The 72,089-nt window shown below is 33.9% G+C and overlaps 1 protein-coding gene across 1 annotated transcript; it reads right to left on the bottom strand.

Moving 5' to 3' along the window:
- Positions 1–13,835: 13,835 nt before the first annotated feature.
- Positions 13,836–52,106, bottom strand: PPP1R3A (protein phosphatase 1 regulatory subunit 3A). The gene is made up of 4 exons (XM_057730211.1): positions 51,319–52,106; positions 21,848–21,906; positions 21,629–21,753; positions 13,836–19,717 (listed from the first exon to the last, which is right to left on the bottom strand). Exons 1-4 carry the CDS (start codon positions 52,104–52,106, stop codon positions 17,339–17,341), a joined length of 3,351 nt encoding a protein of 1,116 aa, XP_057586194.1. The 3' UTR covers positions 13,836–17,338.
- Between the last annotated feature and the right edge of the window lie 19,983 nt (positions 52,107–72,089).

The raw sequence follows: 72,089 nt of genomic DNA, 5'->3' as shown, positions 1-72,089 counted from the left end.
AGCCTTCATTTCATTCAGGTGGTTAATATATTAGAGGCCACAAAAGATATTTTCCATGAATTATTTAGTTGAGATGGTGACAATAAACCTTTACATTTCACAGTCTAACACAAATTCAGTTTTTGTATTCATATGATTCTTATATATATGTGGTATGTACCTAAGTATCAAATGTTGATTTTTGAATAACAAATTTCTAGTTGGTGAAAATGGCCCAGTTAGACTTATTACTGATTCTGCTTCTTCTCTTTGACCAAACATTAAGATATGGACGTTAGAGACAAATTGAATGACATCCAATCTTCTTCCTTTCCTAGAACAAAAAATGATGTCAGCCAGAGACACCTTAAATGTAGAAAGCCTCCACCCAGCTCCTGACTGGGGAGATGTGTCATTCACAGGCAATTCTATCTCAGCTGTGTTGGTCAGAGAACAGTACAGGGAATTCGTTGCTGCTATGTTTGTTTTCTGTGGGGAAAAATAATAAATGTAACCAAAAGAATAAAGGATGTTTAGTAATTTTCCACTAAAGTTTAGATTGGTAATACAATCAGTTTAGAGAACTTTTATGAACCTGATTTTGTATTCTTCAAAGCCCAAATTGGCAATGAGACCATTCTAAATCCATCGGATAATTGTGTAACTCTGTGATAGTTAGGACTGGGCCCATTAGGTTTTTGAAAAATTAAAATAGGATTTTAAGAGTTAATTTTTTAATTCCTTGGAAATTTCTTCATAACCTTTCTCTGTTTCACAATGAAAGGCAAATACTATCTTGAAGTTGAAATGCAAGTGAATTAATTCTGAAAAAAATAAATGTATTTGTACTAGAACTGCAAATGTTTGACAGAAATTGGAAAGCGGCTCTTGAAGAAACTCTCAGCAGGAGAACCATAATTAGTTTTAAGATTTACTTCTAGCGGCTTCTCAGACCAACAGGACTTTGTTTGCTATAACATCTTAAAGTATCTAGGGGTCTAGGGAACATTCAGGCTTCAAATATCAAAGGATATTATGTTTTACTCTAGTGCAAAGAGCTATTTGAAAATATGGTCATAATGTAAAAATCACAGCAAAGTTCCCAAATAGAAGCCATTTAACTTGAGGTAGGTTCTCCTTACTTGGAATAGATAATATATGTAGACTTTTCATAATCCTAAAAGTAATCTTTGTATAATTGCTTCTTACTCTATGGATTTCTATATTTATTTTGAAAAAAAAAAATCCTCTTCCACTCTTTTTTTGTAGTATGTCCTCTGGTTTTGGAGATGAGAAATAAACATACACACTGGAAATTAATATCAATTTTTTAGTTTACATAAGCAGTGATGGTAAAATAAATTATTCTTTTAACTTCACATATAAAATTTGTTCTAAAAGCTGGATTTGGTAAATTTTTCAACTCACTGGTAAAAGAGCATAATCAAAGCAAAGAATTTCATATTGTCATCAATCAAAGTAAAAATAATTTGAGCCTATATCATATACTAATCTGTTCATATATAAAAGTATAAAATATGGTCTTTCTCTCAATGAACTGACAGTTCGTTGAGAAGAAATTAAAATAAGGCAAAAATAATAATCAATAGTATTATGTGCTAAATGAATGGAAATATTAAATAAAAATAAGCATTTCCTAAAAGAGGTAAGATATTCATATTTGTGACCACCATTATGAACAAAATTTACATGTGAAAGTATTTAGGTGCAAAGTCAAGCACAGAAAGTCCATGACCTCTAGAAACCAATGATCATATACTTATCAATTCAGCTTCCTTATTCGGTAGGTGAGGAAGCAGGACCAAAATAGTAAGCAACTTGTCCAACACACACAAAAATTTAATAACAGAGCGTGCTGTTAGAATTATGAAGGTGGAAGACGGTGGCAGCAAACCTGAGTTAGTTTTCATGTCTATAATAATAATCCTGCCCTCCCTCCATTCTGTGCCTTGTTACTAAAATGTTTTCCAAAAATGCCTTTGAACTGTCACTGATTTGTTTAAAGACCTCTTCAAGACTCCATGAACTTAAGGCTGCCTTCCTGCCTTTCCTCTCACTGCTCTTCCCTCCCTTATGCAAAGTAAATATAAGCTAAGCTATTCTCCAAACACATTCTGAACATTTCTAAAACGTGCCTTTGTGCACACGGTCCTTTCACCCTGTAAGCCTTCCCTCTTATCTCTTCAACTGCAAGCATATCCATCCTATGTTCCGCTCAAAAACCACCTCTGGGGTCTTCCTTAATCTCTTCCAGTTGAAATTAATCTCCCCTATACTTAGCCTATTATACCTCTGGGTATACCTCTATTGCTCCCCAAAACCTAAGAGTTCATTGAGGACTGAGACCTTCAATCTAGCATATTTGCATCATCCGCAGTACATTGAATAACTTATACATAGCCTCAGAGAAGTAGCAATAACAGAGCCACTCATTAGTAATAATAAACATAATTAAAATAGTTAACATTTATTAGGCACTTACCCAGCGGTGGCAGGCACTAACCTAAGTGTTATAGATGAAGTCAGAATTTGAAGCCAGGCAGTTGACTCCAGGATCCTTGTTTTTAGCAGTGTGGGCTCTGGAGTCAGCTGCTCTGGATTGAATCCTGATTCTACCACTTAATAGCTGAGTGATCTCTCTGTGCCTCAGGGCTTTATCTATAAAATGAAAATATTAATAGCATCTAACTCATGGGTTTTTTAAATAGGTTAAATTAGATAATTCATGTTAAATATTTAGAGTAGTGCCAAGCACATAGCAGTGCTGATTAGGAGTTAACTATATTTATTATAGTTTGTTCTAAGTATTTGTTGAGTTAAATTAATTCAACCCTTTTGGGTCAAACATTTTTTGCTTTCTCACCCCCTATCAAAATCCTATTCTAGCTTTAAGAACCTGCCCATAAACTAACTCTTCTGTGAAATCATTACCAATGCCCAGGATTATTATTTTCACAGAGTTGTAAACTTGTAACCTTATACAGCAGCTAACTATAACATCTGTTACTTTAGGAAATAGTTACGGTCAGCTACAGTTGCAATAATGTGAGAAATAACTATAGAGTTATCAACTTTTTCTCATGATAAAAAATATGGTTGTCTAAACTTTTGTGTTTTGAATTCAATCTTTCTACTAACTTGTCTGAGTTATTCTAAAAACTGTTCTTGTGTTAGGTAGCATACTTTGAAAGACCTGATTGGGAGTATACAAAACAAAACTCTATACATGGTCACAACTGCAACAGAATTTTAATTTATAAATTGGAAGGAAAAAAAAAAATCTCTCAAGGTCCTCAGGTAGCATTAACATATCAAAGATGAAGTGTTTACTCAATATGCTAGTAAAATCCCAATTTAATTCAATCTTTTCCCTATACAGGAATTGTTTTGGTGTCTGAGGGACCATACTCAATTTTCTAGGTAATATTAAAGCATGTTTTTGATGAGGTAATCCATAAAGATGTATTTTCCTATAATGAAAAGTAAACATATACCAGGCATTCTCTCTGAATAAGATGAAAGGGATTTTATGATTGTCAGGACTTGATAGCTTGTTAACTTAGCCATACTCCATGATGTGGTTCAGGAGACTGGCATAAATAACCAGCAGTCAGGTTACAATGAAGTATTTTGATGTTACTGAATTTGGTGATGCCTTTTGAAACTGAAACATGAGAGAGTCTAAGTCAGTCATTGGCTAATGTTTTTAGCACTGAAATGATTTTTAATCTCTTTTCTCTAGTTATTTAATGAGAATAATGTATATACTATTAGGTATTATTTCATATTTTAGTGAGATCATACTTTAATTATACTATAGCAAACACTAATCTGCCTTGACCCAGTCCTAAAATCTTGTGAGATTATGTGTGTATATATATGTGTGTGTATACATATACACATGTATATGTTTAATGTCTGAGATCATCTTGACGTGTAAAATACTCATAGTGGCAAAGATAGAAAGGAAAAAGAGGAGAGTGGGATGTAAAATGAAAGTGGAAAACATAAAGCCTAAAAATCCAAGAGCTTAGTTTTCTCTCAGGTTTCTCAATGAAATTGTTTTCTTTTGCATGGGCCACTTTGTTTCCCTGCTACAAGTGTGAGGAATATGAGAAACATAATATCATTTGCTTCAAATTCATGTATCTGGATTTCATGACAAAGGAGCTTTGATTCCACCAGTAATTCGGACATATACTTTTCAAGCCCTAGAGTATCCTTGGGTCATGATGAAACAAGCATTTTATCAAATGTCTAAGACCCTCTAATAATAGGTCATTTTCTTCTATTTAAAACATAATGATTTTCAAATATAAGCTTTACATATTTTGAAATCGATAAAAGGATATGTACTGATGTGATTTATGGATACATCATAAATATTTGAGAAATTAATTTCACATATCATCTCTGATCTAATTCTAAATTCTTATTAATTTTAGGATACTCCTAGCACCCGTCAAAGACAATAAAAGACAACACACTCAACCAGCATCTCTTACTACTGTTAAAATTGGCATTGATCAATTAAGCCTTCTAAACAAATTCTTTCTTTGGAGTAAAGTGGGCTATAAGGTAATCCTAAATATACAATACTGAAACAGAGACAGACAGTACACATATCTTTATCTCCCTTTAACATCCTTTTGAGCTAATATACAGGGCTGAATTTTTCTCCCTCCAAGCTGCTGCTCCTGCTATTTCCTAGGATATAACACATTCAAACTTGGAATAACTAGAAACATTTGATAATACGAGTCAAGGCATGTTAATTTTTAAATTGCTTTTTATAGAAGTGTAGTTGCTTTACAATATTGTGTTTGTTTCTGCTGTACAGAAGGCATGTTCAGTTTGAAACCATGGATTGAAGTGGTCTCTCCTTTTCATGAATAGAAAGACTAAAACCTAAAATGTAACTTTAACAAGCTCCAGGCCTAAGGAGAATACAGATGTATGGTATCCTCCCTACTAAGAACAGCACAAAGCAACCAATGACTCTGCAACTGACAGAATCTGCAATATTTCTATTTTCCCCACATTATAGAAGCCCCCAATTCTGGTGATATTATTAGGCTCTGCATGTGAGGATCAAGAAGCCAAGTGAAGACAATGACAAACAGTGTTGAGACAGGAAGAAATAAACTCATAGAAGGAGAGAGACAATGAATTTATAAACAAAAATTCTAAAACATGTGAATACAAAATACAGCTAAAACCAAATACAAAATTGGCATATTCACTTCAAACTAATGGAATTAGTTTTTACTAATCTAAATTAATTTTTAAAGATTTTAAATATCTACATTTAAAGATTTTAAATATCTACATTTAAGATATTCAAAGTGATAAATGGAGGAATAACTTTCATTTTTTAAATGGCAAGGAATTTTTTTTATTGAATTATACTTGATTTACAATATTGTGTTAGCTTCAAGAGTACAGAATTATTTTTTTAAAGAAGAAAAAGATAAAAATGTCTAGGTGTGAAAAAGAACAAATTCTATATATTTAAATAAAAATCATCATTATTGAAATGAAAAATAATTCTCTATTAGGCAAAGTAGAAGAGAGAACAAGTGAATTGGAAGGATAATTCAAGAAATTAATTAAGAATGCAGGACAAAGAACAAAGAGAGAAAAATATAAAATAGAAACTCAAAATAACATTGTAAAAATAAGTCCAAATGTATTAGCTAATCAAAATACCATGAATGGCTCAAACTCTTCTATTAAGAGACAGATTATAGGTTGAATTTTTTTTAATATAGCTATAAGTTGCTGGCAGGAGATATGATAAAGTGGTGAGGAAAGCGATGTTATGTGAATGTTAATCATAAGAAAACCAGTGCAGCAATATTAATATCTGATGGCATATAATTTAAGACAAATATTAATAAGAATATCATGTATAATAATAAAGGAAAAATTCACTAAGAAATGGTAACAATAAGGAGCTTATGTGCAACTAAGAATTGAGTCAAATATTTAAAGTAAAACTGACACAATTACAAGAAGAAATGGATACTTTCATAATATTAGGATATTTCAAGTAATGATAGTCAAAGCAGACTAAATATCATATTAGTTAGAATATGGGTTTTTTATTAATTAAATTTTATTGAAGTATCATTGATTTACAAGGTTCTGTTAGTTTCTGCTGTACACCAAAGTGAATCAGTTATACATATATATATATATCCACTCTTTTTTAGATTCTATTCCCATATAGGTTATTACAGGGTATTGAGAAGAGCTCCCTGGGCTATACAGTAGGTTCTTATTAGTTATCTATTTTATATATAATAGTGCATATATGTCAATCCCAATCTCCCAATTTATCCCTCCCCAGCCTTTCCCCCTTGTTAACCATAAGTTTGTTTTCTACATCTGTGACTCTATTTCTGTTTTGTAAATAGGTCCATGTGTACCATTTTTTTAGATTCCACATATAAGCCATATCATATATTTGTCTTTCTCTGTCTGACTTACTTCACTCAGTATGACAGTCTCTAGGTCCATCCATGTTGCTGCAAATGACATTATTTCATTCTTTTTATGGCTGATATTCCATTGTATATATGTACCACATCTTCTTTATCCATTCCTCTGTTGATGGGCATTTAGGTTGTCTCCATGTCTTGGCTATTGTAAATACTTCTGCAATGAACATTGGGATACAGGTATCTTTTTGAATTATGTTTTTCTCTGGATATACGGATATATGCCCATGAGTAAGATTGCTCGATCATATGGTAGCTCTATTTTTAGGTTTTTAGGGAATCTCCATATTGTTCTCCATAGTGGCTATACCAATTTACATTCCCACCAACAGTGTAAGAGGGTTTCCTTTCTCCACACCCTCTCCAGCATTTATTGTTGGTAGATATTTTGATGATGGACATTCTGACTGATGAGAGGTGATACCTCATTGTGATTTTGATTTGCATTTCTCTAATAATTAGTGATGTTGAGCATCTTTTCATGTGCCTGCTGTCCATCTGTATGTCTTCTTTGGAGAATTGTCTATTTAGGTCTTCTGCCCATTTGTGGATTGGGTTATTTGTTTTTTTGACATTGAACTGCATGAGCTATTTGTATATTTTGGAGATTAATCCCTTTGTTGATTCCTTCATTTGCAAATATTTTCTCCCATTCTGCACATTGTCTTTTCATTTCGTTTATGGTTTCCTTTGCTGTGCAAAAGCTTTTAGTTTTATTTAGGCCCCATTTGTTTATTTTTGTTTTTATTTTCATTATTCTAGGAGGTGGATCAAAAAAAGATCTTGTTGCGATTTATGTCAGAGAGTGTTCTGCCTATGTTTTCCTCTAAGAGTTTTATAGTATCTGGTCTTACATTTATGTCTCTAATCCATTTTTAGTTTATTCTTGTGTATAGTGTTAGAGAATGTTCTAATTTCATTCTTCTACATGTAACTGTCTAGTTTCCCAGCACCACTTATTGAAGAGACTGTCTTTCTCCATTGTATATTCTTGCTTCCTTTGTCATAGATTAGGAGACCATAGGAGTGTGGGATTACCTCTGGATTTAGAATATGGTTTTGAACAACAAACTTATGAAGCATGACCTAATAAATATATAAAGAACTCTGTGTACCCCCAAAAAGAAAGTACATAGAATAATAATTACATTGACAACGTAGTAGATCACAAAGGAAGTGTTATCACATTTCAAATAATTGGCAGTCAGCCACATTCTATGACAATAGTCTAATATAATTTGCACCAATTATAAAAAATCATAAAAAGTTAAGTATCCTGTTAAATAACTCATGTGCTAAATTACAATGGGAATTATACTGGGAAACAGAAAATAAAAGAGAATAAAATGTTTAAAATATTATATATACGTATACACATATTTTTGAGATATAGGTAATTATCTCAAAATCAATTCAATGCAATTAAAAACATTTGGTTTATTTTGTATATGAACTTTCCTAAGAGAAAGGATTAAAAATAAATAAGATATACATTTACCTCAAGAAGGACAAGAAAAAGAAAATAGAAGCAAGTGAACTAAAAACAATAGAAACTAGTTGTATTAATGATAGAATTTGGCAAGACACATAAAAGAACATATAAAAATCAATAGTGTTCTTATATTTTATTGGCATAATGATCAAAATAGCAAACTAATAACTGGTAGAACTAATGAGAGACTTTGGCAAAATAGTTGAATAAGTGACAAATAAAAATCAACTGTTACAAAATATCAATAATTTCCCCAAAGAAAATATAATAGGAAAAAATGATTCATTCAAAATAGTAACAAAACCCATAAGGTACTTAGGAGTATATCTAATAGTAAATATGCAATGTATTTATGGAGAATATTATAAATCATAATTGAAGGAACTAAACATTGAATAAGAAATATACTATTCTCATGGATGGAAAGACTCAATATTTTTAAATGTTAATTCTCCTCAAATTAAAAAACACATTCAGTAAAATTCCATTAAAAATCAAGTTTTTCATGAAACTTGATAAGCTGATCCTAAATTTATATGAAATAGCAAGGAGCTGAGAGCTATAAAGTTTCAAGGAACAATGTGTAGGAACTTGCCTCACTTGACATCAAGATCTACTATAAATCTATAGAAATCTGAGCCATGTAGATCTACAAAAGGAAAAAGAGAGGCAGAAATAAATTCATCAAAATGTGAGAATTGGCACTTTAGTGAAACACATTACAAATTCCATATTCCAAACTACCCTTCGAGAACCTACAAACAGTTCCTTTACAGTGAGTCCCTCTATCACCCTGTGTCTCCAGTTACTGGAAAGCAATGGATTGCATCTATAACAAACACCTGAATAAATTTCTCACTTGTAGGAGTTTAGAACTGAGCTCCAGGTGAATTCTAATCAGTTAACTTTTGGACGTATATAATCCAGATGCAAGACTACCATTGGAGAATTCTATTTTAAGCACCATGCATCTTGAAGAGTAAGTTGAAAGAGAAAATCCACTGGCAAAAACAAAAATAAAGTGGACTCAGAAAAGGGTAAAAAAAGATGGGAAAACAGGAGTTAGGAGAGATTCCATTTCTGATGGCTTTTTATGCCCTAGCTTCTGTCGCTACTGATGCCTGTTTTCACATCTAGCCCTGGAATAGTGGTCTTGTTTCCTTATGATATGTTTTTTTCCTATGTGTTTTTTTTTTTTTTGGGGGGGGTACACCAAGTTCAATCATCTGTTTTTATACATCCTATGTGTTTTGTTTTGTTTTGCTTAAACCACTTGGAAGGGTTTTCATCATTGCCAGCCAGTGGGCTTTGAGTAAGGCACTTTGACTATTGTCAAAATTCCCTCATCCCTAACAATTAAAAATGATACTATCCAACTTTATAAAATACCATGGGCTCTACACCTTCAATGGTAGAACAGCTTTATAGGTACATAAAAGTGACCCCAGTGACATTTTAAAAATGAACAAAGGGTACATAGAGAAAGAACAGTATTCGAAACTGTTCCTCTCTGCCCTGTGTAGGTAAGGCTGGGTTGAAGTCAACAGAGGCACAGTTAAATGCTTTTAGGGCAGCTGTGCTAGCCTTTTGCCATTCATTCATTACAAACATATTCTGTGGTCTTAAATTATGGTAGTAGTTCTTTGGATAAGGTTCCAATGCATATTTCCCTTAAACAGAAGTGAAGGAAAAGCTGATCCATCGTCATTCACAGTGTCAACTGCGAATGAAGTGGGGCCAAAAGTGAAGGTTACTGTAAAGGCCAAAACTAGATGGAGTGATACTAGTTCTGCCTTAAAATGTCTTTGTCTCTTATTGAATATCTTGGGTCATTTGTTTATATTTTAATATATTTTTGCTATTGAAATACTATTGGCTTGCTTCTTGATTGTTAAATGCCAGTAATATGGCATTTAAAAATTTTTGTTCCTCTTACGAATGATGAGCAGCACATATACTCATAATACAGCTTCCAGCAACATACACCATTATAATTTCGAGTAACACGACTTCCACAACTTTTGCAAAAGTTTCTTCCATCTTGTTCCACTTGACTATCCTGGAGGAAAATGTCCTGAGCCCTCTGAATAGGTTATAGGCTATAATATCATGTTCCACAATGTTATGATTACCCAGTGTCAGTAGTGTAAATGACTTCTTTCTAATGGATTTTGACAAGCGCATTCTTTACAAAATGTCCCTACTCTTTCAAAAATCATTGCCCTCTGCAATACTGAATCTGCAAAAATGTTGCTCTTCTATAAGCAGGCTGACCAGGGACTGGTACATCTGAATTATATTCTACAACCCTAAGGACAAGAATTCTGCTGGTAAGTTATAGATGGCGTTCCAATTGGCAGTTCCCCCTTATATTTTTGTGACATAGAGTGATATGTGCCTACTGGCTAGGATATTTTCTTGGACTTTTAGGCTGACCTTATAATTTTTCATCCAAATCATGTTACTTTTGAAAGTGAAAGGAGTGCTATTAATAATTACATTGGGACATCAGGCAAAAATAATACTATACCAGTCACAGCAAGATGTATCCCCATTGTAGTTATTATGTTTGTAAAACGCCAATTGTAATGAGGCATTTTGAGGGTTTTATTGTGATTTCCTTGATACCTAAAATTATAGTGCTAAAAAGGTGGCACATTCATGAAATATAAGAAGCAAAGTGTTTACAGGACCAGTCCTTCCTTTGTGCCACTTCTGTTCCTAGATCTTACCTCTATTGTTGAACTGGTCACAAGATACTGCAATTGTTGGTCTCTATCACCTTTGCTACACTCAAACTAGGCAAGACTTGGGACTAGTGCAATGCTCGTGGCCTGGAAGGAAGTCAAAGTGTATTTTTTGAGGTCATTTGAATAAATTGAAAAGAACAAAATATTTTTAGGAACTTTCTTTTTTTAGGAGCATTAATAAAGATAGGATTATCTGTGCAAGAGATATAGCATACTCATATCTCAATAATATATAGTGATACTACACTAGTATAGTATACCATGCACCATGCTAACATATAACTGCAATTTGTAAGATAACTTAGTATATCTGAATTGAAGGAACAACATGGTACAGTGTTTAAGAGGATCAACTCTGGGGAAAGACTGGTTGAGTCTGAATCTAGACCAACATGTGACTTTGGGAAAACTGGCCTTTATGCATCTGTTTCTATCTGCAAAATATAATACATGTCTCATGAAGTCATAGAACATAAATGAGTTTTTTACATAAAAAGCTTAAAACAGTGCCCAATTATTAACACTCGAGTTGGCTATTGCACTATTATTATTATTATAACTACTAATATTATTAAATGTTGAACCTCACATGCATAGATCAATAAAGATACAGATGTAGTTATACTCAGAGATTCAGGCTACAACTTGTTTCCTTACTTATTCATGTAATGACAAATCAACATGTTGCACGTAAATACTAACTTAGGCATGGGGAGTAAGATCATGTAGGCCAAAAATTCACATGGGAGAAGACAGCTGAGTTAAATTGAAGTCTATATGCCTGATCCCAATTATTAAGGATTGTGAAATAAATATAAAGGACATGTATAATCTCTTACCTTATTTTCCTTTCCAACTTTCAAAAAGTAGAAATGTATTTAAAATATACCCAGTCATATCTGTGAAGGTAGGAAATAAATGATCTGTTCTTTAACCTTTATTCTCTTTCTTAGGTAGGACTTAGAACTGTTTCATTAAACACAGAGAAAGTTTATGCGCATAATGAAAAAAGACAATTGGATTTTCCCAAGATTTATGGATTAACTGGGAAGAGTCACTTAATGTGTAGTAAAAAAATATCAATATCATTTGTAGAATGTATGCGTAAAAATGATTTAGATGTGTAATATATTCATAAATACCCCACACTAAAAAATTTTATAAACTGTGCATTAAAAGATAATTATTAAAAGTAGGTTATGGGTTATTTAAGTGTTTACAAAGAGAATTTCTAACCTCATCTAGTGATTTTTAAACACTCTCTCTTTGCTGTTTGATATTATGTTTTATAGAGTGTGTCTTTAGGAAATTTTAAATCTGTTTCCACACAGGACCAAGTCAACCGATACATAATATTGATGAGTTCTAGAACAGACTAGACATGTATCTGGCTTTTCTTTAAGTCTTAAGAGACTTAATTGCTAATGGTCCTAAGCTGTTTTATGGCATGCTACTACATTTCTAGGCCATATACTGCTTTCTTTTAGGCTCTGCCCCCCAAACAGAAATTTCTTTGTGTTATTTTAATTTCATATCTAAATATAATAGAATGAATCTCTTCAAAGAAAGGATAAACCCTTTACATATTATATTATATACATGACTAAGCATGGTATTAGTAGACTGTTTACTGCCATTACTAATCAGGCAAATGTTTCCTTTTTAAAAATCCACTTACTATCTTTGCTAGTTGTTCTGTTTGCTTATCCTAAAAGTTGACATGCAGAACAGGTGTGAAATGGAGAGATCAGCCATTTTCAAAGGGCATGGCAACAGTTGCGAAGATTGAGTTTCTTACACTTTATACCTTGTGATGTTTGTTGGTTTTTAATCTACTAAGCTTCTTTATCTGAAGACGTGCCTTGTTCTATTAATTTTCACATTAGCCAGCGAATTAAGGTATGCATTATTATTCTCTTAATATATAATCTGCATAATATTTCCCATGAAATAGAATGAAGTTTTCTGTGCTAGGAAGAATTGATGAATATAGAAACCCAATTTAATTGTTAAAAGGAATGGAGAGAAAGGATTTTTTTCTTTCTTTCCCACATCCCAAATCCACTGCGCCACATTGTCTTGTAGCCACATTCTCTTTGCCTTTTTCCACATTGTCTTTGATAATTTATGAAAACATTCTAGCTTTACTTTGATTAAGTTTATTCATTTTAAAATCAGACTTCAGTATCCTGTCAACGTTTCAGGGACAGGATAGTTAAGAGACATCGCTGCAATTCAATTCTATCCACAAGTATTGACTGAGGATTCCTACAAACTAGACCCTGTGTGGTGATAGGAGGGAAGAAGCCATGTTCCTGTCCTAAACGAGCAGGCAGTCCGGTTAGGATAACTAGTCAAATACCTAGTGCAGGCAAGAGAGTGTCATAAAAGACCTGAAAACGGAGAGATCCCGCCAACTGAGATAGTAGGATACTTAAAATAATGAGGACTAAAGCATTACATAGAAAAATGTACAGAGTTGGGTAGGAAGAGAGGAGGAAAGATACTGAAAGCAACTTCTAGACAGAGGGGCATACATGAGCAGTCACAGAGGAACAGATGAGCATGACATGTTCTAGGGAAAGCGTGACTTGCTTGACTGACAGAGGACTTGAAGCAAAGAGCAGGGGGAATTAGGGCTGCATAGTTCAGATGGGGTAATAAGAAGGATGATGCACTGATTCCAACCAAGACCAGTAACTTAATTAGACATTGAAATAGGCTGCAAAATCTGATCTTTGCATCATCTCAGCCAAATAAAAATGATCTCTCTGTAATCCACTATTGATTTACACATGCTATTCTTCACTTTATTATCATGAATATAAAGAGTTGACTATATTAGGAAAAGACTTAGGGAATTTGTCCTTTAATTTACACATAGTACATGTTTCATATTTGACAAATGAACGTAGTATATATGTATCTAACAAATATAAAAATGACACAAAGTAAAAATGCTGAACTTTTTAAAGAGTTGTTTGTTTAATAAGGTTTTAACACACTATAATAATGACATTTCTTGTAAAACATGTTCAAAGCTAGACTGAAAATCTAGTGAAAATTTGATTAGCTATTTAAAGAGGTTTGGGTAAAATTATGGAAACATATTTTATTAATGACAATCTATTTTTAAAAGATGAAAAGTAACATGTTGTTATGAGTTTTATTCTGAATTATTTCTGGAAATAGGAAAAAATTTAAGCAAATTAATCAAATAAATAAAGTAACTTTTTTAGCTGTCCTCTTCATGTGGGAGTACAGCTGTGGAGGTGCTGGCAGAGCACGGCCTGTCATATTCCTTTCATACCTTGCTGCAGAATGAGTTGATCCTGTTCCTCAGTTCCACAGAATTGGCTAAGACAAGACTTAATTAACAAACCACAATCTTTATTGCATAGTTCACTTTCTGTATTCACTCAGTGAAATTTTAAAAGGTCAGAGATCATGATATCAGAAATCAGTAGAGAAACTGGCTCTGGGGATGACAGCTCTCCTGCCTGCATCTTTACTAGTTCTCCTGCTAATTTTTTGTTTTGCTCTGTTTGCAAAAATTTATAAGCAAAAACTGAGGCTAATAAAGAAGACAACAGGTCTGGTGATATAAAATAATATTCATGACTGAAAAAAATTATTAAGAAAGTATCATGAATGCTACTTGGGAAAAATACTTATTTCCCCAAATTTGGTCTGCATATTTTTAAGTTTTCCATTTAACCAGAAGACTGGTTTAAGGTGACAAAAGACGATCCTATTTCTCTCACAAGATATATATATATATATATTCTTTGAAAAATTCACTATCAAAATATTGGAACTCAACAGGGAAACGCAATTGCGTTAAGCCAACATTCTTGAATGTTGAGTGGTGAATGTCATCTCACTGACTCATTTACTCTTACTTTGAAAAATCTGTTGAGCTATTAGTGGCTTATACAGATGTGATTTTTTAAGATAATTGATTTTACTACCTACACTTGCTTGACTCGCCAATTAATGTTTCTAATAGTCAGAAGCCCAGCAAGATAAAAGGTGGCAGTTATTACATCACATTTCTTACCCACTAAGAAGAAGCAGATGTACAATACACTTCTTTTTGTTTATTCTCATGCCACACCCTCTTTTGGCCCTTAACCAACACTTGAGGGCACACAATGAAGGCAGCTATGCTTATAAAGGTGACCCTTGTCATGAGGATTCACAGTCAAATCTTTATTAACCAGGGCCTGCCAGTTCTTCCTGAGATCCACTTTTCTTGTTCAACATAGTAATGTGACCAAAACGGGTTGCAAAAATCTACCTCTCCACCTGGCAATAGTTTCATAGTTCTTATGATTTATTTCTAATTCTTCATAAGTAATGTTTGGAAAGTCAGTTAAATCACCAATTATTTCTTCTTTGCCTGCAGAGAAGTACACAATGGAGTATTTTAAATCCTTTGAAATACTTTGAAATTTCTATTATCATATTACAAAAATGCATAAGAAGGTTTAGTAAGTTAATGTTACCAAAAGTCAAATAAAACAGATAAAAGAAGTTACATTATTTTATGTATAAGGGAATAATTACAGTTCAGGCACCTGTGTTCATAAAGTAATATAGTGTTCTTTGCATTAATAAGATATGGCATATTGACTGAAACTCTTAAAGGTAGAATGCAAAAAACTAAACCATTAGGAACTGAAGAAATGCTAACCTTAACTTCATTGTAATCTAGACATGTCAACAAAATTATCAAGATAGCAATTTTAAAGATAATATTCTAGGTACAGCCTACGTATCCCACTTGTATTTAATGAAAATATGCTCTCTCAAACAATCAAATATTTGCCCTAAGTTCTACTTCAGGATGTTTGTATTCATTCAACTAAAAAGTTAAAGTCAAGCATTCAATTTCAATGGGACTTGAGACAAGCATGCAATTAGGGGATTTGGAAATAGTTGTGTACCTAATGAAAATTAAGGAAATCATTTACTACCACATGAAAGTCAGTTCAAATGCTTCATTCTCATGTTGTCTTCCCATACATGCATTTTTCTTAGGAGTGTGGGGTGATATATGCAAGTTAGTCATTAAATTTACCTTTACAGGTTAATAAGCAGATTACTTTTTCTCTCTGAAGATGAATGTTACATTCTCTGTGAAAGAAATTCCTGTTAAAAAGAAGTCACGCACATGGGTTCCCTGAATGTGAGTCTCTCCCATATTTCTGGCCAAGTCAAAAGCATCAAAATGCATATTGAGGCCTCCTCCCTGAGGACTAGTTGTAGAGCACCTCTTTTGAGATGCTCTACCATAGAACAGAGAACAGGGTTTCACATATATTAGTCATCCAATAAATAGTTGTTGAAATCGATTGTATAAGAATATTTCTTTCCCCCTATGTGGCTAAAATGATTAGCTCCATTATTTCACATACTTAGCCATAGATAGTAACAGCAGCCAAAGTCATTGCTATACTGGATATTAATTTCTCTCTCAGTAGATCTTCATATCTACCTATTTTTCTCCTTAAAAATTTGAGTTATCATTTAACAACCTGATAACTATATAACAAATATCACCAATTAGTTGTTTGTTCTCTAAATGCACCTTGGGGAATACTTTATTGTTTTATAATGAGAAAAGATTAAAAAAATTGTTTGAAGATAAAAAATACTACCAAGTAGAATAGTTTGGAAATCTTTTTTTAATTATTGTTATCATTTAAAACTTTATGTTTTATAGGTACAAATTCATCCTTAAGCAATGCTTGTGGAACTTTTAATTTAGATTTGCAACTCTGAATAATAGTTGAGGTCAGAATTGTTCAGCCGTGTCATATAGTCTCCCTTTAAAAGAGAAAAATATTGCTTAAAGACAGGCCATCCCCCAAATTGTGTATAACTGAAAGACCATCTCTTGATTGTTTCAGTCTTTGTCAAATTTGGTTTACAAATGCCCTGACTTTGTAGGTATGCAGGAGATAAAATATGTATGTGTATTAAATGTTATTGAAGCAAACAATGTGTTTCTGCAACTTAAATCTACGCATTTCAGTATGCATGGGTGTTTTTCTTAAAAATACGAAATCAAAGTTGAAAGATTTGATTTATCAAAATATGCTGATAAATGATACAGTGGTAAATGTGAATTTCATGGTCAGTATTCAAAGACCAAAAAAAAAAGTCCTCTGCCATTGTCCATGTTTTATCTATTTTTAAAAACCGTAGAGGGAAAACTACGCTCAGGGAAAAAAAAAATGAAGCTTTACTGCAAAAGAAATGAATGCAAGAAATGGCACTTTAAGTAGTGAAGAGACATGAAGCATTGAAACTTCATAGCCTGCTAAGGAGCAACAGCTGTCCCTAATTTCAACTTGACGTGCTTCAGATCTCATATTCATATAGGTATTTAATGATCCAAACATAATGGTCCTATATAGAATAATTACTTATATGAAGGAGCAAACTTCATACGCATTCCTTTTTAAATGATCCTTCAAGAGAAAAACTGCACTGGCTCTTTGAACAATGAATAGTCTCTTTCACCAATCCAAATGTTGGGGGCTAAATAGCTTATCTTTTAAGAGAGAAGAATAATAGCACTGAGGTTACTTCTTTTTGACAGACTCTTTTTGTCTTCCCCCTTCCCAGGATAGCCAGTACAAAGAAAAAAGGTAGAATGCCAAGCCGGTCATTAAGTCATACTGATAGATGGTTACAAGAAATATCAGAAACAAAAGGAAATAAGGTATTTTAGAATTGGTGTATTTCGAAAGCAGAGATTCACTTTGAGCTTGACTTTCCTGGGCAGGGAGACTATCAGAAGCAGGGCTCCCAGATTCCTTGTCACCTGAAGAGCACAGTGATTGTCCAGAGTTTATTAATCCTTCATTTTCATGCCTTGCCTCTTCCACGTTCTCAAAAACTTCACTGATTAAAATCGTTGGCCCTAGAGATTTCTCCACACCGCATTCTCCTTGTTGGACAATCTGGCCTATACATCTTTTCCTCCTACTACCTGATGTCACTATTCCTGAACCTGTGGAAACTTCTTCAGGTGTAGACACAGGATGAGGGTGCCTCTCAGCACCCTGGATTTCACTTGTTGGATTACAATTATATTCTGATTTAGAAGAAACAGATTGGAGAGTCATGGTAGTAATTACACTCTGTGCGGCAGTGGCCTGTTCATGAGATGGCACTGAAATTTTAGTATGGCGATTGGAAATGTGAGAGCCATTCTGAGAGGCTCTATTAGTGTCTGAGTTTAAAGCAGAATGAATGATGGCATCTACACTCGTTTTCTTTGCTAATTCGTGGACCTGCTCGTGATCTCTTTTTTCTGCTAATATTTTTTTGTCTGTTGGTAACATTCCCAAATGTACATCTAGTTTTGATGCTGCTTTTTGATTGTCTGTAATGACCTGTGAGGAGTCTTCTTCAGATGTTGTATTTCTAGTGCCACATTTCTTCCTGTCATGTGTCTTCCCAGGATTGTATATAGATATGGTTTCTTCCTTCTCCAATTCACCTACATGTACATTACAAATACCTAAACGTGATTCTTTTTCAAAATCATTGTCATAGATTACATCTACTGTATCTCGTTGACAAAGGGTATCATGTGAATCATCATTTCTCCCTTCATGTGGATCAAAGGCTGTTTCCTTTACCTCGATGGGCCTGTCACTTCGTGCTGTCTCTTGAGGTAGCTTAGCAATTATTGCTTTTTCTCTAGCAGACATGCTTTCTAGGGTACTTTCTGATGTTGTCTTAATTATATAAGCTGTACCTGCTTCTGCTTTCTCAGTAACACCATGATCAGCTAGAGAAGACAGTTCACAGCTCGCTGTTTCTTGGCAGGTAAACAATTCTTCTGTAGGATTAGCTTTCAGACTCCTTGTATTATCTCTTTTTTCCCACATGTCTTCACAATCTGCTTGTTCTTTGGTCTGCCCTGTTATATTTGTCCTCCGCTCTCTTTCTCTTCCCTGACTTTCCAGAACATTCCAAGTTTGTTTATGCTGTGTGTTCTTATTCTGATCTTCAGGCTTAATCCAAGCTGATTTTTCTTCTTCGACTTGCGAAAGATATTCATTCCTCAAAACATTTCCAGTTCTTGGTGAACAAGCTTGACCAGGTATCCCTCCTAAAGTAGTGCCTTCAGTAGTCAAAAGATCACAGTCTGAGCTTGTTAACACAGCTTCCTCCCCACTTAGATTTGTCCTTGGTGAATGAAACGAATCTGCTGTGATTGACTGGCCACGAATTGTGGTATCTTTACTCCGCAGAGCAGTTAGGTCTCTGTTACTGGCTCCCATCCCTCCCACACTTATTTCAGAGTGGCTCAGCTTCCTTTCTTGTTCTTGTAAGGTTGATTGAAAATTTTTGCTTTGTTTTTCATCAACACCTAAATGTATTCTTTGCTCTTCCTCCTTTTTCTTACCATCGCCATAATCTTTCTTGGAAGATCCTTGTTTTGTCGATTCTTCTGAATGGAAATCCGAATGGAAATCACTTCTTAAACATTCCCAATCTTTTACTTTAATTTTTTTAGTTTCCCCTTCAAGTTTTTTATTAAAGTTGTCTGCCATTAGTTGGTCTGCAGAGGGACAAGATCCTTGTACTCTTCCTCTCCCTTGGGCTGGATTAGCATTATCATCTAGTACTTCTTTGCTGCCAATACGTAATTGCACTAATTCATCACCACTAGTATCTCCCAATGATGGCTTGATTTCTCCCATATCTGAAGTAATTTCCTCTGAAGGTTGATAACTACACTCATTTCCTGAGGAATACTTTTCATTGCGGTAAAAATCTCCCTTTAAGGATCTTCCTGCTGATGAACTTGAAGACAAAGGCCTTTTAAATAAGTCAGTGTATACTTCATGGGTTTTCTTCTTCTCTAACCCCTCAGCTATATTTGGAAAATTGACTGTATTCTTTTCATCTCTGGAAACAGGACTTCTTATTAAACGTTGATTTATCTTAAGGGATAAAAACAACAAAAAGTAATGATCAAACGATCTTAACTATACCAAGCAAATTAGATAGGTTTCATTAACTTGGCTAGTAATTATCTGGTAGATTTCTTTGATTCATTTCATTTGTGGATTTTGCACAATTTCTGAAGGCCGGATGTTTTGGGGGGATCCTTGTAGGCTGTGACTTGGGAATGAGATTAATAAGAAAAGGGGCCAAAGTTAATCACTCTCCTTCCCAGCTTCCAAATATCACATTGTATTATTCAACTATTCTTGCTTGTCATTGCACTTTCTCCTCACTTAGGATATACACATTGATAGCTCCATGCTAATCAATTAGAGAGCAGCTTCCTGGATGCCCCTTGCTGCATTTACACTTGCTGTAGGTGCCCCTATTACAGTTTCTCTTATTAATATGTTTTCTGCAAAGCCTCTGCAAACTATTAATAGCAAAACGTCACTCAAAGAAAAGTGAGGGAGTTAATGTCTCTGCAAATTCTGTTTTAATGACCCTCTGCCAACTGGTACTCAAATGTATTTGAGCTCTTCAGTGATGCCAACTGTCAGGATTTAACAGTGAGATGCCTGTGTTTTTTTTTTCCTCCTCATAACTGACATTTGCATGATCTCAATAATTATATGCAAATCTTACGTTTTCCCCTTCTTCTCACATAAGGCTCATGTTACTTGTCAACTGCACAGCTGTCTTGTAAGCCAATGCCTGTGGGTTCCACAGATTTGGTTGTATTTCCATCTATTATAGAGCTTCATTGTTTTATGCATTAATGTCAGCATGGAGCAAATTAGCATCTAAATTACAGCTCCCTGTTCATTTATTGGACATACAATTTCAGCAACTTCTAAACAAACTTTTATATTTGAGCCTGCTCATTGTAATGAGGTGTATTGGTGAAGTATGTGATTTTTCAGGGCCCTTTCATTATATTCTGTGGTTTGAAGAAAATGGCGATGTTAACTTTCAGCTGGTGAGAATTCTCACAATGGGTGACAACTTTGTAGTTTCTTAAAGTTGGAGCAAAGTAAATTGCATACTTTAGTGATGCAGCTTCCATATCGCTATAGAAAGGGTGGAATGTGTGGGAAAGAGATGAGCTCTATTTCTTTTCTGTTTCAGCACTGACACTTGAAGAGGCAAATGTCATTTTAATCTTAGATGATTATGAATCCATGTATCCTAATAATATGAGCTCCAACCAAATACAGTAAAGGATAAATTGCATTATGTGACTCATTTACTCTTATTACTGCCTTTGTGATAAAAATGCTACTAAACCATCCCCCTAAAAATCCCAAATAGATTGAATGTTCACCAAGTGTGAAATTTATGATAACAAATATAGTACTAAATTGTACAGTTCTGAATTTGTTTCCTGTTTAAAAAATATGGCACAGGCTATTTTATCCTCATTTGGTAATTTAATACTTTCCAATGATATAGAGCTTAGATATTCCCACAAAGATGGAAGTAAGTAAAAAAAAAATGCTGCTAAATGCAAGAATCAGAGTTGGAGAGTTGGCCAGAACCCTAACAATCATCTAGTCCAGCCCTCTCATTTTACAGATGAGTTTATGATAAGTGTACACTTGTCACAAAGATTAGAAATGCACATCAGGATAGTGCTACCTCTTCTGTAATTCCTACAAACTATTACTCAGAGCCGCTGGTAAAGAGATAAGAAATGAATGTCATTAACTTACCACTGCAGAGACCAGAAGCAACATACTGAAATCAAAGTGCCTTGTTGATCAAACTAGAGATGCAAGGACAGAATAGGCTGCGCTTTCACATTTGCAAATTATATTAGTTGAAGCTATTGAAAGGCAGGCATTGCAGCATCTTTGAAGCATAAGTGGATTCATCTTCTTTAATACCGTGGCAACCAGAACACTTACCATCAACTCTAAGTCTTTTTCCTTATGGTCATCATGTTCCCTGTTTACATCTTTTATATTTTGATTACTGGTTTCCAAGTCTTCCTTGTCCTCATGAGAACAAACAATTGTTGGGATAAAGGTATCTGAAAAGTTAAGATAATTGTACCTATGTAAGATTGTTATAATTGTAGGCTTTAACAAAAGAAATATATTGTTTGAAAATTAAAGAAATATTACCTGTAATCTTTGAATTCTCAAAGTTATTCTCATCTGATGTTACTGATGATTCTTCCTTACTGTTAAATTTAAAACAAAATGTTATACTTTTTTCTGGGACTATATTTCTAACTCTTTTTATAGAGGAGGAAATTCAAACCAATTACAAGCCAAACAAATATTATATAACCTTCACATTTTCTTGCATTACTTTGTATATTTTTAAATTAAATCAATCTCTTAGAATGATGCAATAATATATATTAGTTGTAGAAAAATGTAAAAATTATTTACACAATGCCATGATTCTAAATAAAATTATTTTACTCATATTAAAACATATAACCAAAGGGAAAATATATGTAAATGTGGATTATTCCATCATTCATGCATTTAATCTTTGCAAGTGAGAACATTTTTCTCTTGTTTTAAGTGATGAAGTTTTATGAACTGACATTCCATTTGTGGTCATTGAAATTACTTTCTAACAGTCCAGTTATTAATTTTTTTGTGTTTCATTTTACTCAGAATTCTTCCAGTTGAACTGACACATTATTAACTCTCTTTCTCTCCATAAAAGGAAGAAAAAAACAAACAGAAAATGAAAGGCATCTAATTTATACCCAGTTTAAAGACTTCATGTGTGTATTGCCAAAGGCTGATTTTACAACCAAGACTTTAGATCATTTATATGGAAGCATATATTGTCTTTCTTTAAAATAATTCAGGTTACATTCACTTTTCTCTCATATTCTGCATACTTACTGAGAAAGATAAATACTTTTTCTTTCAAATGTAATCTGTTTGTAGGTGTATTTGTGGAAATATAAGAATTTAGCTTTGTCCATGACACTAAGTGAGAAAAGAGTTAGTGAAAAACTCATTTTGTGTATATTTATGTCACAAGTCAGTCTATCAGAAATGATTGGCCCAGTATCCACATTTTATTGGACTGTCTCAGCTGAATTATCCGCTGCTAACTTTTCGCAATGACTTTTTCTGCAATAAAAAATCCAGAGGGTTCACAATGGCTGATAAATTTGTGTAATAGAGCCTACCTTTCATTGCATAGACAGTGTTGATCCAAATCCCTGGAAAGCTAATCTTGTCTCAATAAATCACAAGAAAATTGCAAATTCTTCCACCTTGACCATGTAAGAAGTAATTCAGGTTTGTATACATTTATGATGTTTAATTTAATTTAATTTTTTAAATTTTTTTATAAGAAATGATTTTTAATTAATTAATTAATTAATTTATTTATTTATTTTTATTGGCTGTGTTGAGTCTCTCCTTTTTGCTGTTCTTGGGCTTTCTTTAGTTGCAGTAAGTGGGGGCTACTCTTCGTTGTGGTGCGTGGGCTCCTCATTGCCATGGCTTCTTCTGTTGCGGAGCATGGGCTCTAGGCTCGTGGGCTTCAGTAGTTGCAGCACATGGGCTCAATAGTTGTGGCTCACGGGCTCTAAAGCACAGGCTCAATAGTTGTGGTGCCCAGGCTTAGTTGCTCCACAGCATGTGGGATCTTCCTGGAGCAAGGCTCGAACCTGTGTCCCCTGCACTGGCAGGCAGATTCTTAACCACTGTGCCACCTAGGAAGCCCAATGTTTAATTTTAGATTTACCAAAACTATTTGGTAACTTGCAGTGGGCCCAGAAATGAAAATAATGTTTTTACATAAATATAATTTCATTAGAAAAATATTGTATTTCCATAAGTGATACTGCTTTAATCTGTAAATCTATATTGTTTAATGAGGCCTGTAATTATCCAAAGATTCATTTTTGTGGAATTCAACTGCAAACTGACACATTTTTCTTTCTCTATGTACAGAAAATCTATGTACTCTTAAAAATATATAAACCATTAAACAGCATTTAATTTTTCCTTCGTTATCCTTAGTCTTATAATGATGCTTCAAATCTCATTTGTAGAGGGAAAAATTGTAACCATTTAAAGCTTTTTGTTCTTGCTAAATAAAATGCTGTTAATCATTTTTCTTATTAAATTCTCTAAAATGCTTTAATTTTTTAAATGGTTGCATCAAAAGGAAAGGAACCTGCTTTTAACTCACTTTGGGGACAAATAATTAGGTATCAAACTGTGTATTATTATATTGACATTTACAAAAACATGTAAATACATAAATATAGGATGGAAATCTTAGATTCAGGTAAATACAAGAAAGAAAACCTGAAATAGATAAAATTTAAATATTATATCAAACATCTATTAAAAAACTAATGGAAAATGTGTCAGACTCCTACAGGGAAAAGAATAAAATTGTATCCATAAATATCAAAGACCTAGAAATTATTGAGAGATATACCATGTTCATAGATAGGAAGAAGATTATGAAGATATTATCTCCAAACTCGATCTACAGATTCAATTTTAATCGAAATTTTCAAAACAGTTTTTCACAAAATTTGAAAATATGATTCTAAAGAGAAGAATAAAGGACTAAAAATAGCTGGACTGCTTCTGAGACATAGTAGGGTAGAGGAAGCTGCTCTAACTAGTTTCAATAGTTCTTATGAGGATATAGTTATTAAGATAGTTGTAATGGTACAGAGACAGGCACGTATTGAGAGCTTAGTAAGAGATCCACACTTATCTAGAACTTTGGTATATGACAAATATAGCATGTCAGACAGCAGGGAAATAAGGGACTTTTAGGGAAAATGGCTACTCTCATGGGAAAAAGATGAAATTAGCACAACATATATTCAATAATCAATTCCAGATAGATTAAGATCTTAAATGTAAAAAGCCTTGAAGTTCTTAGTAGAATATGTGAATATCTTTCAGACCTCAGAGTAGAAAATGTTTTCTTAGGTAAGAAAAAAAAAACAGTGACTATAAAAAAAAGATTGTCAATTTAGCTCCATTAAAATTTAAACCTTGTTCATTGAAAGAAATTTTTATACCAGAAAAACATAAACTGGGAGAAAATGTTTATGTTATACAAAATCAACACAAAATAAATATCAAGAATATATAAATAGCTTCTACAAATCTGTAAGAAAGCACAGACATTTCAATAGAATCAGGGGAGGGGGCAGATATTTTGCAGAAGAGAAAATGCATATAGCTAATAAGCATATAAAGGACAGTCAGCATTATTAGAAAACAGAGAAATGCAAATCAAAACTACAAGGGGATGCTATTTTACACTTGTTTAATTGGTAAAAATTGCTATCAACTGCATAAAATTTAACCAGTCCAAATGCATATAAACAGAAGAGTAGATACAAAACTTTGCATACCAATAAAGGAATATTATATAGCACTCAAAATTAATAAACTGCAGAGACATACAACAATATTGATAAGTCTTAGCAATGTAATATTAAATGAACAGTGATAAAACATTACATCGGAGGAGGTTCTTTTTTTGAGCTGAAAGCTGCTAAAATAATTTAAATATATTTATTGAGGAATACACAGAATATAATAAAAAGTTATGTAAATAAGAAAGCTTGATTTTCAAGATTATGGTTACATCAGGTGGGGCGAGTCAGAGGAAAGGAATGAAGAAAAAAAATGGTGAGAAGTCAATTGTTTTGAGTGGTAGTTTTGCAAGTGCTTATTATATTATTTAAAATATCTAAATCATCAAATTCTAGATTCAGATAATTTATTAAGACAAATGGGTTGCTCTCTGGCCTAAAGTACAGGATGTCTATAGGTAAAATCCCACTCCAAAATCCAAAGTATCTGCTATATGACCAATTACCTTTAAAGGGTTTAATTGAAACAACTTTAGAAAATTTGAGAAAAGAGGCAAAGAACTTGATGGTTGATGATAATAGGATCCAGAACTACATACAGTTGTGGTATAAATAAAATACATTAGTGAATATTTCTTGTCTCTCCTTTATATCCCCTGAGTCCTTTTAGAGCAGGGGAGTTTCTTACTGATCTGTATCCCCCGTAGCTAACACAGTGCCTGACATATAATAGCAGCATAATATATGCTGCTGAATAAATGCACAGTATCTTTTTTACTCTTCCCTTCTGTCCACCTCCTGTCAACAATATCATAACATTATTTTTTTCTCCTTCCTCATTAAAATTTAGTTTTAGAAAAGATTCTAATAAATTAAAGCATGCATATTTCTATGTGTCTCATAATGTTTAAAGTATCTCCCCCTCCCGAGTCAATAACTATGCTTTTAATTATGGATTTAAATAAATAAAATTTTAAAATCTTCTAATATAAATTTAGAAATTAAAAAGTCAGAAAGCTATGTAGTTTGTGGAGGGATAGTTCATTTCTAGGATACCTTAAATCATATAATATAGTCACTAGTATTATTTAATCATAATAGGGGTCATTCATTGTTCTAATAGATATTTTGAACACCCACTCTATGCCATAAGTTCTAGCAAACACTGGGAAATCAAAGATGAATAATGTATATATAGCCTGTTACTTCAAGGAAGCTATAATGTAATGGTGGAAATAGACACATTAACAGGCAATTATTATGATGTGATAAATATTATAATAAATAATGGGGTATGATATTTTCCAGAGAAAAAAAGAACAGAAGTGTGGAGAGCACTCAGTTGGAGGAATCAGGGAATTTTTCACAAACGAAGTAACATTCTAATTAGGTCTCAGGGAAAGTATGAGTTCCTCAATTAGAGAAAAATGGTAAGGTCATCCCAGGCAGAAGAATAAGAAGTGGTCAAAGAATTAAAGGTAAGAAAGAACAAAAAGAAGACAACCACCCGGGAACAGTGAAATGTTCAGAGGGTATGGATTGTGTTTTGGGGAGAGAATGCCAAGGAATAGAACTGGGGTTAGTTTGAGCCGGGTTTAAAGGGCTTAGCATGCCAGGAAAAGTGGGACTGAATTCTTTATGTACTTCCCCCCTCCCCAGATCTTTATTGAAGTATAATTGCTTTACACTGTTGTGCTAGTTTTTTTATGTACTTTTAAACCAGTGCTTGGGTTGGGTGGGGAGGGGAGTGAAGGAGTTAAATTGGAGAGAGACATGGTCAGATATACGTTTAGGAACCAATCTCTGGAAGTACATTTAAGGATCTGTCTTAGGAGAGCCTGGATGGGATAAGCCATAGTGAAGCAGGAAGACAAGTCATGAGGCTCCTGCAATATTTCAGGCACAAATGATGACTGTTAAAGGTAATGGCAATGAGTAAAGAGAAGAGGAATCAAATTTAAGTTAAACTTTCGATGTAGCATCAGTGTGATTTGTTGATCGATTCCCTGAATGTAGATTTTAAAAATGCCTTCTTTCTGCCTGACCTTGGTTGTGTGCATGAGATTTAGAAATCAAGTATTGCCCTTTGTAAGACCTAAGCAAGGTAGAGATAAGCCTGGTGGTTAACTGGGGTTCCTGCACTATAAGTTGGTAAGGTCTTGAATTAGTTCTGATGTCTTGCGGGTTGGGTAATCTGCTCAGGTACCTATGTAGATATCTTTCAGCCTTCCTCTCTAATCTCTGGTACGTGTGCCTGGACAGTGCCTCAACAGGTTATGCCTAGGTTCCTAGCTTTTATTTTAGTCAATTCATAGTGAAAAAAAGCAGAAAGACCTGGATTCAAAGCTCAACCTTTCCTGTTATTTACCAATTACTAAGTTACTTAGTAGCCATGCGACTGCCAACAAAATACTTAACCTCCCTACGTCTCATTTTTCTCCAAAATATTGCCTAGTCCTTACACAGGGCAATTATTTACCTAATTCTCAATATGTGGAAGTATTTAATAAATGTATCATTGCTATCACTACTGTTATTATCATTATTATTAGTGACATGTAAATACCACACCCATCCTTAGTTCTACACTGCCACAGTACCCGATTCCTGTGCTTCTCCTTTTACTTGGAATTATCTATATTTTTTAAAAATTTACTCCATTCTCTCTTATCTTTAATTCACAAGTTACTTTTTTTCCACGTTACTTTCAAGAGTAAAATTGGCAGCCCAAGATAATATACTTGCTTAGTCTTTTTTAAATATACTCTTATTATCAGAGGACCACCTTCCAAAGAAAGATCACTGGATCATCAGTGAAAGTAACTTTTTATTTAAAAGCATCCTCTCCAAATACAGTGTGTATGGGAATGCTAATTTACACTTTCTGCTATTACCCAACTGATTCATTCAGTGTCAGAATTTAGTCACTCTGTTAACATTCCTGCAGTTTCTAGGTATGTGGCACTTATACTTTTGGAGTTATGGTTAATTTAACACTGTCAAAATGCAGTAGTTTTAGTATAAGTAATAATATCATTTTTCCTGAGTTTCTGTACTGCTATTGTGCTAAAAGCCCGTATGTCTCTTAGAATATGAGGGAAGCCAGTTCCACACAATCTAAGTCTGATGTGATGCAATTATCCAAACAGTCAGGGTAAATGTCAGGATTAGGTTGTAGGTAGCATAAGTGTAACTCTGTTCCAAGAGGAATCAAAAAGTTGGCATAAAAAAAGGATCATTTCCAAAATGAGTCATGAATGTTGCATTCTGCTTGAAAGTACTCAGCACTGTCTAAAGAAAACCAGCTTGGAATTCTTAGGCATCACCTCTCTGACAAACAGCTAAAAAGTCAATATTGAACTCCTCAAGAAGTATACAAGTCTGCTCTCTTTATCCAAAGCTAGTGCTCTCATTTAATTTCCCCTACCCTTCTTCCCTAAATGAATGGAGAGGTTTTTAAGTTAGAAATAATATGTACCTCACTTGAGATGTTTTAAAAGACACTTAAGAAGAATATATTAGGATTGGCATTTCTAAGTGGATACTTATAGAAATACTGAAAAGATTTTCCTGGAATAAATAATTACATATAGTATACTGTTTATTTTCATAATTTTATGGTGATATTTCTCTAAAAATTGACTTTCTAGTATTCTGACATTTTAGAGCCATGAACTGGAGTAGGGAAGAAAGTAGAAACTTGTACTTGATGGGAGGTAAAGTTCATAATACATTAAGCAACTACTAGGGCTTAGTATCTATTCCTTTGGTGTTACAATACCAAAGTTTTCTTTCAATCAGGAATAAAACCAAAAACAGAAGAGAAATATTTGATCAAAAGAGAGACAATTAGAGCAATAAATGCCTAATTGTGAACAGAAGTGTCTAAGGAATAAAATTTAAAGGCATAATGTAAGAAGGAATTTAGGATGAAAAGAGGAATTAAAATTCAGTTCCTTGATGATAATGCCATAAAGGAAAACAAAATGATGACACTTCTGCATTAATAACAGGGATTGAAAGAAGCAAGAAATAATCTCAAAGGAAAAACATAAAAATTTTTAAATGGCTTTGTATTTCCTTTAGATGCTGAATCTGGAGTCATAAATAATATGGCAAAGAACATGTTTTTTGTGGGCATCACATTCCTTATCTTCAAAGTGGAAGCTCTGGATTAGATTAGGGATATCAAATACGATACTCGCATGCTAGCCTCCCTCTCTATCATCCATGGCAAGCACTGATAACAGATCAAGGGATTTCCTAGATGAGACCAGATTGAGCCCGGTGACCCTTCTCTACACAGCCAGGCAACCACTACCCTTCAACCCCTTTATTGCTCAGAATGGAAACAATTTGCTTTTCTCAGTTTTGACATTAAATAACATGCCTTCCTGTTTTAGGAGTTCTATATTTATATAACTAATAGTATTCCATAAATATAATTTTGAAATATAATTTGGAAATTTCCTAAATTTGTTTTCAAAAGATATATAAATGTTGTAGGATCAATAAAAATAACTATTAACATTGCAATACAAAGATAAATTCTCAATTAAATCTTATGGTCAGCATTTCAAATATAATACCTACAGAAATCCTATCCACACAATTTGTGAGCTAGTCTTGTATTATTTATAATGCAGATTATACAATGATTTATTCCCACATTATTTTTTTACTATGTCCAGGTAAGATTTTTCAAATAGTGGAACATTACCAATATATACAAATGATTGGGATAAACAAATATATTGGATAATACATATGATATAAGCTAATTTATTACTTTTAAAATGTAAGCATAAACCATGGCAAACTACAAGCCCCTTGAGTAAACTCTAGTGAACTGCTCAAGTATTCAAGTAACTAGGAACATACCACCACATTAGTGACCAGATGGTTTTATTGAGTCACTTTCCTGTTTTCCATAAACCTAAATTGCTATGTTCCTAAAAATCTTCTCTATTTCTTTTACTAAATTAGAACATTGCCTATTGCTTCAGTGCTTGCTCTTGAAAACATACTGAAAACGATGGTACCATGCCTTCCCGATGCAGGAAATTTCAATAGCAGGAAGAAGCAACTAAAAAACATAACCTTGTTGAAGGATTCTTTGGTAAGTTTCTTTTCCAAAGTAGCTTCATTTTCTAACTCTTTGTCTTCTACCAAAGATTGCTATTTTCAAATCTGCTTTGTCATGTCAAAGCAGTGGGTGCTATTTTTTTCTTGCTCACCTCACCCCACAGAAATCAGGGAGAAAAAAATATTTGGATTTAATTCTGTGACTGAATCTGGGCAACATGTCCAATTTTGTAGAGATGGGATCTCCTTAGAGTGTCTTCTAAAGAAGTATAAAATCGTGAGAGTCTAGGGCGTAAGTAAGCCGAATCTTGGAGGTTCACATGTGAACAACAACAACAAAAAATTGTAGGTTGCTTTGGGAGAGATGTAATTACAAGCAGAATCCATGAATTTTAAGTGGAAGAAGACTTATAGGTAAACCTGGCCCAAGGGACTTCTCTGCCACAATCTGCCAATTATATTCTAACTAGAGAGAAATGTAAATGTTTTTAAGTGGTGGATACTGGAAAACACTAAAGAATATACATCAGAGAGATATCAGAAAAAATTCTTAACTTTATTGGTCTAAAGTCCTTATTTTACCTGAGATCTTAATGGAAATAATTGTTATCCGTGGAGCTTGTGGGTGACACAAAAATTAGTCATTGTTGCGCTGAGACTCTTATTACTTCACAATTCTGACATTCTGATTCTCCACAATTCCGCTACAAAGTGATTTCTAAGAACTGGATACTGCATCCATCATTCAAAAATTATCAGAGTATTGTTAAAATCTATTTTTTCCTAGGGATACTAATTCTCAGGCATTATTTTCTTCATAATGATACTGATTTGTCTGCGGTTGTATAAAAAGTCATTATCACAGAGTCAGGACCATGAGCCAACTAATTCCAACTAAGGAAATCCTGATTAAACATGTTTTCTCTGTAGAAATCTACATATAAGTATCACCTAAGATATTTGGTCTGTTAAATATTGAGCTTTGACATCCAAGCTCTACAGAATTTGTGTTACATATTGTTTTGAAAACTGTTTTAAGAAAAGGTAATTTAAAATGTAAATTGATATTCCCAGTGCATGTGTGGAAAGGGTGTGTTTGGAAGGGCTAGGAGCGGGAAGGAAAACAAAGGAGCATGAGACATCCCGACTGTGAAATCAAATCGTTCGGAAGTGACACCTCTCAGAAAGATCTTTTGCCCAGCTGAGGGTGGCAGCCACTCCCCTGAGCATCTGTGCCCTCTATTGTTTCCCAAGACAGTGAAGTTTACATTTGGTTGTTCGTTTTTTGTTTTTTGGGTTTTTTTCTTTAATTGGAGAACAAAGTGCCAAACTTCTCCAAGTCTTTCCCCAGCTTTTCTACCATTCCTGTCTCTTGACATAGAATTTCAAGCACGTATCAATACTTTTCCCTTTATCTGGAGAGTAAATCAGGTGAAATGATGTATAACTCAATCAAAATACTGGTAGAGCAATTCTTCAGTATTTCGTATAGGAGAGCGTAGGTTTTATGTTTGTAAAAAAATCACCAGGAATCTTAAATATAATAATTAGGGCCAACAAAAGTCAGGGCATGCCAAATCAAGTTAGAAATGTTGAAGTACTGCTTTCCTGTGATTGCTTTTAATTAAATGTTAAATTTAAAAGTTATGAAATCATTTTTTTAAATCCTAGGACCTTTTATTTATTGCTGTGCAATTAATATATGTCTTGTATTTTCTCTAAATTTAAAATTATTTTATATTTTTAAATTTTGTATATCAGCTAACTGCTTTTTAGTTTTAAGTGTTTAGTAATCTCTATGATATGAAATCCATTGGAATTCATTTCCATTTTCAAGAAATTCACTTTCACAAACATTTTTCAACTAGCTATTCTACTTATGCTAATCACAGCATAAATTGATATATCAGGGAAAAGAGAAATATGGTAAATTGGGTTGGATGGTTTGTGTTAAAATCCAAATAAGAACCCTATTATCAAACTGGATTTGTATTTAACTGCATTTGAAAAGTTTTCTAGACAGACTCAGGAAGTCTTAAAGCATTATTTCTAAATTTAATGCTTTTGTGAACTTACGTCACACATTAAAATCATCTTAATGCACCTTTTTGTCAATTCTTCACAATAGTATCACAAAAGAAAAGGAGGAGAGGATACATTTAAAAAGCAAATGAAAAAGAACTCAATGGAAGCCTATTAGGCTACCTGTTGATGAGCCTGTAAGAGAGTCATTAATATGCGGATCATTGACATGATAGGCCATAATGACTCCTCCAGGGACGCGCAGTCTATTGTGTCAGAGACTAGTTAGGGATTCATTAACATGAAGACTCGTGACTTCTTAATATGCAAGTTATTAATGCAATGCACTGAGGCATACTCACAAATGTCCACATCTTGTGTTACAGGTTTTCTTTGCCAGCCCTTCACCCACACCTTTTGTAAACTAGTATTTTCTTTCTTCTGTCCTCTTGCAGATTTCTTCACAAAAAATTCTACACTCCTGTGGAATCTACCACTTCACATTCAAAGACCTCCTCCCCTTCAGCCCACATTTCTTTAAGACAGGTTAATATACACAAACCACTTGAACATTTTGACTAAATCAGTCAAAATTCCACACAAAATATGATTTGATATTTTTCTGCAGTGTCAAATTGGGTTTTGGCTAAAGACAGAAAAATGTGAACAAAGCACTTGTTTTTACAAAGTGAGACTCTGAAACATGAATAGTGTAACCAGCAGTTGAATAACTTGCTCTGAAGGTGGGTGGGGAAAGAGTAGTGTAGTAGAAAAAAGAAAAAGAGAGCAGAGAAAGGCCATGAAAGGGGGCATAAGAAAGAAAAGTGCAATTAAACTAAGTAAGAAGAGTAAGTGTTCGTACCAATGTAACACATTAAATGAGGAAATAGATTTAAACTGCTCAGTGTCTGGCATACAGCAAGCAATCAATAAGTATTAGCTATTATTATTACATCTACACTTTGCACTTTGCAAAAAGGTGAAATTAATATCCACATTCCCTGTTCAAACCATAAGAAGAATGTTATGGAGTGAAAGTTCAGTCCTTGAATTAGCATACTATGAAGAAGGCGATCAAACTTATATTCCTTATTCCTGCAGCAGAATTAGCTACAGAATTCTTGGAAAGGTACTCAAGTATCATTTAAAGCTTATACACATATCACTTATGGGAAATATAATAATTTTTCATCTGGGACTACATATGCTACCTATATTCATTTTCTTGCCATTTTATTCTAGCCTCATCTAAAATACAATACAATCTTTTATTACTATTTCTCTACTAAATTTTAGGAGAAACAGACCCTTATTTCTAAATTTATAAACCCTAAATTCTGCAGTCCATCTACCGAAATCTGTATCTGTTCATTAAAAAAATTTGTATCCCCATACAAAATTAGTAATATAATTTTTTTAAGTTAACAGCTTTATTGAGGTATCATTTACATACCACAAAATCCACTCATTTTAGGTGTTCAATTCAGTATATTTAGTATATTTAAAGAATTGTGCAATTATCACCCAAATCTAATTTTAGATTAGATTTAGCTACTCTTTACTCCCATCCCCAGTCCTAGGCAACCACTAATCTTCTTTCTGTCTTGATATATTTGCCTATTCTGGATATTTCATATAAAGAGAATCATGCAATATGTGTTTTTTGTGTCTGGCCTCTTTCATGAAGGAAAATGTTTTTGACGTTCATCACTGTTGTAGGATGTATCAATATTTCATTTTTATTGATGAATAGTATTCCATCGTATAGATACACTCACTTTGTTTACGCATTCACCAGTTGATGGGTATTTGAGTTGTTTCCACCTTTTGTCTCTTATGCTTCTATGAACATTTACATACAAGTGTTTGCGTGGACATATGTTTTCATTTCCCTGGGTAGATACCTAGAAGTGAAATTGCTAGGTTTATGATAATTCTATAATTTGTTTCTCCACATCCTCACTGACACTTATCATCTGTCTTATTGATTGTTGTCATTATAGTGGGCATGAAGTGGCATCTCACTGTCGTTCTGATTTGCATTTTCATAGTAACTACTGATATTGAGTACGTTTTTATGTGTTTGTTGGTCATTAATATATCTTCTTTGGAGGAATATCTATTTAAATCATTTGCTCATTTTAAAAATAGGCTGTCTTTTTATTATTGAGTTGTAAGAGTTCTTCTGCATAAGTCACTTATTAGGTATATAATTTGTAAATTTTTTCTCCCATTTTCACTGTCTTGACTGTGTCTTTGGAGTACAAAAGTTCTTAATTTGGATAATGTCCAAGTAATAGAATTTTTAAATTAACTTTAAGGTCTTTGCTAACTTGCAGAGATCCTACATAGAATGTATTTGATTAAAATTCTTTAAATAGGAGGCAATATTATTTTTAACATAAATAATCTTTATTAGTATAGTTATCACATGCAACTAACTACATTTCATATTCTTGCTCATGTTAATTTCAATACTAAAATGCTAGAAAACATCCGCCAGTTATTGGTCCTAGCCAAGTTCTAGACTGGAGAAGATGTAAGCAGATTCAGAGATGATGCAAATGAACCTATAGATTCAAGAAAAGAAGTCCAACTGATTTAAGAAGCTTACTGTACAAACACCACTTTTCTCCTCTGGTGCCTTTCACACTGAAAGAGATGGAGTAGGTAGGAGGAGCTCGTCATTGCGAAGATGGCTGTCCCAGTTGAAGGCTTTTGGATTCCTGATTAAGCAAAGCAAAATTCATTGCTAGTAAATCCTAAGAAGATGAAGTGTGAAGGGCTCACTAAAACAGATTATGGTTAGAGATTAATAGAAAAGCAGTATGGTGCTTGGGAAGGACAAGTTGAGAACCAGTATGAACCAAAAGGCAAGGAACAGGTGACTGAAGAAGTTGGGCCACAGACTGGGATGGCTGAAGGAGTCAGATGCAAGAGCTGACTCCTGCAGGGGTGCAGTTATATTGCCAAAGATGGGGATCTCTGCCACACTTTTAACAAGGCAGCACAAAACTTTACAGTCAACATTCTGAAGAATACAGCTATCAAGTGGCTTTAAAAGGATTCAGTCCTTCTATTGGACATCATGCTAAGTCAGAATAATGTTGCATAAAATTTAATGTGTCTTCACTCAACAAGTAGTTAATCTGTGCTAGGCATCATGCTAGAAGTTAAACCACTAGCACAAGCTGAGATTGAACCAACTCTGCCTTCATAGAGCTTATGGTCTAAAGAATGATAAATGAAAGCTGGTAGTTTAAAATCACAGCTCTGCCTTTCATGATTGGGGAAGCATGGAGTCGTATAGAAGAAAATACAGTTGATCCTTGAAAAACACAGGTTTGAACTGCGTGGGTCTGCTTATATATGGATTTTTTCCCAGTGGTAAATACTACAGTACTGCATGGCCTGCAGTTGATTAAATCTGATGATGCAGAACCATGGTACAGAGGAACTGAGCATATGAAGCACCAACTGTAAGTCACACTCAGGTTTTCAACTACAAAGAGGGTCCCCACTGTAATAAGATCCATAACAGGGTCCATACAGGGTCAGCTGTAATAAGATCCATAACTCAAACTCAGGGAAGGCAGTAGCAACTGTGTTTATACATGGGCTTGTAAAGAGAGATCAGGCTGAAGGATGATCATATCCTTTAACATGATTATAAATCATATTTAAAAGTTTGATTTTTCTCATAAATCATATTTAAAAGTTTGATTTTTCTGATTGTAAAATATACACTTTTCAAAAAGAAAAGTAAATACTTTCTGAAAGTTTACTTCATTCTAAATGGGAATTAACTTTACCATGCTATTTAATGTGTCTTTTTCCCCTTCCCCAAGTCATCACAAGTGATGGGACAAAATGTCTTTAATAAATGCCTTATTTATAAAGTTTATCTTTTGTATCTTAATTCCTACAGTCCTTAATGTTGTTGGTAATGCTTTAAAATCCCTCATGCCATAATTGCAAAAGCATTATTTTATTTGCTAATTTTTCTTTGTTTAGTAGTAGTATTCTTTTGGTGGATACTGAGACTAAATGATTTTCATATTTTAAGAAAAAGTTATAACTCAAAACACCTATGTTTAGTCTTTTGTTTAAATCATTCTCAACCCTGGTGCATATCAGCAACAACTGGGGAGTTTTTAAAAATACCAGTGCCTGCAACTTGCCCCCAACCAATGATATTGGGGTCTTATAGGAGGATTTGGGCTTGAGTACCTTATTTTTCCCCTTCCTATGTGCACCCAAGTTTAAGAAACACTGGTTTACACTACTATTTTATACTGGGTTTTACTTTATCAAAGTATGGTTAGTAGGAAAATAAATCCTTCAGTGAAAATATTCTGCTATTAAGATTTTCTGTGGGGTGGGAAGAGGAGAGGGTATATATAATCAAGCAGGTTAGCATTAATGTAAATTTTATAGGGATTTTACTTCTGCTCCTGTTATGTCTATAAAACAATTAATTTTTATTCATCATGGGGGTTACCAATCCATACATCAGTGAATTTAAATTTGCTGATTCTTTTTACCTGAAAGGAAACCTAGATGCTTTTTAGGGTAAGCGACATTAATCTTTTCGACCGTAACAGCTATACTGCTCATTATAAAACTGATCTTGTTTGTTAAGACTTAGACCTGGGATGGTGAAATGTTTCCCAGTTGCATTATGTGGCAAATTGCCCAAAAAATTATTGTAAATGCAAGCACCATAAAGTGTATTGCCAAGGACACTAGTTGGTTAGATTCCATAAAAGAGACAATTAGTCTTGAGGTGAAAATGGTAGAGATGAGGTGACAGTTATTGGAAAAAGCAGAACATTCAATGTGATGGCTTAAATGTAAGTCTTGGATAATGCTGATAGTTTAATGTGTTTGGAGTTTACAATATGTAAGATAACGTTTCATATAAAAAGATAAAAACTGCATGTATTCTGGTCTTTTTTTCCTCATTTGCTACATAAGTGAAGGCATTTGTAAGATTACACTTGTTATCTTTCCAAATCATCATTTTACAATGGTTTGCTTGATTTATATGTGTATATATATATACACACAGTGCTAATTTTATGAAAAATATTTTCTTCTCACAGGTATCAATTTATATACACTTATCCATTATCTACAATACTCATAGTCTATTATCAGGATAATCAAAACATTTTGAAAATAAAATAATGATAGATACAATTATTTAGTGCTTTTTAAGATAACTCAAATACGGAATTTCTTCTTTAATTAGATTAACTATAATACAACTGCATCTTCACCAAAACAAAATGGCAACTCAGTCCTTCAGTAGCAAAGATGAATCTAAAAGACAGGATAGGATATAGGGATTTGGGCAGCCAGAGAAAGCAGAAAGGGACCTAAAAGAGTTTGGTGTCAAAGACAAACTGCTGATGACATATTTTCATCTGTATCTTTGTTGTGCTGCCCCTTTCTCTCAGAAATGAATAGTGATCGTCCTGTGGGAAATAAGCCCAAGGATGTATAGGAGACCTAAAGAGCATGAGAACCTAATGCAAACAGAAGGGGAGATCCATCACTTGAATTTGCTCAGAATATTTGCACTGGTTGCTTTGTTCAGCATGGAAATCTCTTTCCCCAGATTTCTTTATGACTGACTTTCTTCACATCTCTGATCAATTGTCATCTTCTTAAGGAAGTGGTCTTTATTCCTTATCCTTCTTATACTGCTCTGCTTTTTACATTCTCAATTGCATATATCATTTTCTAAGATAACGTAGTCTTTATGTTTATTATGTTTTCCTTCCATTAGAATGTAAGCTACAATGAGGATAGGGATTGTCATTTTTTTCACTGGTATATCTCTAGTACTTAGAACAGTACCTGGCACATAGTAGGTGTTCAATAAATATTTGTTGAACGTATGAAGATCCTGTATTCATTTCTTCTTGTCACTGATCTTTTTTTACTCTTTTCATACACAAGCTAAAAACCATAGTAAGAACTTTGCTACTGATATTTTGATTATTTGTTTTTCATGTCAACCAAGATCCATACCCTCTCAATTTTGAGGTCATTGGTACTATAGAAAAAAAAACATACTAGTGTAATTTATATGTATCCATCCAGGAGGATAAAGACTGAGATGCCTGGACTGATCTTTTTCACTAAATTAAAACATAAACCTTAGATTTTGAAGGAAGAATTTCTGCAAAAAACAATTATAGAAATAAATTTCCCCTAAATGTCGCAAGAGTAGTAAAATAAATCACCCATGAAATAGTATAGAAATATCTAAAAATTAGTGCCACAATATGTATGTGTTTACATTAAAGATGACCTATAGCAGAATTCAATTATTAATATTGATAATGAGAAAAGGATAAAACCTATGTTTCAAACAGTCCAACATACAGAAACAGTAAGTAAAAAACAGTTATGAACATAGAAAATCAATATCCGTTCTTATGGACAGTGACCTAGTTCACACTCTCTTCAATTTATTCTGCATACACTTTCTGGATTGATATAACTAAACTAATACTTTGTCCGTAAGCATAGGAACTAAAGTTCAAAATCTTTGGTCTAGCAAGACTGTGCAATTCTTTTTCAACCTTTTTCTTCAAGCTTGACTCTCACAGTTCTCTCCATCCCAAGCAGTCAAATTGACTAACAAAACCTCCGACTTATCTTTTTTGCTGCTGTGTCCACAAGTATTTTTTATTCTATGTAAACGGTCTCCTAACTCTTCTCCACCTACTCAAGTTTTACCATTTCAAGATCAAGTTCAATTCCTCTGTGATGCTGTTTCTGATCAGGTCAGCCTGCCGTAAATCAATTCTCTAATGCCTACTGCTCTGCATCTCCTATGAGCCCCTCTGAGTCTGTGTCATTCCATTTAGCACATACTATGTTGATAGCTTACTTTTCATGTGCATAAATACTATCCATTAACCAAATTAATGCTTGAAAATAGAAACTAACTAGAAGAATCGTACATAAAATAAGGACTTCGTAATTTCTTTATGATTGATTGGATTATTGGGGCACTATGGGTGGAGCCACAGGGAATTAGAGACCTTAAATCAGAAAAACAGCTTTTCCTTTTATATATTTGCTGGACTTGATCAAATAAATCCTTTTTGCCTAAAACTCGTCTTATGTAAATTGGAAGGACCTTGTTGACTACAATGTATAAAAGTGATCTAGTGGGAGAAAATTTTATATCACTTGAGAAATAATAATAGAGATTTAAAACATGCATTCCTTAAGTTTATATAATTAAGCATCCCTCCTGGTTTTATAGATAAGTTCTATTAAATGTTACAGATGCTCAGATAAAAATTAAAAGAATGAAAGCAAATTGGTCCAAAATTACCATAAGTAGTCAAGGAATTCCCCAGGAATTGAAGAATAACACTGAAAAAAAACAGACTCATAATCACACCAACATAATTTTGAGGGTTTTTAAAAAAATAATTTCCTCAGAGATTACAATTATTCACAGAAAAGTGTATTCTGTTGTACTAAAAAGAATCCCCCTCCAGACTGCTCAACTAATAGCTAAGCTTTCCCCAGAAATTGTTTAACTCAGTCCCACAAATGTCATTTTCAGTAGCAACCCATCCACATTTGTATACTGAAAGTTAATCGGACGACAAATGTAAATGATAAAACTTTAATTTTCAGCAGGTTTCAATGAAACATTTCTTCTGAGAAAGTGAAACATAACTATTTACAGGTTTTATACAATAAAGCTCTTTAGGATATTAGGAAAATTATAGTAAAACTCTTAATGAAAACTTATGAGATGATAGCTGAGTATAGTGATGTGTTAATTGATATATCATTATAGATGGGATATATTATTATTTTGCTATGTAAAGTTTGTAATTATTTATGCTAATTTCCTAAAAACATGTATTTGTTTCCCAATTCTTATATCATAAAAAGAAAAATAATGTAATTTAAAATTTTAAAGCATTACAAGATAATGATAACAGTACTATTTCCATTTGAGTTTTTTTTTAAGCTCTTTATTGGCATATAATTGCTTTACACACTTGTGCCAGTTTTTGAGGTACACCAAAGTGAATCAGCTGTATTTATACATATATCCCCATATCCCCTCCCTCCCGCAACTCCCTCCCACCCTCCCTATCCTGGCTCTCTAAGTCATCATCCATCATCGAGTTTATCTCCCTAGGTTATACAGCAACTTCCTACTAGCTATCTATTTTACATTTGGTAGTGTATATATGTCAGTGCTACTCTCTCGTTTTGTCCCAGCTTCCCCTTCGCCCCCTCCCAACCCCGTGTCCTCAAGTCCGTTCTCTACATCTGTATCTTATTCTTGCCCTGTTAATATTTTTGCAAAGCATTTTAATTGTACTTTATATTCTGCAAAAATCAGCAATTAACTACAAACTAGAAAGTTACGATTGCCTATGGTTTTTAAAGGTAAAAGCTTTTGCCTACAAGAATCAATGCAACTGGACTCCTCTTACATAGTTTTAAAACATTTGTATACAAGAATATGGGAAGTCTTCATATTATTCCTGTAACTTTTCTTTAAATGTAAAATTATATCAAATTTTTTTTAAAAAGTACTCAACAGAATGTAGCAGATTCATCATATTACCTTTTTGTAGGTTTTAAGGTTAAATATTTACATGCACTGCATTATTTCTCTTTAACTGTTTTTGTTTTTATGGTTACATATAAGGAAAGACCAAGAAGCTGCAATCTCAAGACAGAGAGGACATGGTTTAGGTGTTTAGGTTTAGGCACGTAGGAGGAATCTGGTAGAGGCAAAAGGCCCAGTCAGAAGAAGTCATTAAGGTAAAGAAAAGCAGACAGAACAACAGCCAGACCTAGAATCGCAGAATCAGAAACAGTGAGTGCCACAAGCATGAGTATTGGCCGTGGTCCTGGCCCTGGCAAAAAGAAAGGATGAATGACTCCATTCTGATCAGCGGACATACAATATCTGGCTTTGGTCTTTCATTATTCAGCCTGTTGGATTTTTCTCTTTTCTCATTGGTCTGGATTGTGGTATTGAAGGAAGCCCAAAGCTGACCAATGAGTAGTTCTTTTATTTGGGATGTTTAAGATTACTTGACATTACAGAATAGTAACATTGTAGTGACTCAATGAATCAGCTCTTTAGAAGACAGGAAAGAAAGAAATACTAAATAATTAGAGTGTCCTATGGTAGACTATATTAACTTATTTCTCAATTTTATCTTTATTTGATAACCTGGTAACTGAAAATAAATTTAGACTGACTACAAGATGTTAATATGGTTAATATGTTCAATTCTATATTCAACTTTGAGTCAATTTAGACAATAAATACGTGGTTATTACAGAGATAAATTTCCTTCTTACCTATTATTTTTATATGTGAATATTCTTTTTGTATACTCTATTTTTTTAAATAATGTTTATTTTTAATCAAATGAACAATCATCACTTCTGTGGCAATGGAATAGAATATGAGAGTAGAATTAATAGGAGTTACCAAAAGAGAAAACAGTTCTCATGCTGACGTTTCTTATTTGCATGACTGGAATGTTGACTATGACTTTAAACAAAATACAGAATAGAGGAAGAGGGGTTAGGGTTGAAGGGGAAATGTAACTTTGGTTTGGGATATAAGGGAATTAATTTGCTACCTGGATATCCAGATGGAGATGACCAGAAAGCCTCTGATTTTTAAAGATTGTGAAAACAATAAAATCACCTATCATTAAAATTATAATAAGCATAATTCATTCTTTAATTATTCTGAATGGATACTTTAAGATTTTACCAGGCTTTACGGTTAGCAGTTATAATCAATATTTTTTCAGAGCTTTTCCGCACAAAACCCTTAGTTAGTCACAGTGAGGAATAATGCCTAAACTAAGATAGCATTGCTGACCTCAAGGATCTTGCAGTCCAGTTGGGAAGATGGGACACACATAAAAGTTTTGAAAAGTGCAGGAAAAGGTCACCATTGTAAACATTCTGGCTAAACAGATATAGAGGGACATATGACGAAAGTCCTCTTCCTTCCAAATAAAAAATCTGATAAACAGTAAATTTCGCTAAATGTTAATTTCTTTGCCTATAAGTTGTATCAGAGGCAAACATGGCAAACAGCAACCTTTCATTTAAGGAAAGTTGTTTTATTTTGCATCATAGGAGTAGCTATTCCATGGGAAAATATTGCCAGAAATGCTGGTAATTTTAAGGCAGTATAGCCAAGCTGTGAAAGGGCAAAAGCAAGTTCCATAACACGGACAAATCGACAGTAGAAGTAGCCCTGGTGAACTGAGGGTGGAGGGGCTAGGACCAGGGTTTTATGAGATTTGTAAACAAATGCCTTGAATGTTCATATAATTGCCATTGTCTCAAATATAAATTAGTTTGCCAAAGTTAACTTTGAATCAGTTATTACTAATACAAACAATATAAAATACTAGAAAATTATGAACATTATGTTACTTATACTGTTCCCTATGTTCAATTTACTAAATAAATTATCAGCTGGATTGACTATACCAGTCCTCTGTACATATTCATTACTTCAAACAATACCTTTTAGTTAAGATTGTACACACACGCATAGACATACACAGAATCAATAATTTTAACATATATTCAAATAACTTCTGCTTGTAAACACAGTATTAACATTTCTACAAAAAGATACACTTACAACAGTTTAAATTTCAGCTGGTCAATATTGCATTTGATTTTTACAAATCTATTCAAAATTTATTTTCAATGTACTTACAAAATTATATTATTGAATGAAATTGTATTAAAATTAGATTTCTAGAAAATGGTGTAACCATTATTCAAAATTATTCATTATTTGTCTAAGAGTTTCTACAATTCTAAAAGAGCTATCTTTTTAGGTAGGATTGAGAAATAAATGGAATGATCTTCTGAGTACTTTTAATTTTGTAATTTAGTAAAATAAAGTCTCCTTTCCTTCTCTGACTCCCACAGGAGTCCAATACTCAGGACTCAAAGCTAAAGAGATAGGATTGGGAGAGCTTCTTAGCTACCCTATTAACCTATTCAGCTGCCCCTGATACCTTAGTTCTGGCAATGCACAGTCCTTGTAATAGTGATATCATTCACTGGTTGGTGATGATCTTTCTCTTCTCTGACTTTTGCATTGAAATACTACAAACTGTTCGTTTAATAATTAGGAACTAGGGGGAAATCTAAAGTTATTGAGCTTATTTGACGTCGAAAATAGAAATCAGTCACAAAACAGTGTAATTCTGTTTAAATTATGAGGGTAGGAACTCCAACACTTAATTCAGTTGAGAATCAGAGTAAACAAATGACAAGATTAAAGGCATAGAACAACGTGAATAGCTACATGAAAGACACAGAATTTCCTGATAGAATACTTTACTAAAGAACACAATCTTCCTAGGAGAAGTTTAAAAAGAGAATATTATAAGCATTTGGCTTGGCTAGTTTTCAGAATAATTCTGCCTAAAAGCAAAGGATAGAATTAGATGGTCTCTCCTACAATACAGTTCAAGGAAGACTGTTCAGTGCTGTATTAGCACTGGAAAAAATGGTTATAACTTTATTTACACTAAAACAATAGTCTCATACACTTACTCAAGATTATATGTGAAGATCATATTTTTTTCTGCTTGTACTTGAATGTGATTTTAAAATTCATCGAGATTTTTCCATTGGCAAATATTCGAGACTTCAGTTGTAACAACATATTGTTATAACATTATTTATACATATTAATCCTCAGGAGGAGATATTAGTAAAATGTGAAAATAGCTTTATATCATATATGGCTCATGAAGCTGAAAGTTACCTGAGCAATTCTATGTAATTTGTAATTGTGTGAAGACATTCACAGTAATTTTTAAGAATAAAAATCAGCTTGGGGTTTTTCGCATAGCTTTAGAGTCAATAGGTTAGCTTGGTATCATGGTTTAATTCTGTAAAACAAGCAGAGTACCATCAGTGTTAAATGGGCTATAAAATCTGTTTCACATAATTAGGAAAAACATCTACAATTTGGCATGCTTTATAGATTTAAATTTGGGGGATATTTTGATCTTTTTCACTGCTGCAAATTTCAAAAGGGGTGAATGAAATTCAAATCCACAACTGCACACAGGACCATTATTGTCTTACGATGTTAGAATCCCATTTTTAGTTGTGACTTGAACAGCACTGATGTACAACACAGACAGACGATTTTCAGAGTAACTAGAGGGGAGAGAACAGTAAAATTTCCTAAGACTGGTTTGTTTAATGTACAATTGGTCTCTGTCATTAAACAACGTTGTATAACAGTCCAATTTGGCAATCTATTTCTATTTGTCATAAAATCTTTAAGCAGCAGGATAGTATTATTATGGTTTCAAAACCAGTTATTATTTACATAATGGATAATAACACTACCAAATAAAGCTATTAGAGAAGCAGAATAAAAACCTGTAAAGATTTCAGAGTTATGTCCTGAGGAGCTTTTTCTTTTTATATCATGGTGGGATACAGAAAATGCGTCAGAGAAATGACCAAAATTCAATAGTGTATAATATATCTTCTTAAAGGAAAAAATTATATCAAATTCAATTTCATTTTCTATTCATATGTATACAGGGATGACAAGATGAAACTGTGTATAGCCAACTCAGCTTTATGGTCCAAAAGAACCATCTTAAGAAGGACTACCTTAAGAAAAACCATGTAATAGTACATTGAAAAAATACCTAGTATCCAGTCGATGTTCCAAATTTTTTTTGTACCCCAGAAGTCTGCTGGAATTTGGGAATCATTTTTCCCCATAGTAGCAATGCCATAAAATATTAGTTTCCCTGGTTAGTGCCCAAAAGCTTACTGAACCCATAATTTTGAAACTATGTATTTGTACTAACCTGGGTCCAGGCAGCAGAAATGATATTGAAGGGAAAAAGCATTTCTCATTCATCTTGGGCATAAGACTAGCTGCATACAAGATTTTAAAATATGGAATTTATCACCAATGCCATTTTCAGTATCTACAAAGTGTCAGTAACTGGGATAGATGTTTATATATGTCAGCTAATGTATTTCTCTAGGCAACTCTGCCTGGTAGAAGTTATTATCCCTATTTTATACCTGAATAAAATGGATACAAAGTGTAATTTATCCAAGTTCATATGGCTACTAATTAGTTAGAATGAAAGCCCAGATCTGCCCTACTTTACAGCCCATGCTGTTTCCAATATGTTTTATTGTTTTTGGAATCCTCCTTCCCTCCCAAACACACACACACACACTCCAGACCCCCAGGGTCCTCCTGCTTCTGTGAAGCCCCTACCACAACTCTGTACTCAAGTCTACCTTGTACCCCATAGTGCGCTCTGCTCTAAAATTATCCATTTCCATTGTCTCAATCCAAACTCAAAGCCAATCTGTGCATCTGACCTTAATTGGGTGTAAGATAGAGCTAGTCGCTGCCATCCTAGAGGTCTGCATTTAAGGAGAGGAATTTTTATGTGTGTGTATTATATAAACACGTGCATACACATATAACACACACACGTCCCTGTATCTGTGTGATCTTTTAAGTCTGACAGCATGTGGGCAATCAGGCCCACTTCAGGTGTCTGCCTCTGAGGTCACTTGCCTTACACCATTCCTGTTCGGGTGTTGGGGTAAAACCTTGGAACAAGGTCGAGTCACAGTCAGCAGAATTGAAAAAAGGTGAAAAACTTGTGTCCCACTTCACAATCATCTTTTGCCTGGAGCTTTACTGGCTTGGAGTTCTTGGGCCCTGCTCCATTTTTACAGGCTGCAGATGGGCTTCAGGTGGGAAGTTAGGCCCGTAGAGATCCCAGAGGATCCATGTGAGGCCTGGCATCCAGAGTGATTCCCTTCAGCTAGGGTTTGAGAGAAACCCTGAGTGAAAGACCCTCTTCTTCCTCTTCCCTCAGAAAAGTTTCAAAACTATTCTAGGGAAAGTCTAGGCTTATAAGGATATGGATTTCCCACAAGACCAGGAAGCCACAAAGCCCTGGTAGATCTCCAAGGAAACTCTAAGCTAGTTGGCTCCTTGCTGTCAACCAGCTGGCAGCTTCCAAACAGTCCTCTTGACGGGTCCTGTGCAGCTGTGTTTTATGTTTCCATATGGCCTTGCCAGAGGTCCCTCCCTTAAACAGACCTGGCTTCCACAATTAGTGTGGACTCAAAGCAGGTTAGTTATGGAATACATTAAGTCCTAAAGGCCTCATGGGGCTATTTACACTTCTTTGGACTATTTCCAGGACCCCAGATTATAGTGTAAGTGTAAATTAAGGAAGTCTCACAAACCTATAGCTCTGACTGGAACACGCAACATGACCGTATCTTAGGCACCATTTTCCAATGCTTTTCTTGGCCTCATTTTAATGATTTTACCACCCTGAAAGATAAACTCTCTGTAATCTTAACGTCATGCTTTAGAAAGTATCTCTCTCTTTTCTTGAATGGGCCTGGTTCTGTTCCTCGGGTACAAAAATTGAAGACCGATCAACTTTTTTCCTTTGGCATTGAAATCTTTCAGGAATTTATTTGCATTCACCTGGCCAAGTTATAAATACCATCCAACACCTATATCATGCCATTTCATTACTTAAAATAATAAATTGGTTTCACTTAATAAAATACAAAACCATATGAAGTCAGTCTGTGTACCCAACCGTTGGGAACATTTAGCAGCTGTTGGGAGGAAAAAAAGAGATGCTGAAAAGGTCAGTCCCCTGGCCGGAGCACAAGATCAGTTATAGATCACAGATTCGAGAAAACCTGAAATGTAATGTAAGTAGTTCTTGTTTTTCATGCATGGCTTCCCTTGTATACCCAAAGAATCCAAGCTTGGTTTTGGTGTTCTTTCCCCCCCGCCCCCTCTGCTCTCAGCCCCTGTGAGGCCTGTTCCCTTGGAGCCGCCGGTCTTCACCAGGTCATGTTTCCAGCCTTGTGCCTAACAACACAGTACCTGACACACAGGCCCTCAGTAAACACTTGTGGAATGAATTTTGAAACCTGAACAAGAAAAACTATGATGTCAGGAGAAATAACACAAGTCCAAGAACCAAGAAGTTAGTTAGCTGAACACAATTTGATAATAATGGTGGCAATTATATTTGGGTTTTAATGTCTACTTTATATGTGCCCAACACTTTACTAGAAGCTTTAAAAATATAATCTCAGTTTATTTTAGCTTAAGCATCACATTGGGCAGGCATTGTTATCCCTATTTTACAGATGAATTAACTGAGGCTTTGAGAAGTAAAGTAATATGTCCATAGCCACATTGTTATTAAGTGTATATGAACTGGGATTAATATGTGCATCTGTTCAATGCCATAATCAATGCCCTTTTTAACCCTTTTGATCTAGTCCTCCATTTTTTCATCTATTAAACACGGAAATTTTAATAGTCATTCAGATCTCTTCCAACTTTAATACGTTCCAGATATCAGGTGACATACATCTCACGAAAATTTACAATTCAGTGAGTTTCCCTTCTTGATTAAAATCCTGCAAAAGATAAAGAAAGGGCTCTGTAAAGCTGAAAATTTAGAAACTGTGAGAGGAAAGAGAAGAGGAACTTTTGGGCAGTTTAGGCCTTTCTAGGGTTTTTCAGATCCACCTAAAGCTAGAGTTAGCCTTGTCTTTTTACAGGAGTTATCATTAACTGATAACTTACTATGTGCCAGACACTATGCCAGAACTTTATGGAAACTTTATTATTTTATGGAAATCTCTAGCAGTCTCTAGGAGATAGTACTATTGTTATTCACAATGAACAGAAGGGGTACCGAGTTTAACTTGCAGAAGGTCACACAGCTAGCATGTGGTGCAGCTTGGACTCAAACCCAGATATGTTTAACTCTGAAGCCCCAAATTTTAACTTTAAAGTTATACTGCTTCTGCAAGCTATTTTTAGTTTATTTATCTATGTACATTTAATATTATTTATGTCAATGTCATGTAATTCTTTTGGTCATTTATTTTGAAATAATGCCCATGGGATGTAGATCAGAAATCTGCTTAGTTTGTTTGCTAACAAATGCCCCAGTGGCACGTATGTGGTGACACTTACCAAGTATCTCATGATGCATGCCTTTCCGTGCAATTAAATACCTTTGGGTCCCTCTCAGTCATATGCCTATGAGTTACAAACTCTGTTTCCCTCTCCCTTTAGAAATTTCTTTCTGTCCAAAGTGGATAGATTAATAAGAATCAAAGAAAACAGACAATCACATTGATGTGGAGGTTTGCAAACTCTGACCTGAAAAGAATCTCGATAGAGAAAACAGTGCCTAGGGTGACTGACATAACAGAAATCCTACCTCACTTGATGTGTTCCCATAGTTCATGCTGTACTTATTAGAAGGGATTATTGACACATTTAGAGGATAAAATCTCTGAGACCCCAATAGCAAATTAACTTCAGTATCAAGAGGAATTCAAGTTAGTTGTTTCTCTCTACATTAAGGCAGACTTATTTTCAGTTTAACTCTAACTTTTATTACACAGTTATTAATCTACTTGCATGTATGAAGTAAAAATTCACATACATTTCTCTTCTGCATTTATCTTCTCAAAGAAGTGACCTCCAAATTAAGTTACACAGGAAGCGTGGAAATGCTCAAAACAGACCCATTTAGATTCTGAAACTTTTGAATGGAGGAAGATATTTTAGAAGCTGTAACTTTTTTGATCAAATGAGTATTAGTCCATTTTTGCTTTAGCCAAGTACATATTTTATAAAAGAACACTAATAAGGTGTGTTATTTTTCCCTAACCAAATTCTTCACAATGAAATCCAACTGCAATATTCATTTAGAAATTTGATAATGCTCTCTTGTGTGAGTTTTAGGCATATTTGAAACCCCATTGCATATAAATTATATCATGGAAAAGCTGTATAAATATTCTGTTGTGGCACATGCTGCTCTAAGGATCTGTCAGGATTTCCTTTATACACTCCATTTTGAGTGGTATATAAATCAGAGGTAAAAATTCATGTTGGACTGAAATTCAGCACAAAAGGCCTCCTCCAGAGGCAAATGCTTTTTTTCAAAATGTGGTTTGAATTATGTTGGTCATTTTTAAGTTATAGAAGTGCAGAAAATGTATTTGTGGTTTTGAAGGAGAGAGATTTTTTCCATTTTTATAACTCATTAGGAAACTTTACAGGCCTTTAGACCATTTTGTGGTTTAGTTCTTCTCAAGTTTTTCCCTAAAGCAATATTAAAACTTGAATGGTGTCCGCTATGAATCCAATGATTACTGTTCTGAATACAAATGTGGGTATGGATATATATCCAGCTATACATATCTTAGAATAGGAGAAGTTTTAATAATATCATGACTGGGGTAGATTAGGCCTAGCAGTTACCTGTTTTTGTTCTTGTTATCAAGTCAGGTTTGCTCTACCAAAGGAATCCCCTATCTTTACCATAGTTCAGCATGTAATGCTTGTAATTTTAAAGCTGCATTTCTAACTTGCAGAAAAATCCAAAGTTAAACACTGCTTCTTTTATGAAGTCTTTGACAACAAGGGTGTGCCTTTTTTAAGTTTTGCTTTTCTCTGATATATAGAGCAACTTGCAGCATGTATATTAGATATTCAGAGATGACGATCTTATTTGTAAAGTATCTGGTATGTGTATGTTTATGTATATAAATTAGTTTATTAAATAGTGTTGAACTTACTTTGTCTATATCGCTAACATGTTGCTGAGTAATTTCATAAACAAATAAACTATTACTTTAGCATGTAGAGATTATGACTATATTATCTCTCAATAGCGTCAGTTAAAACCCAAGAAAGTTTTATTTGGAATAAGAAAGATAGTATATCTCACAAAGTCAGGTAAACCAATCTTTCAAATAACTTTAAAGGATAATGAAAACAGAAATATTTTATATGATTGAATTGCTTCATCTACATTATATTTAGTTCATTAATGCATTAGAATAATGCATTTAGTGGTTATTATTTATTGCCATATAATAGATCAAGGCATTAAAGTATAAGAGGTTAAAAAGTTCCCAATGTAATTCTTTATTTTTTTTTCTCTTTATGTTTTTATTTAATTCCACTTAGAATCTGAGTGTTGTGATTCCTAATACAGTTCCCTTTTCAACATATTACACTATTTCTGGTACAGTTACTTGAATCTTTGGGGTTAGGGACAGGATGGACCATCCTGAGGATAATCAAACATTTGCCTGTGGCTGGTAGAGCAATGTGGATTTTTCCTTTGGGACGCTCTGAGGAGCAGGAGACATCTATCTTCTTCTAGATGTTTTATCTACTTACCTACTGTCATGGAAATTAGGCAACTCTGCAATAGAGAGAACTGAATACCCAGTTTTCTTTATTTTTTACATTAACAGGAGAGCAAGGTTACTAATGAGGGGTCATATCCCAAATCTCTAATTTGTAAAGCTAATATCCTTATTTCTATTTGGGTCATTTTTTTATTCCACTCCATTTACTTTTACTAAATTATACTACTTTGTGTTCTATACTGTTACATTTGGTTATAATTATAAATTTTATGTGTAATTCCTGCATCACTCATATACTTCTGTCTCTCTTAGCTTATCATTAAAGTCGTAGCTCTTATGATTTAACTTAATATGTATCACTCCTAACATCCCTGTATAACTCAATCAGTCATTAAAATTTCGTTACAGCTTTGGGGGGAAGTCTATGAATTTCTGAGCACAGAGTACCTATTGAAATACAGTTTTTATGTTAATCAGAAATGTTTTGAAGTACAGCAAAAGTATTTTAAAAACACTGAAGATAAATATACTTTAAATGACAAAATAAACAGTTTTGTATGTTAAGAATCTAGATTCCATGGTTTGAATTTAAGCAATTTATAACTCGTTAGGTAGGCAATATACACATTGCACTCCCCCTGCCATCTGTTACATTATACCCATATTTTCCTTACTTTTGGAGGAGAGATAACACAGTGCTATTATTTGAATAGCACTGACCTTGTTAAAGCACCATTGTTTTGAACATAACAAGAATATATTTTTAAACAGAATGGCTATTTCTTACAACCAGAGAAATAAAGAATGACATTAAAAACCTTTAAGATTATAAAAAGTAAGAAATGTAAGAGATATCCTCACCTTGATTTTACCTTTAAGCAGCCTTTTATTTGCTTGTTAGGAACTTCTTCCTGTGGTTTTCCAGGTTCTGGCTCTTGTTCTTTCTTTTGACAAACCAATATATAATTTGTGCCATTATTATTTGACCAAAATGTACCAACAGAAGTTTCATAACGTATACAAAATTCAACTTTACTGCCATCTTTTTGATAAGGAGGAACCAATGAAATCTTAAAGGAGAATTGGTCAGTTTCACCATCACATGAATTTGGGACATATTCTGCTAATATGTCATAATATGTCTGCCAGTCATCTAAGGACATTCTCACATATACTAACTTCTCAAAAGAAATATTCACAACTCGAATAATGCCCTTCATACTTGTAGATCCAGGAGGATACTCAGTTGATTCCAGTATTGCTTTCTGTACTTGAAGTTGTTGCATAAGATCTTCTTTTGAAGAAGGCAAGTCAAATAGTGGAGATAAAACATATTCTTCTGTGTGGAAAATGTCCTTGCTTAAGTCAAAATCAGTTGAACCACTTGGTAACTCCCAGGAATCAAATTCTTTAACAGACACAAGATTGAACCCGAAGGTGTCAGCAAATGAAACTCTTCTTGCACCTGAAGGTGGAGTGTCCAGGTAAATGTCTTCAGATGAATCAGAACCTCGTCTGCTAGGTTGAGGGGAGAAACCAGGTCTGAAGGTAGCTTTAACTTCTTCATCTTCAGAAAGAGAATCAGGTAAACTAGGAACTTCTAAAAAGTTATCTTTGCTAATCTGACTAGGTTCTTCAGAAGGCTCCATTGGGCTCTCTGATATCAAATAAGGGAGAACTGTACAACTAGTAGAGGCTGATATTTGAGACACTGAGGCTTAAAATAAATATAAGGTTACAGCTGACACTGCAAAAAGGAGTCAGCTCTATAAATAGGTCCCATGGCGTGTAAACTATGCTCGCTTGCCTCCAAAGGCCTTTAATATGATAGCATCCATGTTACTTTCACCATCATGTTTCAGATTTAACTCTCAGTTTTTAAAATTGCATATGTTTATGAGTTCCAAAGAGACATCTTAAATCATTTTCTGTTGTGTTCAAAAATCTGAAACTTTAGAATAAAAATGTTATTTTAACCAGTTGATATTAAAATGAAAATTTATTTTATTTTAAAAGACAATAAAAGTAGTATCACAATACTGAATATGTAGTTTGAGCTAAATCTATCCATTGGAGCAGGCAAGGGAAGACAGGAGAGAATAAGAACATTTATAGAACTGGAAAGATTCAATGTCTAATAATATTGACAGCTACAATTTATCATGGACTTATATATAATGTGAACTCTAAAGGGTTAAATAGAGGTGCTCGGAGTTCTGAGGAAAGAAACATGATTTAGATGGAGAAAGTATCATTTGAAATAAACCATGAAAGGTGGATAGGATACAGACATGTAGGGTTGGAATGAGGTAGATTTTCCAAGTGGAGGAAGTAGCCTAAGCCAAGGCCTATGACAAATAATTAGTCAAATCTGTTATTTTAAACATTATCAAGTTTTTTTCAATTAACTCATGGAAAAATACAGACAAGTAATTGTGTTATTGACTTGAAAATATAAGTGGGCAATGGTAAACCTAGCCCAGGAATAAAATGTTTGTCATTGGCAAATAGCCATTTTATGCCCACAAAGCAGAAGCTAATACCGTGACATGTTGGGATTCTATGTGAGTTTTAAAGTGTGAACAGCCTGTTTAGACTCTCATATTTTTTTGTATTGATGTAAAACCCACTTTGGAGTTGGCAATTGGGAAAAACCTTAAAAAATTTAAACATACATATGCTTTGACTCAGAAAATACTCCAGCTACAAATTTGCCCTATCGGTAAGGGATAACTATGCAAAGATAAATGTAGATGCATGTTCATAATAGGACTGATTATTTTTAAAACTCTGGAAACTATCTAAATATCCATCAGCAGGGAAATGAACAAATAATGTTACATGCATTCAATAGAGTGTTTTACAGTCATTACAAAGGATAAAGTACCACTTTTTGTGTTGATAGGGAAAGGCAAACAAAACAAATGGCTAAATGAAGAAAAGAAAGTGTGCACAGATATGTGCATAGAAAATTCCTGGAAAGACACAAAAGAAACTATTGTCAGTGGTTATCCCTAACCACAGAGGTTGAAGGTTGTAAGGGAAGAAGACTCTTCTTTATTTCCCTTCATGATTTCTGTACTGTTTGAAATATTAGCCATGAGCAAGGTTTTCTTTCAATATATCTTCAACTCAGATTAATTAAATTGTGAGATTATTTTTTTAAAAGAGAACTCAATAGCATAATTTCTTTAAAATTACAGCTTAATACATTATAACTTACTGAATAATTTGAATTGCATGCAATAGTGGATCAAGAAATTATTTTTCAAATTAAAAATAAGTAGTGTCTAGGATAAGGAAATAAAATTATTTAGGCTTTTGCTACGTAGCTAGAATGGATGGTGACCACATGGATTGTTCAGGAATGGAAAATGGCTGTGGAAATGACTATCCCTTGCAAACGTAAGGACCATGAGCCATAAGTAGCCATATTCCAAGGCACCTAAAATATATCATTAGCTATTCAAAGAGATTCATAACAAAATACTTCACAGAATTTGTAAATAATCTAAACAGTCATGTAAACAATAGAGTAATGAAAATTTGCAGATATAATAATGTACTAAATTAGTTTAACTATCCAGGGATTATAAGCAGAGACATGGAGATAAGGACCCCTGAGTTTGTACACTGGCTGTGACACTTACTAGCTGGGTGACCTTCAGAAAGTTGCTCAAATTTTCTTACCCTAAGTTTCCCTGATTGCTAAAATGCAGTGTTAACAATTAAATGAGATGCTTGCTAAATGTTTAGCACAAAACTTATAGTAATAGTAGCAATCATTGTTTTTATTCCTATATATGTTTGTGAAACATTGATTTCTAAGATACACTGATATATTAGATGATAGATAGATAGATGATAGATAGATGATAGACATTATAGAGAATCTACATATATAATATTAAGTAATGGTTTGTAATTTGCTTCATTTTTTTCTTTTTTAAAGGGCATAGTATATAACATTTAGCTTTACAAGACATAAAGTAGCTCTACATTAGAAAACAGTCCTGTTATTTGAGCTGAACTTTCCTTTTCTTAATTCCTCTTTCCACAGAGCAATGCTCCCTTGATTTGTAGTAATCACTGCCTATCTTATAACCTTCTCATAATTGTAGACGGCTGACATGTTTCCCCTTAGTTACCACTTAGCTAAAGCAGAGTGATTTCATTTTTTTGATCTCTTCTCACATGTCAATCCTTCAGCACTTTTTACCATTTTGTTACTCCTCTATGAACTCCTTCCAGCTTGCCTATATTATTCTGTTAATGAGCTGTGCCCAGATGAGTGCAGTAGCACAGATCAAGTGTCTCTGGGGCATGGAAAGAAACTCTACCAGTTTCAGCCTTGTGACTTGGTGTTTGTATCAGTTAAAATGCACATCTCCTTGCTTTTTTTCCATATCGTAGATCAGACCAACATCTCATTTTCTCGTATTCACTACTACCTCAATTTTAACATGACTTTTACCACACTCTTCGTCAGTACTTTAGGTATACTGCTTTTATCAGAGTTATGACTATTTATTTATTTATTTATTTGTATTTACCAAACTGCAGCTCAAGTTCCCACACATTGCACTTCCTTTGTATTAATCAAACATTCTCAAATGTACCTTTAACATAAAAGACTCTTTCAATCAGAATCCCTGTAAATAGGAAGTAGATATCATGCTCAAAATAAGATAATTCCAGGAGGGCTTATTTACAAGGGTCTATTTATAATGTGTAAATGCAGAAAAGCCACAAGGGCTAGTGCAGTAACCTGGAGCCAGTTGTATCAGAGCTGTTACCATTCTTCAAGGGACAAGAAAAGAGGGCAATCATCAAAACTTGAAAGCACAGAGTGCCGTAAACTATTCACCGGCTGAAGGGGATCAGTGATCTTTGGTCAAGGGGCACAGTCAGCTGAAGATGACCTCGCCAGGAGTCATCCATGGGCAAAAATACACTAAATTCACTCTTTTTCTATAATATCCAACCTGGGCTACCCATTAGCCAGAGGCTATGGGTTCTATTACAGTTCATTCAGGTCAGTCTCCCAGAGCAAAGAGCAGGGTGGAAAAGAATGAAAAAAGTGGTGAGTGGCATATACGGAATCTAAAAATGGTACTGATGAACTCAGTGACAGGAACAGGGAGGAAGATACAGAGAATGGACTGGAGAACTCGAGGTATGGGAGGGGGTGGGGGGTAAAGGGGAAACTGAGAAGAAGCGAGAGAGTAGCACAGACATATATATACTACCAACTGTAAAATAGTCAGTGGGAAGTTGTTGTATAACAAAGGGAGTCCAACTCGAGGATGGAAGATGCCTTGGAGGACTGGGGCAGGGAGGGTGGGGGGGAATCGAGGGGGGGGCGTCAAGGAAGGGAGAGAATATGGGGATATGTGTATAGAAACAGTTGATTGAACCTGGTGTACCCCCAAAAAAATAAAATAAAATAAAATAAAAAAGTGGTGAGTGGATTTGGAAGAGCAAACAAAGGATATTGGAGATTAAAACTTTATATTTACTTATCTTTATGTGCTTATGCACTATATTTAAGCATATGTTGTGTGTTGTTGCTCTTTCTTCAGACATATTTCATCTCAATGCCAGCTGAGTTTCTTTTTTTTTTCATAAATTTATTTATTTATTTATTGGCTGTGTTGGGTCTCTGTTTCTGCGCATGGGCTTTCTCTAGTTGCAGCGAGTGGGGGCTACTCTTAGATGTGGTGCACAGGCTTCTTGTTGCCGTGGCTTCTCTTGCTGCAGAGCATGGGCTCTAGGCGCATGGGCTTCAGTAGTTGTGATGTGTGGGCTCAATAATTGCGGCTCACGGGCTCTAGAGCACAGGTTCAGTAGTTGTGGCACACGGGCTTAGTTGCTCCGTGGCATGTAGGATCTTCCCAGGCTAGGGATTGAACCTGTGTCCCCTGCCTTGGCAGGCAGATTCTTAACCACTGCACCACCAGGGGAAGCCCCCAACTGAGTCTCTATTACCTGATCTTTTATTATCACAGCAAAAAACATTCAAATATCTAAGATCTGTAAGCTCTGATCCAGTGGAAGCCACATAAGAAATATTCAGTTTATCCACAGATGACTAAGAAAGAAATGATCTTTTTGAGATTAATTATAATGTTGCATTTGTTTCCCTTGTTAGAATGTCTTTGTCTGCAACATAAACTCAAGAAAATTCTGTCAAACAAGAACCTGGAACAGTGATTCTTAACAAGAGATACAGAATAAGTATCACTGAGTGAAGTGAGATATTCAAACTACACAGGCTCAGGTGCACGATCAGATCTACTGAATGAGAGCTTCCAGGTTGATGATGCCCCATAAGTGTTTCTGGTACACAGACTGGTTACAATGCATGATCTACTAGTCTGTTGGCCACAAGGTCAAGGACTTAGGTTCTAGTTAGAAAGAGTTGTAGCTATCATCCCTCAAGTACCACATGCTTTTTTTTTTATACAGAGGCTTTTAAATACTTTTACCAAAAAAATGACATAAAATATAGTTGAGTTATAGAGTAGCAGAACTTTAAGGCATTTAGCAATCATCTAGGCTACCATAAGCTAACTGAAATCCAGAACAATGAAGGACTGCATCATTTGATAACAGAGCTGGGACTTGAACTCAGATCTCTCTTGCTTTCAGCCCAGTATTCTTCATATTATACCATTCATGCACCAATTCATAATTAACAAATTAATCATTCTTTGAAAAATAGTCATTAAAATTCATTTGTTCTACATCTAGTTTCTTTTTTTAATCAATTAACTTTTGTGAACTTTCTTTTTTCCATTTGATGAAATATCTCCGGAGGTGTCCAGATAATTTTTATTTGTGGCAGATTCTCTCAACCTTTTTTAACCTATGCTCCTTTGGTAAAGATAATATCTTACACTGTTTTCTCTCTCTCCCTCAGAGACTTTGCTATACTCTTATTTGGGAATTACTGGTTTCAGTTACAAAAATGAATTATATAATCTCTTTAGAACTTATTATTTATTATTTTAAAGGACTGTTAAAGGGTCCTACTTCAAACATAGTTTGAGACACAAATTTGTTCATCAGATGCCAATCACTGGGAGAAAAAAAATCCTTTGAAAATGTTCACATCTACCAATAAAGCCTACTCAGATAAGTCAGCAGAAAATGAAAACTTTGCCAGATGAAGGTAACTTTTTAAAGAGATGTGTCATTTATTCCATGGAGAAATGAATAATTCAGTATAGGTAATGGATTGTGTTATAGAAGAAGAGTTTGCCACCAAAGGCAACATCTAGATTCTTTAGCTTAATTTATAAAAGAAAAACGAGTAAAATACTCAAGCACCAAGTGCTTATTTTATATGGATTGTATAATGTGCTTTAATCTCCTTTGATCAAAATAAAAGCATGTAAGTATAGAGTAGTTATAGAAACCTAGAGTTTTAAGGACAGTAAGCAAGCAAGCAAGCTTCAGGGCTACTCCCTTCATTTTACATAGAAGAAAATTGAAATCTAAGTGGTCAGCTGGATTCTTACCTTGGGTTGTAGGTGATTTCAGCATTAATCCTAGAAGGAAAACATATTGTAAACTTCTTAAAGACAAATACCATCTGATAATATCTTAGCAAATTGTTGATTGACCCATAAAAAACATGCTCATAGTATATGCATTTTGGTATTAAAAAGTACAGCTAAGCACACTGCACTAGGAGTAAGTAGGCCTGAATTCTGGCGTCACGTTTATCACTAAGAGATTGTATAACATTGGAAATCATTTACCTGCTTTGTATAAATGTCCAGGTATTTATTTAAGATCTCCTCAAAACTTGGGAATCTGCAAACATTTGAGCCTTTTATTATGAGAGTTGCAATTTGCATATGAAGCAAACATGCTGACTTCCTTTTCTGTGCCACCTTCTGTCCTAGAAACTAAGGTTACAAAGTTAAATCTAAAATATGGAATCTTTTCTCAATAGCCTAACATCTAGTGGAGAGTTAGGCAAGAACAGGAACTCTCCATCATAATATACCTTGCCCTAATATCCTTAGTCACTGTCTGGAAAATTTGGGTAACTTGGCTTACAATATTCTCCTCTTTATTGTGTTAGAAGTATGTTGTGTTAGAATTAGATTGTTGTTTCCTAGACAGATTTTTAAATTCTTTTATCTTCAGTCAGGACCGATCTATCCCTTTTTTAAAGAAGCTCAGACTCCATATCCTACAAAATACTGTTTCTTGTGGCTGCTATTAACTTTGTTAATTATACTGACTGTTTATTTCAGGGACTCTAGTGTCAGAATGTTAACCAAAACTGCTCTGCTAATTTTTTACCCCACATTTTCACTATAGGTGAGGGAATCAGCTAAGAAATACTTAGGAGTCCACCTCAGAGTACAATATCCCCTGGTATGATATAGATCCCCTTAGCCTAGAATTGCTGCTTTACACAATTAAGAAAAGCAAATTCAAGTTTTTTTCCTAATTATATTAATGTGAATTATCAAAAAATTATTTTAAATATTAACGTAATATTTAAAGTTATAAATTCCAATAGTTAAATTTTAGGTAATGTTTAGATTCACTTTGGGACACATTTGTCAAATTTTTCAGACACAAATGTTTATTTCATTAAACATATTTAATGGTGGAGGTTTAATAAAGTGGTTAAGAGTAAATTTTGGAGTCAACAGACCTGTTTCAAATGCTTGCTATTTTTGTTATAAGCTTTTTGCTTTGGGGCAGGATGTTTAACTACTCTGTGCCTCATTTTTCATTCTATGAATGGGGCTCAATAATGCTTAAGTCATTGGGTTGTTGTAAAGATTAAACTAGAGCAGTTGTCAATAGTGGCATGTCTATATAAACAATAAAAATTTTGTATATTATTTTTGTTATTCTTGCTGGTGATAATATTGCAATATTGTTGATCATATTAACATACCTCCATTCTTGAGAGATAATACAACTGTGGGATTTGAGAACACAGTGTCTAGAGGTACACTGTGTATGCTCAAACCCTGCTTCTATTTATTAGCTGAGTGACTTTAGGTAATTATTTAACCTTTCTGTGCTTTTATTTCTGCATCTGTGCAATAAGTAATACTAATAGTTCCTACCTCCAAGGGTTGTTACAAGGATCAAATGAGTTAAAAAATGGAAAGCTTATGAAGCAATAAAAATATACAATTATGGTGGTTAAAAATTTACAAGGAAAAAGATCACTTGAAATCTCATCATCTAAATTATGTGACATGATATGTGTTAGCTAACGCTATGATGGTAATCATATTGCAAAATATAAATTTATCAAATCAACATGTTGTGCACCTTAAACTTGAAAAATGTTATACTTCAGTTATATCTCACAAAATTTTTAAAAATGCAACCACCTAGTATAGTCATTGTGATTTTTGTTACATTTTTCTTAGTGACAGTTCCATGATAAAAATTATCCATTTTGTGTACCATTGTATTTCCATATATCCTGTATTGTGTAAAATGGATGAGTGGGTGTATGCATGGATAGATGGAGAAATAGATGGACAGATGGATGGATGGATGGATGAGTGGTAGGCAGAATGAATGACTTCAACATAGACCATCATCTTCCTGGAATTCAAGTATACCTTTTATTACTATTTCTGTACTTCTGCAGTATAGTAAAAATCAATGTTTATAATGTGCGATCCTGGAGTAACTTCTAAATTATTAAAAATAGTTATTCATATGTGGAATATGTGGCAGTTCTCCATCTGTCAAAATAATTTGTTAAGCAGAATACTCTATTCTTTGTTCAGGCTGGATATTTCCCAAAGTAAACAGAATGCAAATATCATTGCATGCTGTTGGTGACCTTTTATTATGTGCATATTCAGATAAAAGCAGAAGAAAGAATTGCATTAGTTGTTTCAGATTCATTTTCTACTACACTATTTTAGAGGCATATATTTTCTTTGCACTGAGCCACCATACATTCAGACCACTAGAAGACTTTTGCCTTCTTCTTCACTTCATGCTAGTCCTTCCTTGTTATTGAATTCAATAAATGGTTTAAGATAGAATGAAACAACATAGGACATGAAAGGAAATAAAACTCGATTTTGGAAAATTAAGAGTTTCTGGGGTTTTACTATGGGAGCCTATATCAGTAAGAATGCAGGTAACTACATTTTTTTCCAGTTTACTTACAGGGTAGTATTGTAATATAAGTGACTTACTTTTTTATCTCTTATGTCATTTGAGTTACTTAATATAGGCAAAAATTCAGTATTAACTATGGATTTCAAAGACAAGTAGATGCCTTATGCGATGCTTGGCACAATTTTGGGTGATGATAAATACTTAGTGCTTCCGCAACAACTTAAAGAATCTCAAATTGAATTTCCCATGCAAGATAGGATGTCTAATGGTGTTTAATATTATAACAAAGCCAGCAACATTGTCAGCATTTGTCTCGACTATACATTATTTTAGTTAACCAGGCCAGGACCTGTGATATATGTACACTGCCAGATATGTGGGTGGAAAACAAAGCACCTGAAAAGTCTCTAAATTTATATTTTAAATTTATTCATGTCCATATTTTACTGCGTTGACTATACACAATTTTTATTCCAGGTCATGAACTAAAAAATATAAGAATTGTTGATATCTTCAGGTAATTATTTGACAACCAGGAGAAGTTGGTCCGGTGAATTAAAAGTAGAATATGTGCCAGTCTCTTCCTTTCATGCACCTAAAGTTCAGCCCAAACTGAATCAGTATCCATTAAAAAAATCTCTTTGCTATGTAATATGAAAAATACATGATGATGTTTATATCAACACATACACACATTATGCATATCTAATCTATTTAGGTGAGCAATAAATAGAACTTGCTTAATTTTTCATAAGGCACTCCTGGTACAGTGAATGAATATAGTTAACATCATTCTGAATTCTCCCATGGCAAATCATCTTTGACTAATAGAGCAGTGAACTGTTACTGGATTATTTTAGGTTTTTCTTAAGAATATAAAAAATTCTAGGCATAATCTGTTGCCTTAACTCAGTAGTTTAATAATATATATTTTAAATTATATAACAAAAAGTTGTCAAACATATAAGGAAATGAGAAATATATTTTCTTTTAAGTGGAATCAGCTTGATAGTTTAAACAATTTGCTCACTGATGAACCAGAGTTTGGCAAATTGTTTGACATGACCCACTTGGGAGGTTCTGTTTATTCATTGTAAGGTTGTCATTATTTTGTCTTAGAGTTGAAAAACTCTTTGGAAATCATTTTATCCAAAGTCCATCCTTTAAAGCGTCCCTTTTAAGATTTTTTAATAGGAATGCTTCTATCTTTACCTTGTATAAATCCAGTGATAGCAAACTCCCTGCTTCATGAGGCATCACATTCTACTTGAAAAAATTAATAGAAGCTCTATTATTTTGTACTACAGTTTAATTTACATTAGTTTTTGTGTTTTATTTTTATTTTTGTCTCAGAAGCAGCATTTGATATCCTCATAAGAATTTACTGCCTTAACCAAAGTCTTCATAAAAATTTGTGTCAACTGAAGCAAAACTTTTCAAGTACTACATTTATACTAAAACTTTACACATCATTAGTGTGCGGCTCATTGAATTTTTCCCAAAATGATCTTAGCCATTTAACCAACTAGTTCAAAAAATACTTACCAACTCCAGCAAGAAATCCATCTCATACCTACCCAAAAGCTGCCTCTAAAGGTAACCACTATCTTGACTTCCAGTCACCACTGATTAGTTTTTCTTATTTTTAAGCTTAATTTTTCTGGAACCAAACCCTTCAGTCTTATGTCTTTTGCTTAATGTTATATGTTTGAGATTCATCCATTCTCTCTGCTGTATACTTTTCTATTTTATGAATAGATCATAACTTATTATTCATTCTACTGTTGAAAGATATTTGGTTTCTTAATAGGTGAGCCACTAAAGACAATTATGCTGTGAACATTCTTGTATATGTTGTTTGGTGCATAGATGTATGCATTCCTATTAGGTATACACCCAGGAGTGCATTTGCTGGAACTTAAGGTATGTGTACATTCACTTTTAATAGCTACTACCAAGCAGTTTATCAAAGTGGTGGGACAAATATACACTCCCAACAGCAATGTATGAGGGTTTGAGTTACTTCAAGTCCTTGCAAGCCCTTGATATAGTCAGTAGTTTTCTTTGTCACTTTGGTAGTTATAAGACGGTATCTTACCGTTTTTTCCTGATGTCTAATAAAGTAAAGCATCTTTTCATTTTCTGAACATTTGGATGTCTTCTTTTGTGAAGTGACTGCTCAAGTCAGATGAATTAATTGATCGATCGATAGATATTACTATGTTTTTGTGTCATAAATACATGTGCATGTCTATATGTGTATTATTTCTCCCACTATGTGACCTGCCTTTTTGCTCTTAATGGTGTCTTTTGATACATGGAATTTATTTTAAGTAGAATTCATTTGCCAGTGCTTCAGGTAAATTTTTTATGATTTACCTCTCACATTTAAATCTACAGTCTATCTGGAATTTATTTATGGATACAATATGAGGTAGGAGAATCAAGATCTATTTTTGTTACATAAAAATAGCCAATGTGTGAAGTATAACTTATTGAAAAGATTGTTCTTTCTCCCTACACCATGGTGTCACCTAGTGACCATGTGTGTGAGAGTCTGTTTCTGTATTCTCTAACCTAGACAATTGTTCTATCTTTCTATTTTTGTTATCACATTTCAATTATTGTAGTTTCATAACGTCTTCATATTCTCTAAAGTAAATCCAAACTTGTTCTTCTTCAAGATTTTCTTGACCCTTTGCAACTCCATTTAAACTTTAGAATCAGTTTGTTAATTTCTACAAAAAATTCTTCTAGGATTTTATTTGGAATGCATTGAGCCTATAGATTATCTGAAGAGAATTAGAAGAGAAATGACATTTTTACAATATTGACTTTTCCAATCTGTAAACATTGTATGGCCTATGTTTTTAGCTCTTTTAGAATTTCTCTTAATAATACTTTATAATTTTCAGTTAGGAGTCCTTGCACCTGTATCATTAGATTCATTTCTTCGTATTTAATTTGCTGTGCAAGTATATATACTGTCATTCTAAACATTTAATTTTCCATTTTTCCACTTCTATTTTCTATTTTCCCTTTTGTTGGTATATAGAAATGCAATTGACTTTGGTAAGCTGACCTTTTAGCTAGTGACCTTACTAAATTCATTATTAATTGTAGTAGTTTTAGTTTATTTTGTGTTTTATGTGTACAATATCATGTCATCTGTAAATACTGGAAGTTATTTCTTAATTTCTTATATTTGTCTGTTGTTTTACTTTCTTGATTTATTGCACTAGCAAAAAAAATCTAGTATAATGTTCAATAGTAGCGGCTGTAGCTAGCATCCATGTCTAAATCCTCATCTGTATGGTAAAGATTGCAATATTTCACCATCAAGTATTTCACTATCAAGAAAATGCAAAGACTAACTACAGAATGAGAGAAAAATATTTGCAAATAATATATGATAAAGATCTCATATGCAGAATATACAAAGAGCCCTTACAATTCAACAAGAAAAAGACAAATAACTCCACTCAAAAATGGGCACACAAAAATAGGCTCAACCTCATTAGTAATTAAGGAAATATGAATCAAAACCACAATGTGATACCACTTAATGCTCACAAGGATGGCTATAATAAAAAAGCAGACAATAACACGTGTTGTTGAGAATTTGGAGAAATACGAATTTTCATGCATTTCTGGTGGGAATGTAAAATGCTATAGCCACTTTGGAAACAGCTTGGCAGTTTTTCAGATGTTAAATATGAGTTGCCTTATGAACCAGTGATTTCACTCCTAGGTATATACTCAAGAGAAATAAAAACAACTATCTAAAAAAAAACTCATATGTGATAGCCCAAAAGTGGGGGGAAAAATGAACAAAGAAACAAACAAACCAACCAAATGTTCATCAGCAGATAAATGGATAAACAAACTGTGGTTTATCAATGAAATGTGGTATATACAATAAAATGCCATTCAGCAATAGAAAATAATGAAGTACATGTTACAACATGGATGAACCTTGAAAACATTATGCTAAGTGAAAGAAGCCAGACAGATAAGGCATGGTTTCATTTATATGAAATGTCCAGAACAGGCAAATCCATTGAGAGATAAAGTAGATAAGTGGTTGTCAGAGGCCAATGGAAGTGACTGCTCATGGGTACTGGGTTTCTTTTTGCAGTGATGAAAATATATAATTCTGATGTTGCACATAGCTGTGAAAATACTAAAAACTCACTAAACTGTAAACTTTGAAGTGTGAATTTTAAGATATGTGAATTATGTCTCAATTTTTAAAGATCCAATTCTCTGGTAAAATTCTCCATCTTGCACTATTTTCTCACACTATTTTCACAGTGATTTAAAAATCCATGTCTGATAACCATTTTTCTTTCTTTCTCATTGGTCTTGGCAGGATAATTAGTCTGCCACCAGCTATGGCATTGTAAGAGACAGGGGAGTTAATTTTTCTGTCTTTTAAATATACCAATGCTCCCACAATATATATTAATGTAATTGATTTTATGAGCCTAAATGTAAGATAATATTCTTGTCAGCTTCTTTCATCTGCTGTAGCATCCAGCTTTCATATTAGTTATAGCACTCAGCTTTGTTACAAGTATTCCTAGGTAGGATATAATTTTCTAAAATCTAAATTCTCTATAGATTTTGGTTGAAATATTTCCAAATTTCCTCACCCATACATGTACAAAGTTCCATTAAACAAGTAATGATGATCTATGAGATTGTTCTGACAAAAAGAAAAACTTAAAAGCTATTTTCACATTTTTAGATGGTATCCAGCAAGGAAGTCTATGAAAAAAATTAAATAGAACATATTTCTAGAGTAATAAAGAACTTTAGCTAAAGCCCATCTTTTTTAGAGACATAGATATTAAAGGGCAGGTAGATGGCATATCTTGACCCCATCGCAGCTAGTTAGTAAAAGGATGACGTTAATCCCAGAGCTAATGCTTTTTATCTGCTCACCACTTTACAATAAATTCAATTCAACTGAAGTCCACTGGGGAGAGAGCAGCATATTATGAAAAAAGCATTAGAGTCTGGAAAGTTCTATTCAAACTATTGTTCATGTATTACGTCATGTGACCTTGGGCAAGTATTTAATTTTTCTAAAGATTCTCATTTTCTTTATATATGTAAAACAAAGATGATAACTGTACTGTTATGAATATTAAATGAGATGATATTTTTTGAAAGGTCAAGCACAGTGCCTAGCACATAGTGAGTGTTCAGTTAGCAATAACGTATAGGAAATTAAAAATAAGGTAATTTATTGCCTTAAACTTGTGTAAAAATATTACATTTTGAAGCACAATATTATTAGATATTATCACTTTTATAACATTTTATTCTGTTTCTGTTTGTGTAACTTTCCTTTAGACAGGAACTTGTAGTGCTTAGTTTGCAACCATAGAAAATAGAGTCCTAATTATTGTATCTCATTTCATTGAAGATGTTAACTCCCAATCTTCCTATCTCCCGCCCCCAAATCCCACCAGCCCATCTGAAAAACACCCACCTATACTCCCAAACCACACCAAAATAGCCCAATAGAACACAAGGAGTTCCTACAGGACTAAAGCATGAAGAGGTGGGACTGGGAAGGATCTGATACTACCCTTTTTATGCTTCTGGAATTTAAACTTATTTTAGTTTGATAATTCCCTCAGAAAGGTTAAATATAAATTCTTTCTCATGCCCAGCTCCTACAGAATGAGAATGTGATTCCTAGTCATGTTCTCTCATTAAAACAAAATTTCACTGTCATAAAACAATTAATTGATCTCCAAGGTGCTTTTTAATTTTCTGATTCTGACTCTATGCCCCATGAAATTTATTGCAATGTGCTTAAATTTGTATATTGAATTTTGCCTATTTGTTCATTGTGTGTGTACATGCATGTGCTGGGACAGGCACTATTGATTGACCCCCCAAAATTCCATTTTGCAAGATTCACTTCAATAAATATTTATTGATACTCTAACCCTGTGAAAAGGTGAATAAGAATGTGCCCTGGCCTTCAAGGGGACCACAATTTATCATAGAAAATGTAACTTAAAGTCCTTCATTGTGAATTAGACAAATAGTTTTGTATGCAATGATCAGAGTTCATCCTTTTACTTCCTGTGACTTTCTTTTAATTTTTAAAATTTTAGTCCATAGCTTGCCACACATTATTTAGGTAAGTTGCCTACATCAAATATGCATCAGGTTGAATGAAGCACACTGGATTGCTGTGGAGAATGGTTTTTTACTCTTATTGAGAAATCTGCATGCCCAAGAAACAGACCATGAAGATGTCATAGTTGTCACTAGGTTCAGATCAGGCAACATTATGAGCTCTTATCCATTACTTGCGATGTGTTATAGGATTGGCTCAAAATTTCAGTTTAATTGTCTCCATCATTTTCACATACGATGAAGTGAGAGCTAGCTATTGAAGGGCTGGAAAAACATTTATATGATATCATGTCTCCAACAGTGCCAAGTACACAGCCTTACTAGAAGATATTTGTATACTAGAACATATTTAAACTGGAAGGGATTCTAGAGAGCATTCTGATCCTCTGCTTCATTTTATTGTGAAAAGAAGCAGGTCTGCAGGAAAGAAGGGAATTTTCCCGCTCCTTTTATGAGTGCACTAGCAGCATAGACAAAGCCAGCACTTGGTCAGCTGGCTCACAATTCAGTGGTCTTTCCCCTCAAACTCATTAAGTTGATCTTGTTTAATAATTAAGAGGACTGCTTGAAATGTGTCCCTGTGCCTTTCCTGAAGGAGTCCTCCTGATCAGTAGCAGCTGAACCCTTCTTCTCTAGATATTTTTATTATATCCATACTTAAGACAGGGATGGTCTATAAAATGCAACTCTGAGAGGCAATCAAGTCCCACTAATGGAAGTGGTATCACTCCTCTTAATCGAAATAAACCACACTGGGATAATTTCCATATTCCATGGCAGTGAGAAAGTTCAAAGGCGATTCCTCAACTGATAAAGGATTCCTACAACACTGATATGTCATCATTTTTCTACTTATCCCCACTTGGAGGTGATTTCTCCACTGCCTATCTGGAGTCTAAAGGAGAGTGCTTTTTATCTTTCTGAAAAAAATCCTTTTAAAAGAACAATAAGCGTGTGTTAATGTATTAAGCAGTCATCATAGAAGGGCTCATATATATGAAGCTTTTTACCATATTCATTTATATAAGAAGCCCTATGGGATAAATTTGCATCATGTATTATATAGACTTCTCAAAATAAAAAAGAAACTTTTAAGAACAATAGAGTGGAAAAGAAAACAGAGTTATGAATCCATGAATGAGCAGACTAACATTAGATCATTTCCAAGTATAGTTTTAAATAAAATATAAAGATGTGAGGGAAATGATCCATTAAAAACTGATATTAAGGAGTTAGAATCCTTAGAGGAGATGTGATAAATACATACTGTCACTACTTCCACCTGATTGTAAAAATTTTAAATTTAGGGCTGGCCTATTTCCTTTCCCCAGGAGACTAATCAAAATTTAAATTGGAGGTGGGGAGGTTTACAAGGTTTCTGATCCAGAATTTTCCCAGACATGAAGAGAAGGGTAAAAAAAAATGTCCTAGCCTACTTGGAAGGCATTATTTTCTTCTACCCTTAAACATGAGAAATTATAATCACTGCAGCAAAGAATAAGGATTAACCATCTTATATAATTATAGGTTAAGTCTTCTGAGCACTGGTTAAGTGAAAAAAGAATATGAAAAAAGTTTATCTGCCCAGTCTAAAATTCATAAGTGGCATAGCAATCTCTGTTTCTAAGGTTGGAATTACTACCATCAGCATACATGGTCTGTGGCCCGACACTGCAAACTCCAAAAAAGAAATCAAAATAGAGTCATTTCAGTCTACTCTATGTGTCCAGGTGTCACTCATTCACCCTTTACTGAAAGTTGAGGAGTTTGGAGGCCAGGCAGGTGAATTTACTTTCCACACCATCCCTATAAGCTTTTGTCTAAATTCTCTAGCGACACAAAAGATCAGCTTGAAACTTATTGCTCACCTCTTATCTATTCAATGGTTTGATGGAACAGCGAGGAATATCGTTAAAGACAATGAGGCATCAACTCCTTTAATTATTCTCTCCTAAGAATCTGCCATTTCAGACCATCTATTTCAGATTTGGAATCGTGACATTTTAACCTCTTCTTGATTAAAGGTTTCTATCTCCATCTCAAAGAATGCTTACTTATATGTGGTTTCTCACAAATGGCTTAACCTTTCTGCATCTCAGTTTCATCCGTTATAAAGTAGAGATAATTACAGTGGGCTCTACTTGTCCAGCATGTGGCAGGCATGCTCCATGCCTGGACTCCCTGTAAGGTCTTCATACGGAGTTCAAAATATGTCCTAAGAACAAAGAGAGAACTGAAAATAGATTTGGGACTAAAAACAAGGCAGGGCTCAAGGCAGAGGAGAATTGAATGTTGATGTTCTAGAGTCCTTTGGCATCTTTCTGCCTTTTATACATTTAATTCACTTGCCTAAAAATATATAAAAATATCATGTACCACTTTACAGCTAGTATAGATTACAATTTTCATCAAGCTTACCAGTAATACAGCACTTTTCCTTTTTAACAGTTATAAAAACACAAAGTTGAGAACCAATGTGATTTTTGTTTTCAAAGTTATTTTTCTGAGGGGGATAAAAGATGTGGGATACTGATATTTTAATGAAGAAGTAAATTGTTATCCCATGATTTCTCCATTAAGAATGAAAACAGCCCCCACTTGCAGAAGGGTTTGTATTACGTTGTCAGTAATTTTAAATTTGAATGGCATTTATGCTTCCATCTTTATAATTATAGACTTTTTGTTTTGTCACTGAAAAGTGCTTTTAGGCAACCAGGTCCATTGATCACTAGTGATTAATGATTTTAGCCTGTATTGGTAAGTATTTTGGAAATATTTCTCACACAATATAGATAATAACTATCAATGAATCCCAATAACTATGAACATATCTTTGAAGCAATTTTTTCTTTTCCTGTATGAGAAGAACTATGTACAGCTGTTACTAGTAACACACTATCAAAATGTGATCCATTGTCAGATATTAATCCAATGCTATTGATAAACACTGAGAACTTCAGGGTTTTTTGACCACAGTATTCACTACTAGGAAAATGTTGGCAGCATCAAAGAGTCCCTTTTATGACTTTCTTTAGTTGAATAAAAGGCTTATCAATTAATTTAAAGATGCATGAACTTAAACCAAAATATTTTTACAATGTAATACAAGTAACTCCTTGCTTTAGATGAAATAACAAGGCCTAGGCAAAACAGGAGACATTGATTCTATGTCAATAGATTATGACTTTATTCCTCTTTTAATAAATGATCAAATGGAATGTTCTCATTCATTTTATGTGAAGGATGTTGAAGTGGAACAAAGTTGTTCACTAAATTATTAGTGATTTACCTATTATTTTCAATAGGCTTAGAAAATCAGATCCTAATAGAATTTTGACAGGAAGAAACTATTTGCCAATAAATAAATCCTGGCATATGAGGTAAATTTATTCTTTAGTTTGGTTGGTGAGACAAAATTCTAATATCTTTAAATTTCCTTCTAAATATAGTAGTTCTTTGTGATAATAGACATGTAAAGTTTATGTGGTTATGTGTTTTGTAATATATTTTCTAAGAAAAATGGATAAAACTTTCAATATGTCTCAGCTGTTTGAAGAAGTAGTGCTATTTTCACATTGATGATCAGTCTTATACTATTCCCTGAACACTTGAAGAGCCTGCAAGTTTACCAGGTTAATTCAAATTTTAAAATCAAAATTTGGAAAGTGAAGATAGTTTAGTGTAATTGAAACTTGCCCAAATTTCTATTCATTTGATAACAATTCTGTGACATTCTGGATTTGATTTTTTTGTCTTTGTTTTTTTATTCCTCAAACAGACTATGGCATGTTTTCTTTACTTCCTCCTTCAAAGTGTTAGATTTCCAGCAGACAACTAAGGGTTAAGGATTTAATTGATATTTTTGAATCTGTCAAGAACCACTCACTTGGACTCCCGAGCCTCTTGGTCCTATTTTGAGAATGGCCTGCCCCATATAAGCCATAATACAGTTTGTAAATCGTCCAAGTTAGCTGTTCAGCTGCCGTAGTCTAACGTTTAAAAATATGTAAGTGGGTCAGTTCTAAAATTAATTCAGCCTAACTTTGCCTGAAAACACTAAGAATATCACCCATCACAAGAGCCAAAATATCACCCCCAAGCAGACAGAAGCAATCCCTGGAGAACAACAGCCCAGGGTGATGGCGCTGTGACATGCCCACTCCATGCCATGCCTGCAGCCCTTGATTACAACCTCAGGTGTTCTGATCTGCTCATCAGACAAGACCCATGTGGGTTTTAGCTGACATGCAAATGAAAACAGGCTGGTCAAATGAAGCACAGTTAAGTGCTAACAATCATGATGAACGTTTTATTGAACACACCATTTACCAGACATACTCAATTAATTTTCTAACAAAAAAGAGAGTCATAGTCAATAGTATGCCTATTTTACAGATTTGAAAACTGGGTTTGGATAAGAGGTATAGCTAGAACTTGAAGAAACGTCTCAGAAGTCTATGTCCTTAATTACCATATTGTACTGCGTTTTGCAGGTATTACTTTCCTTTGTGTCTATTCATCATTTATTAAGCACTTAAAATGTGCCAGTCACCATGCTAGGGATTGGGGATATAATGATAAGGTTCCTGTCTTCAGAAAACTAATATATGACTGAAGACTGCTATGGACTGAATGTGTCCTTCCCCCCCACCCCCCACCCCAACTCCTGCCAAATTCCTATTTGAAGCCCTATTCTTCGGTGTGATTGTATTAGAGGTAGGGTCTTTAAGGAGGTAATTAAGGTTAAATGAAGTCATAAGGGTGGGGCCCTCATCCAATATGACTGGTGTCCTTATAAGAGGAAGAGACTGTAGGAGCGCCCTTGCACAGAGAAAAGATCATTTGAGAATACAGTGAGAAGGAACCAAGGAGAGAGGTCTCACCGGAAATCAGTGCTGCTAACACCCTGATCTTGGACTTCGAGGCTCCAGAACTGTGCAAAAGTAAATTTCTGTTGTTGAAGCCACCCCGTCTGTGGTATTCTTTAGGGCAGCCTTGAAGACTGGTACAAAGACAGATACCTATATCATTTTCTACTAAAGAATATGGAAAGAATAATTGTACAAATTAAATATCTGGGAAGAATTTCATTTTTTTGTAATAAAAATATGAAGCTGGGTTACAAAATTAATTCCCAGAGAGCATGTGGTTTCTTTACTTCTGTCTATAGCTGATGGTCTTCTTTAAGAGGCCCTACCTCTAGTTTATTGGGAGAAGCGTTAACTGACTGTCTAATCCAGTCTAAAACTTAATCCAAGACAACAATTCAAGTAATATATTGGGGTTATATTCAGGAATTCCAAGAAACAGTTATCAGTCTCTCAGATTTCTTATTCTTTGTT

Source organism: Hippopotamus amphibius, chromosome 4 (assembly GCF_030028045.1).
Source record: "Hippopotamus amphibius kiboko isolate mHipAmp2 chromosome 4, mHipAmp2.hap2, whole genome shotgun sequence".
NCBI lineage: Eukaryota > Metazoa > Chordata > Mammalia > Artiodactyla > Hippopotamidae > Hippopotamus > Hippopotamus amphibius.
Note: the sequence above shows the minus strand (reverse complement) of the source record. Positions and strands in the feature narration are given on the sequence as shown.

Excerpts from the sequence above, each read along its gene's own strand:
- PPP1R3A (XM_057730211.1), bottom strand. The coding sequence starts at position 52,106 with ATGGAGCCTTCTGAAGAACCTAGTCAGATTAGCAAAGATAACTTTTTA. Across the intron at positions 21,754-21,847 it reads TGAGAATTCAAAGATTACAG|ATACCTTTATCCCAACAATT; the intron begins GTAATATTTCTT and ends TTAACTTTTCAG. Across the intron at positions 19,718-21,628 it reads AAAAAGACTTAGAGTTGATG|ATAAATCAACGTTTAATAAG; the intron begins GTAAGTGTTCTG and ends TTATCCCTTAAG.